General features: G+C 47.7%; 1 protein-coding gene and 1 long non-coding RNA gene across 3 annotated transcripts; one reads left to right on the top strand and one right to left on the bottom strand.

Annotated features, from left to right (window-relative positions):
* Positions 1-4,777: 4,777 nt before the first annotated feature.
* LOC138266962 (uncharacterized) lies at positions 4,778-25,238 on the bottom strand. The gene is made up of 3 exons (XR_011199758.1): positions 25,139-25,238; positions 22,148-22,263; positions 4,778-5,044 (listed from the first exon to the last, which is right to left on the bottom strand). It is a non-coding gene; the product is annotated as an uncharacterized lncRNA (long non-coding RNA).
* Positions 25,239-38,264: 13,026 nt separating this feature from the next.
* On the top strand, positions 38,265-66,551 carry LOC138266959 (uncharacterized). 2 transcript variants are annotated; one of them, XM_069215763.1, is made up of 5 exons: positions 38,265-41,583; positions 48,391-48,842; positions 51,478-52,287; positions 62,736-63,545; positions 63,791-66,551. In XM_069215763.1, exons 2-5 carry the CDS (start codon positions 48,428-48,430, stop codon positions 64,582-64,584), a joined length of 2,829 nt encoding a protein of 942 aa, XP_069071864.1. In that variant the 5' UTR covers positions 38,265-41,583; positions 48,391-48,427; the 3' UTR covers positions 64,585-66,551. The 2 variants fall into 2 exon arrangements, with proteins under 2 accessions (XP_069071864.1, XP_069071865.1); XM_069215764.1 differs by having other exon boundaries at positions 48,363-48,842.
* The last annotated feature ends 5,538 nt before the right edge of the window (positions 66,552-72,089 follow it).

Genomic DNA, 72,089 nt, shown 5'->3' with positions numbered 1-72,089 from the left:
GCTGGGAATGCTCAGAAAGTTGCAGCTTCCGTTGGTGACTTCTATATTGTCACCAACGCCACACAGTTCTCGCTGCTGCAGTTACCCTCAGTTGCCATTATACTGTTAGCACTCCTAAACTGTGCTGCAAGCTTCTCTCTCTGCCCATCGTATCCGCACCAGCGCTGCTTTGTTTTAGTTGCAGTAAGCTTCCCACCAAAGCCACATTGCACTCTCTGGTGCAGCTTCCCACAGTGCTCATTATACTGTCCCTGGTGCAACCGCATCCCCCGGGCTGCAGCTCCCCTCGGTACTCATTATATTATCACGACCTGCCCTGTGCCCCGTGCTGTGGCGTCCTCTGGTTCCCATTATATTACTAGACCTGCCCTGTGCCCCGGGCTGTGGCGTCCTCTGGTTCCCATTCTATTACCAGACCTGCCCTGTGCCCCGTGCTGTGGCGTCCACTGGTTCCCATTATATTATCACCAGACCTGCCCTGTGCCCCGTGCTGTGGCATCCTCTGGTTACCATTATATTATCACCAGACCTGCCCTGTGGCGTCCTCTGGTTCCCATTATATTATCGCCAGAGCTTCCCTGTGCCCCGTGCTGTGGCGTCCTCTGGTTCCCATTATATTATCACCAGACCTGCCCTGTGGCGTCCTCTTGTTCCCATTATATTATCACCAGAGCTTCCCTGTGCCCCGTGCTGTGGCGTCCTCTGGTTCCCATTATATTATCAGACCTGCCCTGTGCCCCGTGCTGTGGCGTCCTCTGGTTCCCATTATATTATCAGAGCTGCACAGTGCTCCCGCTGTAGCTCCCTCGGAGCCCACCATCACCAAAGCTGCACAGTGCCCCCGCTGCAGCTCCCCCAGTGCCCACTATCACCAAAGGTGCACAGTGCTCCCGCTGCAGCTCCCCCAGTGCCCACTATCACCAAAGCTGCACAGTGCTCCCGCTGCCGCTCCCTCAGTGCCCACTATCACCAAAGCTGCACAGTGCCCCGGCTGCAGCTCCCCCAGTGCCCACTATCACCAAAGCTGCACAGTGCCCCCGCTGCAGCTCCCCCAGTGCCCACTATCACCAAAGCTGCACAGTGCTCCCGCTGCAGCTCCCTCGGAGCCCACTATCACCAAAGCTGCACAGTGCTCCCGCTGCAGCTCCCTCGGAGCCCACTATCACCAAAGCTGCACAGTGCTCCCGCTGCAGCTCCCTCGGAGCCCACTATCACCAAAGCTGCACAGTGCCCCCGCTGCAGCTCCCTCAGTGCCAACTATCACCAAAGCTGCACAGTGCTCCCGCTGCAGCTCCCTCGGAGCCCACTATCACCAAAGCTGCACAGTGCTCCAGCTGCAGCTCCCCTCGGAGCCCACTATCACCAAAGCTGCACAGTGCCCCCGCTGCAGCTCCCTCAGTGCCCACTATCACCAAAGCTGCACAGTGCCCCCGCTGCATCTCCCTCAGTGCCCACTATCACCAAAGCTGCACAGTGCTCCCGCTGCAGCTCCCTCGGAGCCCACTATCACCAAAGCTGCACAGTGCCCCGCTGCAGCTCCCTCGGTGCCCACTATCACCAAAGCTGCACAGTGCCCCCGCTGCAGCTCCCCCAGTGCCCACTATCACCAAAGCTGCACAGTGCCCCGCTGCAGCTCCCCCAGTGCCCACTATCACCAAAGCTGCACAGTGCCCCCGCTGCAGCTCCCTCGGTGCCCACTATCACCAAAGCTGCACAGTGACCCCGCTACAGCTCCCAAAGTGCCCACTATCACCAAAGCTGCACAGTGCCCCCGCTGCAGCTCCCCTCGGAGCCCACTATCACCAAAGCTGCACAGTGCCCCCGCTGCAGCTCCCCCAGTGCCAACTATCACCAAAGCTGCACAGTGCCCCCGCTGCAGCTCCCCTCGGTGCCCACTATCACCAAAGCTGCACAGTGCCCCCGCTGCAGCTCTCCCAGTGCCCACCATCACCAAAGCTGCACAGTGCTCCCGCTGCAGCTCCCTCAGTGCCCACTATCACCAAAGCTGCACAGTGCCCCCGCTGCAGCTCCCTCGGTGCCCACTATCACCAAAGCTGCACAGTGCCCCCGCTGCAGCTCCCCTCGGTGCCCACTATCACCAAAGCTGCACAGTGCCCCCGCTGCAGCTCCCTCGGTGCCCTCTATCACCAAAGCTGCACAGTGCTCCCGCTCCCTCGGAGCCCACCATCACCAAAGCTGCACAGTGCCCCCGCTGCAGCTCCCTCAGTGCCCACTATCACCAAAGCTGCACAGTGCTCCCGCTGCAGCTCCCTCGGAGCCCACTATCACCAAAGCTACACAGTGCTCCAGCTGCAGCTCCCCTCGGAGCCCACTATCACCAAAGCTGCACAGTGCTCCAGCTGCAGCTCCCCTCGGAGCCCACCATCACCAAAGCTGCACAGTGACCCTGCTGCACCTCCCTCGGTGCCCACTATCACCAAAGCTGCACAGTGCCCCCGCTGCAGCTCTCTCGGTGCCCACTATCACCAAAGCTGCACAGTGCTCCAGCTGCAGCTCCCCTCGGAGCCCACTATCACCAAAGCTGCACAGTGCCCCCGCTGCAGCTCCCCCAGTGCCCACTATCACCAAAGCTGCACAGTGCCCCCGCTGCAGCTCCCTCGGAGCCCACTATCACCAAAGCAGCACAGTGCCCCGCTGCAGCTCCCGCAGTGCCCACTATCACCAAAGCTGCACAGTGCTCCCGCTGCAGCTCCCTCGGAGCCCACCATCACCAAAGCTGCACAGTGCTCCCGCTGCAGCTCCCTCGGAGCCCACCATCACCAAAGCTGCACAGTGCCCCCGCCGCAGCTCCCCTCGGAGCCCACTATCACCAAAGCTGCACAGTGCCCCCGCTGCAGCTCCCCCAGTGCCCACTATCACCAAAGCTGCACAGTGCCCCCGCTGCAGCTCCCTCGGAGCCCACTATCACCAAAGCTGCACAGTGCCCCGCTGCAGCTCCCCCAGTGCCCACTATCACCAAAGCTGCACAGTGCTCCTGCTGCAGCTCCCTAGGAGCCCACCATCACCAAAGCTGCACAGTGCCCCTGCTGCAGCTCCCCCAGTGCCCACTATCACCAAAGCTGCACAGTGCCCCCGCTGCAGCTCCCTCAGTGCCCACTATCACCAAAGCTGCACAGTGCCCTCGCTGCAGCTCCCTCGGAGCCCACCATCACCAAAGCTGCACAGTGCCCCGCTGCAGCTCCCTCGGAGCCCACTATCACCAAAGCTGCACAGTGCCCCCGCTGCAGCTCCCTCGGTGGCCACTATCACCAAAGCTGCACAGTGCCCCCGCTGCAGCTCCCCCAGTGCCCACTATCACCAAAGGTGCACAGTGCTCCCGCTGCAGCTCCCCCAGTGCCCACTATCACCAAAGCTGCACAGTGCCCCCGCTGCAGCTCCCCTCGGAGCCCACTATCACCAAAGCTGCACAGTGCTCCCGCTGCACCTCCTTCGGTGCCCACTATCACCAAAGCTGCACAGTGCCCCGCTGCAGCTCCCCCAGTGCCCACCATCACCAAAGCTGCACAGTGTCCCCGCTGCAGCTCCCCTCGGTGCCCACTATCACCAAAGCTGCACAGTGCCCCCGCTGCAGCTCCCTCGGTGCCCACTATCACCAAAGCTGCACAGTGCCCCCGCTGCAGCTCCCTCGGAGCCCACTATCACCAAAGCTGCACAGTGCCCCCGCCGCAGCTCCCTCGGAGCCCACTATCACCAAAGCTGCACAGTGCCCCTGCTGCAGCTCCCTCGGAGCCCACTATCACCAAAGCTGCACAGTGCCCCCGCTGCAGCTCCCTCAGTGCCCACTATCACCAAAGCTGCACAGTGCTCCCGCTGCCGCTCCCTCAGTGCCCACTATCACCAAAGCTGCACAGTGCCCCGCTGCAGCTCCCTCAGTGCCCACTATCACCAAAGCTGCACAGTGCCCCCGCTGCAGCTCCCTCGGAGCCCACTATCACCAAAGCTGCACAGTGCTCCCGCTGCAGCTCCCTCGGAGCCCACTATCACCAAAGCTGCACAGTGCCCCTGCTGCAGCTCCCTCGGTGCCCACTATCACCAAAGCTGCACAGTGACCCCGCTGCAGCTCCCTCAGTGCCCACTATCACCAAAGCTGCACAGTGCCCCCGCTGCAGCTCCCCCAGTGCCCACTATCACCAAAGCTGCACAGTGCCCCCGCTGCAGCTCCCCCGGAGCCCACCATCACCAAAGCTGCACAGTGCCCCCGCTGCAGCTCCCCTCGGTGCCCACTATCAACAAAGCTGCACAGTGCCCCCGCTGCAGCTCCCTCGGTGCCCACTATCACCAAAGCTGCACAGTGCTCCCGCTGCAAACTCCTCTCTCTGCCCATCGTGATACCACCAATGCTGCTTTGTTTCAGTTATTGCAAACTTCTCTGAAAGCATGTTATCTCTCCACCAGTGCCACACTATCCGTGCTGCAGAAGCTTTCCTTGGTGCCCATACATTGGCACCAGTGCTGCACTGTGCCATCCCCTGCAAAGGCCCACGGGGCCCATCCTATGTTGCTTGGCTTCAGATTCTGTGAACTGCCTGGAGTGCCCACTCTGCCCCCCACACGCTCTACTCTGCCTAAAGCTGGAGCTTCCAACCGCGACCACTGTGGGCGCGCGGTACCTCTAAAGCCTTACACCTCAACGGGGGCTCAGGGGTTACCCTGAACCGAGGGGTAATGTGCCTCAGACACAATGACCAAAACAGCTTTTCAAAATACAGTGAATAAAGTAAAGGACTGACTCAAAAAAGTAAGTTCTAGAGAAAAGTTTAGAAACAAACATGAAGTTTTATTTCACAAATTCAAAACATACAATAACAAAGAGTAGAAATAGAGATGCAGTTCTGGTGTCATTCGAATGCATTAATCATCGCCATGAAGGCCTTCGGTGAGTAGAACAACGCAGAATACGAGGCAAATCATAACAGATCAAATGTGCTTCAAAATCACTAAGAAATAAGGCAGCGTCACCAGGGGTCCGGAGCCTCTTCCGGCTAGGGTGACCACCTGGCACTGAGGCAAATTCTGGACAGGACTGTAAAAAATTCAGGACAAAGGGTCAAAATTCAGGACAAAGGGTCAAAATTCAGGACAACAATTCAAGAACAAACGTCAGTTTTACAGACACACGCAAGAGAGGCCATGCCTCACTGTGTTGTCAGTGCATTTATTTACTCTTTTTTAACATAGCACTATTTATTCACTGTGGACCTTTTGTGATTGCCTCCTGGTGTGCTACATTCAGGTGTCACATTACGTCCTTGTTCAGTAGTAAATTAATGCCCTTCACGGCAAGGCCATCACCCCTACCCAAATCTACCCGATCTTTCCTGAAGAGAAAGTAACAGCAAAATTTTGATTATGTTTCTGAACATTTCAAAACCCCTGGCAAACAGTTTGGGAAACATTAAGGTAATTAACCTTATGCTAGTTTAAACAAATTGAACAAAAACATCTGGCTTACCCCAACCGCCCATGGACTTTAAATCTAATTTTTTTTAAAGAGGCAGGGCAGATGGTCTGGGTGACAGTCTCACACCTAGTGACAGGATGTGAGGTACCCACAAGTTCTCTGTAGTCTCACAGCACTAGAGTGTACGTCTGGGACTCTACATTTATCTCAGAAATGGGAGCCCGGACTACCAATCAAAGATAATAAAAGAGTAGGATGAAATCGAGATCAAAGGGGAGATCCACGGCAAGTAATTCAAAGGGTTGTTTCTAACAACTGGATAAATAAAGAAGAGAAGAACAAGGTGGGCCAATTCCTAAAATCAGACAAGATGGGTCTGGATGAAGGTATTGGGTACCTGTGGAGTTGTCTGCACACAGGAACAAGCAGCACCCACCCACCTTGGCAAACTCTTCTGGTGCAATGGTCTGCTGTTAGTGCTTGTGAAGGGTGAGCAGGGGCCAGACCCCTTGCAAGGTTGTGCAAGGCAATTGCCCGCTTTGTCCATGTCTTTATATGGTTTTGAAATTGAGCAAAAGCCAAACTAGAGATCTGGGTTATCCCTAAGTGTCAAGTACATATAGAATCTTCAAAATATTTGGGATGTAGATTGCACAAACAAAATTTAAAAATTTAATTAGTGTTTCTTTAACATATGACACTGTTTTCGCCTTCATACACAATTAGATCTCAGATTGAACTGGGAACCAGTTACCTTTTGATACCTAGTGATTAATATCTACCATTCTTACACTGATTTCCAGGATGAAAATCTCGGCAGAGCGAACGGTCCCTCCAAGCCCAGTTTGCTTTTTGGTCTTCTCTTCTGCTTTCTGTAGAGGCCATGTGGCACTAGCGAAGATGGTGTGCTACCCCAATGATAGTATTATTTTGCAAACCTTCCCCTGCTCGTCCTTCATTCCTTCTTCAGACAGGCCACACATCTGATTTGGTCGCTGTGGCGCCATCGGGAGCTCTTTCCACTCTCAAGCTAACTGTGACTGAGGGTGGATTAGATCTTCTGGACTTAGAATGCTTTTATTCAGCTGCAGATGTCCAATAGGTGTCTCACTGGCTTTCTGGCCACCTCCCTGCATGAGATGGGTTTTACCAGTAAAGACTTTTAAGGAAGGCTTAATGCACTGCTCATCGTTTCCTATTGACCATTCTATGGATCACCATCTGGGGTTATCATGCATGGCTTTCTCTTGCCATGCCAGAACCTGTAAACTCACTGACACGAAGAAACTCTATGCTCCTGCACTACCTTTGCTAAGCCTTCCCACTCGCACAGGATGGCTGTGCTCAGAGCAACTCCATCAGTGGCATGTTGCAGGTGTCTTAAAATTGGGGACTTTGTTTCTGAACAGTGAGCTACTAAATTTCCAAACCCTTGTGGCAGACTACCATCTTCACCCCGGTCAACTCCTTACTTACAACCACCTTAAATAATCATTATATGCCCTATTTCATGTCTGCTACCTAGCACTAACCCTACAAGAGGTGTACCAGAAGCTCTGTACCATAGGAAATGGTGGCAAACTGATGGAATGGGTGTACAGACCTATCCTGCAACATGGAAACCACTCCAGGTCTTCTTGTCATACTACCTGGGTGATTGATGTAGCCAAACCTCTGCAAGATATGGTCTAAAATACTGGACTTTCCCCACAAAGTATCCCACAGCTGTCACTTTAAGTAAATTCATAGTGCTTCCTTGCGAATGCATTCTGCCCGTTGCTTGCCATTGGCCTTGTGGTTTGTAACTCACAATTTGTTGCTTTCAATTTGCTGGCTTTATTTGTTGTAGGCTATACAGCTTGAATTTGTCCCTTCCCTTGCCAAAACCTTATTTACAGTATCCTGCAGAGTGCTCCCTTTCTGTAAACAGGCCTGTAAATCTTGTTCTTATCTTATCATATTTGCTGTGCATTCAAAGAACAAAGTCAAATGTCAGGCTCTGTCTTCGGTGGGAACTTAGGGGGTTATTACAACTTTGGAGGAGGTGTTAATCCGTCCCAAAAGTGACGGTAAAGTGACGGATATACCACCAGCCGTATTACGAGTTCCATAGGATATAATGTATGTATGTATTGAGTATTTATAAAGCGCATTCCGGCCCGAGGGCATCGAAGCACTAACTGGGTGAGGCAGGGTCTACTAACAGGAGGCTCCAAGACTTATTGCGGGAAGAGCCAAGTCTTGACCAGTCTCCTAAATGTTAGATAGTTGTGTTCTTGCCTTAGATCCAATGGGAGTGACTTCCAGATTTTAGCAGCCGCAATGGTAAACGCTCTATCTCCCCACTTCGCCTTCTTGGTGCGGGAAGTTTGGATTCGATAGGCAGAGGCAGATCGCAACAGCCTATTCGGCCTATACGATTGCAGTTTGGTGGTTAGAGCCTCAGGCCTAATCCCATGGACAGCCTTGTGAGTGATACAGAGAGCCTTGAAAGAGAGCCGCTGGGCTACCGGAAGCCAGTGTAGATTTCTAAGGCACCTCTTAGCAGAGGCCCCGCAGGGCAGTTTCAGTAAAAGCCTAGCAGCAGTGTTCTGCATCACCTGTAGCTTATTCAGCGATTCTTTATCCAAGTTGAGCAGAAGCGCATTCCCGTAATCCAATCTGGAAATGACTAGAGCCAGAGTAGCAGTAATTCTGCAGGATTGTGGAATAAAAGGAAATACTTTCTTTAATTTCTTCAGAGTCCACATGCAGGTCTTGATTATCTGATTGACCTGAGGTTTGAATGACAATTGATCGTCAAACAGTAATCCTAAATTTCTCGAGGTAGACCCTGGTATAGGGAGAGTGCCACACTCTTCAGGCCACCAGATGGAAGACCAGTGTTCCCTCTTAATCCCAAAGCACAGAATCTCAGTTTTTTCACAATTAAGTTTTAGCCAATTGGCCTTCATCCAGTTATTCACTGCTGTCATGCAAGAGTTGAAGCGAATGGCCACTTCCTCCATATCTTTTTTAATAGGGATGATAATCTGAGTGTCGTCTGCATAAGAAGTTGGAATAAAGCCGAAGGAGCGAATTAGCTCTGCCAGCGGTGCCACATACACATTAAATAGCGTAGGGCTGAGGGAAGAGCCCTGAGGGACCCCACACGGCAAGAGGTAGGCTGGGGATCTAAAATCACCGCTGCTAACTGTGGCCCACCTATCTGATAAAAAGGATTCGATCAGCTTAAGAGCCTGATCTCTGATGCCTACCTGATGTAAACGGTCTAGCAGAATGTGGGGGGCAATGGTGTCAAATGCTGCCAACAGGTCCAGTAGAACCAGAAAGACCCCCTGCCCCTCATCAACCAATCTGCGTATGGTATCGGATGATGCAATGAGAGCTGATTCAGTGCTATGGGATTTCCGAAAACCATGTTGCGAGCTGTCTAGGCCCTTTGAGGCTGACAGGAACTCAACCAATTCTTTATTAAGATGTTTTTCCAGAATTTTGGCTGCATAGGGAAGAAGGGCTATTGGGCGTAGATTAGTCAGATCATCGGGTTTGCCAGTTTCCTTCTTTTTTAAGGGAATAATAGTAGTTTCTTTCCATGCCTTAGGATACAAACCTGTTATAAGGACTTCCTGAATAATAGGGGCCAGCATAGATGCCGGTAGCTCTGGTACTAATTGAAGGATGGCAGGGGGGCAGGGATCCATAGGGGAACCTGATTTACATTCCAGAAGTAGCTTACACATGACCTCTTGAGATGGCACTTTAAACCTAGAAAGTAGAAATGGCTTATCTGGCGACCCATTGGGTGTCAGCACAGGGCGCAGGACTCGTAATACGCTGGTGGTATATCCGTCACTTTACCGTCACTTTTGGGACGGATTAACACCACCTCCAAAGTTGTAATAACCCCCTTAGTGTTTACTTTCCTTTCTCTGACTTCAAAGTGAGAGGATTTATGCGACAATCTTGCTGGATACTGGGGTTAGGAAAGAGTTTTTTCTATCACATGACAACATTTAAATAGACTTCAGAATATATCAGAATTAGAAGTACAAATCAAGCACATTTTTGTTAATTCTGAACTGTGCTGGAAACAAATACCTTTACATGATTAAAACAAATCATTGCATTTGGTGATGCAATTTCCAAACATCATCGTCTGTGCACAATATAGTTTGATTTGAAAAACTGTATATCTGTGCAAATGTAATGGTCATTTCAATCAAAAATGTGTTGTCTGTAATGGCAGTGTGTTACCACACCATGCATGCTCCACTCCACTCTGCTCTGCACCCTACTCTGTATCACTCCACTTTACGCCACTCCATGCCACTGCACTCTTCTCCATTCGGAACCACTCCACATTATGCCACTGCTCTCTATGCTACTTCACACTATGCCTCTCTACTCTACTCTGTTCTACTCTAAGCCACTGCACTTTACGCCTCTCTACACCACTGCGCTCTGCTCGTCTGCACGCCATACCACTCCAGTCTAGGCAACACCAATCTAATCCACACAACTCCACTCTCTGCCACTCTGCAACGCTGCACTGTACGCCACTGCACTATAAGCTAATACACTCTGTGCTAATGCGCTTTACTCTGTAACACTCAACTCTATGCCCCTGCACTCTACATCAATACACTGTACATCCTTCTAATCTACTCTGCACCTCTGCACTCTATGCCACAGCACTCTACACTACTTTACTCTATGCCATCACACTCTATGCCACTTTATGCAACTCCACTCTAACCTGCACTTCTCCACTCTAAGCCACCTCACTCTACTGTGAAATAATCTACTTTATGCCACTGCACTCTGTGCCACTGCATTCTATGCCACTGCACTCTACCCTGCACCTCTCCACTCTATGCAACTGCACCCTACTCTGAAACAATCTATTCTACGCCACTGTACTCTATACCACTCTGACCACTGCACTCTAGTTCAATGCACCCTACACCATTGCAAGCTGACACTCTGCAACACTGCTCTGGCCGCCACTATACTCTACACCACTCTGCTCTGTACTACTGCATTTTGCACCAATATACTCTATTCCACTGCATTCTATGCCACTCTACTCTGCCCAATGCCACTCTATGCAACTGCACTCTACACCAGTGCACTCTAAACAACTGCACTGCCCTTTACTCTGCACCACTGTACTCTATGCCACTGTTCTCTGTACCACTCTACACCACTGCACTGACACTCTACTCTGCAACTCTGCACTCTACAGCACTCTACTCTATGCCACTGCACTCTAGGCACTGTACTCTACACCACTCTACAATACTCCACTCTGCACCACTCTAAACCACATAAGTCTACTCTGCACTCTATGACACTGCACCACTCTGCATTACTGCACTCTCTGCTACTCTATTGTATGCCACTCTACTCCACTGCACTCTATGTAACTCTACCCCATGCCACTCTATGCCACTGCACTCTGCGCCAATGCACTCTAAACAACTGCACTGTACGCCACTGCCCTCTACTCTGTACCACTGTACTCTACGCCACTGCTCTGTGCCACTCTACTCCACTCTACATCACTGCACTGACACTCTACTCTGCAGTGTTACACTCTCCACCACCGTCCTATACACCAATGTACTATGTACTACTGCATTCTATGCCACTGCACTCTATGCCACTCTACTCTGCATCACTCCACTCTACAGCACTCTGCCCTACTCTGCACCACTCTACACTACACCACTGCACTCCCTGCAACGCGAGTCTACTCTGCAATCTATGCCACTGCACCACTCTACACTACTGCTCTCTCTGCCACTCTATTGTATGCCACTCTACTCCACTGCACTCTATGCCACTCTACTCTGTCCCATGCCACTCCATGCCACTGCACTCTAAACCACTGCACTCTACGCTAACGCACTCTAAACAACTGCACTGTACCCCAATGCACTGTACTTTGCACCACTGGGCTCTACACCACTGCTCCTATGCTACTCTACTCCACTCCACACCACTGTGCCACTAGCTTTAAGCCATGCTGAACAGCAGCTACTCTGGTGTATAACATGGCTAATTTCTAAAACACATTAGTAAAGCCAATAACTATTTCGTAGATGAGACCTATTGCTTTGCCAATGTTTGTTCGTACTATGAGGTACCGAAGTACCTGAAAGAACTGTAAAAAATACAATTACATCATAATAACTGCTACAAAATGCGCAAATAAATTTCGGTTAAATAAAAAGTGCTTCTCAAATAAAGATTTGAATAATATACAGTTCATACCTAGTGCTAAAAAAAATTATAACACTACATTAAAACCACACACTCCACAGCTCACCTTTGAACACCATTACAATACCTCTCTGAAAGAAATATCTTTGCCACCAGAAAACTTCAAATGACTCCTTTTAGTAAAGTCAATGCAGGTTTTCAAGCCCCTTTGTATTTGCAGATGTACCAGTTGCGCACATTTGCATGTCTTTAGGGAAGGAGACCCCCTGGCAAGAAGGCCTTTTCTTATCTGTCTGCCCCTCCCTCCCTCAGAGCACAGGAGACCCCCTGCCTTCCAGCCCAGCTGGGGAAACTCATCTGCCTGTAATTTCGCCCTGCCTCCGTTGCCCTTTAGATGAAAGGCTAAAATTACGGACAAATGCCGTCAGTTAAAGCTTTCATCACGGACAACGGACGGCAGGGCGAAATTACGGGCAGTCTGTGAAATTTACGGACGGGTGGTCACCCTACCTCCGGCTCACCACAAACTCCAGGGGGATTAAAGCCATTTTCTCCATAAGAAAGAATTGCAACTGTGAGCAAAGGATTACATCTTCAACAAATCACATTTCAGAATTATAAATCGGTACATCTCCATAACTCTAACCCACCGCACGAGTGCTGACCCAGCCCTGCTGAGGTAATATCACCTGGACGTGTCAGAACAAACCAGGCACACAAACAACAGCGAGGCACTGGGCTGGGTGCAATCTGCCTGCAGGGTGGAAAGACCTCGGTAATGTGTTTCTCTCTCTAGAAAGCTCTTTGAGAACAATGGCACATATTTATACTTTTTGACGCTAAACTGCGCTAACGCAGTTTAGCGTCAAAAAATTTAGCGCCGTCTAACGCCATTCCGAAGCGCCATGCGGGCGCCGTATTTATGGAATGGCGTTAGCCGGCGCAAGCAGACCGGCGCTGCCTGGTGTGCGTGGAAAAAAACCACGTAGACCAGGCAGCGCCAGCGTAGGGGGAAAATGGCGCTAGGGCGTCTTAAAATGGCGCAAGTCGGGTTGACGCTAAAAAATCGTCTTAACCCGATTTGCACCATTTTTTCGACGCCCAGACGCCATTTAAATGACTCCTGTCTTAGTAAAGACAGGAGTCATGCCCCCTTGCCCAATGGCCATGCCCAGGGGACTTATGTCCCCTGGGCATGGTCATTGGGCATAGTGGCATGTAGGGGGTCACAAATAAGGCCCCCTTATGCCACCCAAAAAAATTTGAAAAATATAAAAAATTATACTTACGTGAACTTACCTGAATGTCCCTGGGGTGGGTCCCTCCATCCTTGGGTGTCCTCCTGGTGTGGGCAGGGGTGGCAGGGGGGGTCCCTGGGGGCAGGGGAGGGCACCTGTGGGCTCATTTTGAGCCCACAGGCCCCTTAACGCCTACCCTGACCCAGGCGTTAAAAAGTGGCGCAAATGCGGGGTTTTTTGACCCGCCACCTCCCGGGCGTGATTTTTGCCCGGGAGTATAAATACGACGCATTTGCGTCGCCGTCATTTTTTTAGACGGGAACGCCGTCCTTGCATCTCATTAACGCAAGGAAGGCGTTCACGCTAAAAAATGACGCTCTTTGCCCATACTTTGGCGCTAGACGCGTCTAACGCCAAAGTATAAATATGGCGTTAGTTTTGCGCCGAATTTGCGTCGAAAAAAACGACGCTAATTCGGCGCAAACGGAGTATAAATACGGGCCAATGTCCTTCAGAAAGAAACTAACCACAGCTTGCTGCGGGTAGCGCCAGCCAGGAATATAAACAGAGAATACAGATCAGGATACAAGAGGCATTCTGAACAAGACAGTGTTGTGGCCTTGCTGATGCCTAGTGAGCCTACGCTACAAAAACACCCTTCAACAGGTTGGTTTCCGGTATATTAGCTTCATGTCAGTGCACACGTGGTTAGATTAATTGCTCTGCACAATGTTAATAATGCACATTTTGATTCAAATGCACAGACGCGCAAACATCATCATATTGGCAATGCTGCATCTCTCCTCGGTGCCATCGCTGCAGGTTTGGCTGCCGCCTCCCTGCACTCCCATCACACACCACCAAGCCGCGTTATTTTACGTCACCTGAGGCCCGGGTCCCGCCTTCCTCCTCCTCGGACTTTATCATTATTGAAAACTGAGCGCATACCACAAAAAAGGTGATGTCCTAGTGGGTGGGAGGAGGGAAGGGGTGCGGGGGGCGGTGCTTAAAGCAACATCTCCACCCAAGACACAGCCCAGCTTTCACAACTCAATTCTCACTTAAGCTTGATATGAAACAAAGCAAAGACTATATAACTTTTAGAAAAATATAGTGTTTGAAAAAAGACAGAAAGAAAATGTATGTCCAGGAAAAGAGGCCCTGATGGTATTAAGGTCAGAGGAAGAGCGCCCCAGCAGAACATGCCTTTCAGATCTCGCAGAGAATAGAATATGTGCAACATGCACACAGTGAGAGGAAAGGCCAGCTTGTGATGTGGAACAAACAGCACAAATAGTCTTTAAATCAAAGAAAAGGAGAACGCAGGGGGTTGGAAAAGTGTGGTAACTGTGGAGAGGTTGATTCAGAGTAAAGATGAAGTTATTAGACATGGTAAGACTATAAAGTTCATTCAGAGGCCTGCAGCAGGTAATTTCTCTGGGATAAAAACAGTTTTGCACCTTGCGTTTCTATCCTGGGAAAATGTAACCTCCTCAATCTCAATTCAGCATGCTGGAACGAGGGTAACCCGCGGTTTTGCTTACCGCGTGATAAAACCGCAATTGTTTCCCTGGCTCCCACCCGCACAACTCACAAAACACAATTTTTTCAAACTAATGTCCTCAGGGAAAAACTTATACAAATATGTGTGGGGAACTAAAGACAGAGGACAATAAGAAAATGTAGAGATCATTTCAAATGGGGTAACTTACACCTGTGCACGATTCGATTAACTCAGAATTATCCCTTAAAAAGAAAAGTAGTTATATATTAAAAGTAGAAATGCTTTGATACCACAAGAATTGGGGGAAGATTTGAAATATATGTGGGGGATGTCTGGACAGAACCAACAACGTCTGCTGGTATTAGGAAGCATTGTCCAGGACCGAGCAGTACACAGACAAGCAACAAGGCACAACAGGAGCTGGGTGCATGTTCTCAGTGTTTAGTGAAGAGGGCCGGGCTCGTCCACCACTGAGTGAAAAGCGCTTGTACATGTCAGGTTGGGGCTCACTGAGTGACAAGAGCTTGTACATGTCAGGTTGGGGCTCACTGAGTGGCAACAGCTTGTACATGTCAGGTTGGGGCTCACTGAGTGGCAACAGCTTGTACATGTAAGGTTGGGGCTCACTGAGTAACAAGAGCTTGTACATGTAAGGCTGGGGCTCACTGAGTGACAAGAGCTTGTACATGTAAGGTTGGGGTTCACTGAGTGACAAGAGCTTGTACATGTAAGGATGGGGCTCACTGAGTGACAAGAGGTTGTACATGGAAGGTTGGGGCTCACTGAGTGACAAGAGGTTGTATATGGAAGGTTGGGGCTCACTGAGTGACAAGAGGTTGTACATGTAAGCTTGGGGCTCACTGACAGACAAGAGGTTGTACATGGAAGGTCGGGGCTCACTGAGTGACAAGAGCTTGTACATGTAAGGTTGGGGCTCACTGAGTGACAAGCGCTTGTACATGTAAGGTTGGGGCTCACTGAGTGACAAGACGTTGTACATGTAAGGTTGGGGCTCACTTAGTGACAAGAGCTTGTACGTGTAATGTTGGGGCTCACTGAGTGACAAGAGCTTGTACATGTAAGGTTGGGGCTCATTGTGTGAGAAGAGCTTGTACATGTAAGCTTGGGGCTCAGTAAATGACAAGAGGTTGTACATGGAAGGTCGGGGCTCACTGACTGACAAGCGCTTGTTCATATAAGGTTGGGGCTCAAGTGATAAGAGCTTGTACATGTAAGGTTTGGGCTCAAGTGATAAGAGCTTGTACGTGTACGGTTGGGGCTCAGTAAGTGACAAGAGCTTGTACAGGTAAGGTTGGCACGTAAGGCGGGGATCTTGGGACTCCCATCTGACCAAGTTTCTTGCTGCCGAAGCAACTCACGCCGGTGACAAACAGGCAAACATAGTCCTCACAAGAACTAAACATTCAGTCAGTGTGTGTCACTTCCACAATATGTACAGGACCTATATTGCAGACATAGGGGGTCATTCTGACCCTGGCGGTCCATGACCGCCATGGCGGAGGGCGGCGGAAGCACCGCCAACAGGCTGGCGGTGCTTCCTGGGCTATTCTGACCGCGGCGGTAAAGCTGCGGTCAGAAAAGGGGAACCAGCGGTTTCCTGCCGGTTTTCCCCTGGCCCAGGGAATCCGCCATGGCGTCGCTGCTTGCAGCACCGCCATGGGGATTCCGACCCCCTTCCCGCCAGCCTGTTTCTGGCAGTGTCCACCGCCAGAACCAGGATGGCGGGAACGGGTGCTGTGGGGCCCCTGGGGGCCCCTGCACTGCCCATGCCAGTGGCATGGGCAGTGCAGGGGCAACCTAACAGGGCCCCACAAAGATTTTCACTGTCTGCTTTGCAGACAGTGAAAATCGCGACGGGTGCCACTGCACCCGTCGCACCCCTGCAACCCCGCCGGCTCCATTCCGAGCCGGCTTCCTCGTTGCAGAGGCTTTCCCGCTGGGCCGGCGGACGGCCTTTTGGCGGTCGCCCAGCGGGAAAGTTGGAATGACCGCCGCGGTCTTTTGACCGCGGTGCGGTCATTCGGCGGTAACCGCATGGCGGGCGGCGACCGCCGCCCGCCGCGGTCAGAATGACCGCCATGGTCCTTTCCTTATGCCAGTCCTCACAAATGTCTTAGCTGCCGTCACTTAGTCCATCCTGGTCACAGGTAATGCTTTACAGAAGTAGAGTTCACCCTCTCTACTTAAACGTTCCCAACGTCACACTCTTTTGTAATATTCATTTTTAGTCATTAACTGAAAAACTAGAGGGTTGTGGTGTATCTATGAGTAGTGACTGTGCTGCAGAAAAGATGGTGACGAGTAAGCTTAACAACACCTGGCACAACAGGCACATTGAGGCCTTCTTCACCCAATGTTTTAGCTTACTCACTGAACAAGGGAGCTCCACCTGCGGGTTTCTCCAAGGTGGAAGATATCAAACCTTATTTCACCTCTGAGGCACTCAACAGAAGGTATCACTCAATCCTTCTATTGTGACACTATGAATGGCCTTGGAGACTCAAACCGTCTAACTGAAGACGCTGCTAGCCCGGCCATTCCCCGCACCAGGCATGGGACGCGCACAGCCTCCCATGGCTTGAACTGCCCAATTCTAACGCTGGGTAAGATACCTCCCAGGCAAAAAGTGATTCAATCTGTTCCTGTCTGGTAGCCAGCATCAAACGTACCTGAAAAATCCATTCCTACACGTTTTCTCATACGCTTGTCAAGTTTCTAATAAACTATAAAGTGCTGTAGGGCTTAGGTTAAGCGGAGCAAATGCTCCATTCAGCAAGAATCTTAAAGTCTAACAAATTAACTGAAACAAATAAAGGAACGAAAGGCCAATATTCAGCAAAGTGTTCTCTTTGGAAAAGCCATTCTGTACGGTCATGCAGAACACAAACAAAAGAAGTACTGTTACATAATCAAAGCTAGCGCCACCAACCAAAATAAACACAAAACTTTTATTACTCTTTAAATAAAGGAACAGAAGACGCATGCATTAATGTAGCACTAAAACAAACTAACAATACAGACGCTTGGACTTCAAACTAAACAAATAATCCAACCATATAAACAAACAAGGCTAGAGCCGGTATTAAACTTGAAAAATGTCCATAGTAAAACAATTACTGGGAGAGGACCCAGTACAGCCCTGGAGCCAGGTCTCAATGTACACGACCCACAGTATTTAGATGTTATCCCTTACCAAAGGCATGACTGTATCAATTGTTCCAGATTATCAATACTCCCAGTTCTGTTTCTTTGATATTTCTGCCAGCTAATTATTGGCTGCCTTGCTCAGGACCCAATAAAGACCTACAATAAATGTCCTGAGGAAAAACCGCATTGTGATCCTGCAGCCGGAACTACTTGTAGCGTTGTGTTTTGATGGGAGAACCAAATGCATGGAAGATGGATCTGCACCCCTGTCCACCATTATCCAACTACAAATGAATCTGGTTTTCTAATTTATTTTTGCCCCAGCACCAACAATATCTTGCGCAGCTGCTGAAGGATAGGACATAAATATATCCTGAGACCTACAACCTGTTCTGAGGTAAATTGGGGAGTGCTCCTTGGCGACACTAGACTATCACCTGTGTCATGCCGACATGTACACTGAGCGGTGATGGCAGCGTAGTGCGCCTTTCTCTGTTCCAAAGTAGATCCCAATGCATATCGGCCAACACATTGTGTGTGGTGCCCAGACCCTGCACTGACATGTACGTGTTTATGCTTAATGCATGGGTATGTATGTATCTCCCTGCAGAAATGTACATTGGTTGTGAGTGTGTGTACGCTATAGCAAGTGGGAACCAATTTTTATTCCTTCCGTTTTTAATATGGCATAAGAGGATGTGTTGTCACCACCAGGAAGATGGTGGAGGTACAGTGCATGCATTTCTGAACTAAAAGGGGTAGCTCCAGACACTGAGGTGCAGAGGGAAGGAGACAGAGCCTGGGGCTATTCCCCCTTCAGTGGACCTTCTGAGGAAGGGTGATGCCAGCCGGGTGCAGAGCTTCACACTTATTCTGCTTCTGTTATGGATAGTCCTGCTTGGAGCCATCAGCATTACCATTTGCTCTGAGTCATGATCTTACATAAAGAATTGTCTGCAATGCAGAAAGAAAAGTAAGGCACTAAAGGGAATGACCCAAACTGTATTGAAAATATAGATAGTGATCCACATCCCCGTCTCGAAAATCTGCATAAAAGCGGGACCGAAACTCGTTCAGTTTCCAGTTCCAAACTCCTTTATTGACCAAAGACGGGGGACTTGCCACAGTACTTGAAGAGCTGCAGCGATCCAGGGCTGACGTCGCCCACATCTCAGAGGTGAAGGGACATCGCCTGAAATATGGACATCTTGCTGAAAAGCTGCGGGTCTGCCCAAGACTTGTGGGTCTTCCTGAGACCTAGCAGGCTCCCTGCTGAAAAAGAAAAGGGAAGAACCCTGTCCCACACAAGCAGTATGCTTGAGGAGAAGCCCAGTTGCCGAGTCCAAAAGAGCTGCAGCCCAAAAGAAGCAGTTTGTCAAGAATGTGTGTCTACAGCCGACATGCAGGGGATGTCCAGACCTCTCTGCCCAACTAAAGTTCAAGTTCAAAAGTTAGGATTCACCTGACTTCTGTGACCATCAGAGAGGAAAATGGAGGGCTTGTGTTGGCTCTGCCTTTGAGTACCTGAGGACTTCATCCCAGTGCCAGAGGGAAAGTATCCCCCTGTGAATGATGGAGTCTGGTGTCCAGACAGCCTTTACTAACCTACCACAGTCTTTACTGGCCTACACAAAGAGAAGGAGGCAAGGCTGCCAAACTGAGCTCTAGTGAGCATACATACTCTCCCCTAGCCAGTCAATGCTCCTAAATGAACTACTTGCTGGGCAACATACCCGCCTTCTGTCAGTCAGAACCTCCAGATGGACATTCCCATGAGGGCATTTATTCCTCTGCTGAGGGTCTATACTCTCCAGTCAATGCTCCTGAGGGACTCCTCCGTGAGGACAAATATGCCTCTGATAAGGGCACATACTCTTCCCTGAGGGCTCACACTCCTCTGCTGAAGGCCTGTACACTCCTTCATCCAGTTAATGTTCCTGGTGGACTTCTCCCTGAGAGCACATACTCCTCTGCTGAGGGCCTGTACACTCCTTCGTCCAGTTAATGCTCCTGATAGACTTCTCCCTGAGGGCACATACTCTCAAGCTGAGGGCCTGTACACTCCTCCATCCAGTCAGTGCTCCTGATGGACTTCTCCCTGAGGGCACATACTCTCCTTCTGAGGTCTCCAGTCAATGCACCAGATGGACTCCTCCCTGAGAGCACATACTCCTCTGATAAGGGCACATACTCTCCTGCTGAGGGCCTGTACTCTCCAATCAATGCTCCAGATGGACTTCTCCATGAGGGCACATACTCCTCTGATAAGGACACATACTCTCCTGCTGAGGGCCTGTACTCTCCAATCAATGCTCCAGGTGGACTCCTCCCTGAGGGCACATACTCCTCTGAAGAGGGCCTGTACTCTCCTTCAGCCAGTCAATGCTTCTGCTGGACCTCTCCTTAAGGTCACATACTCCTCTGATACAGGCACATACTCCTCTGCTGAAGGCCTGTTCACTCCTTCATACAGTTAATGCTCCTGATGAACTTCTCCCAGAGGGCACATACTCTCCTGCTGAGGGCCTGTACTCTCTAGTCAATGCGCCAGATTGACTCCTCCTTGAGGGCACATACTGCGCTGCTGAGGGCCTGTACTCTCCTTCGGCCAGTAAATGCTCCTGATGGACCTCTCCTTGAGGTCACATACTCCTCTGATGCAGGCACATACTCCTCTGCTGAGGGCCTGTACTCTCCAGTCAATGTGCCAGATGGCCTCCTCCCTGAGGGCACATACTCCTCTGCTGAGGGCATGTACTCTCCTTCATCCAGTCAGTGCTCCTGATGGACTTCTTCCTGTGGGCATATACTCCTCTTCTGACGGCTTGTACTCTCTTTCAGCCAGTCAATACTCCTGATGGGCTTCTCCAGGAGGGCACATATTCCTCTGCTGAGAGCAGAAACTCGCTGAGGGACTGTACTCTCCAGTCAACGCTCCAGGTGGACTCCACCCTGAGGGCACATACTCCTCTGCTGAGGGCACGTACTCTCCTTCAGCCACTCAATGCTCCTGATTGACTTTTCCCTGAGGTCATGTACTCCTCTGATGAGGGCATGTGCTTTCCTTCAGCCAGTCAATGCCCCTGATGGATGTCTCCCTGAGGGCACATACACCTCTGCTGAGGGCACCTACTCCTCTGTTGAGGGCCTGTACTCTCCACCAATGATCCTGAGGGACTCCTCCCTGAGGGCACATACTCCTCTGGTGAGGGCACATACTCCTCTGCTGAGGGCCGGCATTCTCCCTCAGCCACTCAATGCTCCTGAGGGCACATACTTTACCAACACTGTTCAGGGCTCCCAGACCGGGAGGACCCTGGGGGTACATACTCCACTGCTGAGGGCACGTACTCTCTTCTAGGTACCAATGAATGACTCAAAGAGGGGAGTGCTTTCCTCCAGCATGGAAGATCTCCTAGAGGGTCATGTCCAGGAAGGAAAGATACTCTCCTCTTGAAGAATTCCCTGGGGCTCATTCATACCTAGCTTCTACAGCTCTGATTCACTGACTAACTTGTGTCACTTCTTTGCAACAGGTTTATTTGTCAACTGTGAAGAATGCTAATTTTTTCCTTCTTTGCTTTCTTCGGTTCTCTGCAGTATTGGTAACTGAAGAACACAGTTCAGTGTCTGATCCTTCTGTTAGTTTCTACCTTACGTTTTCCCCTTACATGATTTGATGCCTGTGTTTCAAATCAAACCTGCAGGACTGTTCTGTTTATTTGTTCCTGAGTGACTGGGCTTGGATTACACAAACTCTCCCTGGAAGCATCCGGGCCAGCTATCAGTTCTCTCTGGAACCTCTAGTATTTTAAATTCTATTTCTTATCTCCTTATAAAAGTAGCAAAGGCCCCAAAAACATGCCACAAAGGTGATTCTGTGGGATGCTGAGTGATGCACATCTATATTCTCCTAGCCCTAAAGACTGATTATTTCACTGCACTCACTCATCATCAATGGGGGTATGCGAGGGGTTTCTTTCACATTTCACGCACCCTGCATTTAGCACACGTTATGGGGTTCGGTACTGAACAGACATCTGACCTATTACATGGTTCAGGACACAACTTATCCAATTAACGTCTAACTTCTCCCGACACCCACAAAAAGTGCTTTTCTTGCCATTGCCTTCTCTCTGGTGTTCACATCAGACTGCGCGTTAAGCTATGCTCTCTGAAACATGGAATTAAAAGTTGATGAAGAGTTCCCCGTCAGTTGACAGATAAACAATACTAAAGTATTTTGCATGTCGAATGACACACTCACAGTGGTTTGCAGCACACAGATATACATCACTAAACATCACGTAGAAAGAGTAGATTTAAGAAGTCAAGTAGATTAGGAATAAATGTACGTGTCTGATCAGACCCATGTACAGATCCCCTCAAAACAATAAATATCACACACCTAGACAACACACATTTCCTCCCACAGCACACACCACGCACAATAATGAAGAAGCATGGATCTTCAGCTACACATTTTTATGTCTGAGGAAGCGAAGAGTGTAGTGGTAAATGTACTATAAAGTATCTGTACTCGTCACCAGGAGCAACAGGTTGGGAATTAAATAACAAGGCATTTACCTCGTGACGCTGGAAGTTCAGAGTGGCCGTTTGTTGTTTCGTTGTGAAGCTGATGTCGACGTTCATCTTCATCATCCTCCTTTTTGATCACAAGGTTAAAAAAACAATTGGGCTTCCTGATAAAACAAACACTGACTCTTAGTGGTGTATCAATCAGAATAACTATCATACTGATTTAGGCTTTCATCATGGCACACTAATGCCTAGTGCATCGTCCCCGGTTTAACTGCGCGCTCTACTTCACCTATTCCTAGATGGAAAATCCCTCCCAACACAATTGCTATTTACCTGCACTGTTATAAAGTTCCTATAAATCTAGTAGGACTATGCATTTGGTCAGCATGGACTTCAGAATACAGGGACTCGGTCTACATATACCATGAGTACATGATGACATAATTCCCAGCCAGCTCACAGTGCCCCATCATGACCCTGAACCTTACCAGTGTACCAGATGTTATCAGCAAATTCCAACAGGACACTCTCACTCCCAAAGAAGACATGGAAACAGACCGGCCCTTTCACTGTTAATGTGCATGCCCCAGGTGGACTCAAGAAAGATATGGAAAATGAAACAAACCACTGTAACCAGCCTTATAAGAATGGTAAAAAATATAAACAGTTCAACCATGGTAATGTTCCTACCATGTTACACTTCTATCTGCCATTACCTGCACTATGAGAGTGTAGTGGGAGTACCCTGTGCCAGATTTATTGGAATTGCCTAACCCTCATACCTGGCTATGATATGCAAGGAGTCGGTCCGATGCAGAACAAGATGAATTGACCTTTGCAAGATTGAGGTCGGAGTCAGCAGGACTGCATCTCAGTCACAGGGGACTGCGTCTCAGGATGATTCCAGCAGAAGTGCTCCTCTGCTGAATATAACACAGGCAGTTTACGTACTAAAAACACTGTTCATATTGCACTTTTTCAAAGATGCAGAGCGGATACGATGGTTTGTCTGGAGGCTTAGAGCTGTCTCCACCGGCCAATCAGGAAACAAGGGCATTGTGTTTTATGTTCCTAACCTCGGATAAAGTGTGCAGACTGCATGACTAACTGAGAGTACGCTGCATGTACAGTGTGTTCTTAGTACATTATTGTTGAAGTGTAAAAACATGTACAAAGTCACAATCAGAAAAAGATGTCAAGCTAGAATGTGATTTCTACAATGGAGACAGCGTGGGCACGAACATGCTTGACCACAGTATCGGCTGATTCATAATATCCTCTTTGCACCATCACCTCTGCTCACAGCTGTCAATCACACCATCTATTGTACCCTCAAAATCAAGAGGTACATGTCTATAAGCAACTTGAGGAAATCCTGCACCCGGAGAAACTCAAGATCTACCAAGACATCCTCGGAAGGCCGACCACAGCCCTCAATGTCAACAAATTAATGTAGCATCTATATCTCATCTCAATCCACAGATCACACCCTTGTGAATGACAGAGCACCATCGACTCACTTATCTCCCCTCTCGCATCACCACTACCACCTCTAACCTCACCGCAAATGACTTTTCATTCTACGTCTACTCCTCTAAGATCTTTATCGTTCCATGTTTATCACCAGAAACCCACTCTCATGTCTTTGTTCCCCATCACAACGACACACTCCCTCCTCCAACAGTATGACCCCGCTCTATTCTGAGTATCACCAAATGCCTCCTTTGACCCTTGATTCCTCAAACAGTGAATCCACTTCACTGTCATCTAGAGTTCTGTCTTTAAACTCTCATTTGTTTGCATATCTTCGTCCTTGCCAAAAACACCACAGTCTACCCTGCCTCTCTATTCAACTGCCTTCGAGTACCACAGTTTCCATTTCTCTCCAATTTCCTTGACCATTCATTTTTCCACCACCTCACAAACTACCTCTTTAGTTGGGTTTACTAAATCCATTGCAATGGCTCTCACATACATCTCCAACTTCGTCACTGCTGATCTTTGAAGTCACCTTTCCTCTATTCTCACTGTCCACCACAACGCTGCTTCATTCCTCGCAATCTACTCTGCTCTTGATACTCAATTCCCTCAGCAACTGAATTTGTCTCTGTCCACCATGTTCTTGATGCTCGATTCCATTGGCATGAATACTTCACTCCCCACTTTGTAACCAGCTGTCACTGTCTTGTGGTGTCCCTCGCTTTCACTGCCTCCCACCTGACCATTCAAGGCTCAGTCCTGGCTCTTCTGCTATTCCACCTCTACACCACCTTCCTTGGTGACACCATATTCTGCTTTGGCTCCTCCTGTTCTATGTTATAAGCCAATCGCATTCATGTCTTTTCTACTAACCCTCCTCCTCTCCCGCACTTCCTATGCTCTTGTAGCTACTAGATGAGGGAGAGCGTTCTGCACCTTCATGTTAACCTCCTTTAAGATCTGGTTCTTACTTCCTCGCCTCATCAGTCCTCGCCATCCATCCCGGACCCAACCGTTTTCTGCCATCCCTGACTTTTTAACATTTTCACCCGACCAAGAACTTAACCTGGAGACCAAGGCTAAATCGGCATGGGTTGTAGTATTTTACTCCAAAATCAGCAATACCTTCTGGAGGAGCCCAATCTTTGACTGCAGGAAAACTATGTGCCATTGCTGTTCCGTTTGGTTCAAGCTATATAAATATCACAAACATCTGTGGCAGAACTAAGAGCTCAGAGATCTGAAATGGGTTATAAAAGAATGTGTATAGCAACGCCTTTTAACTAAGGAATCCAAATATCCAGGTAGTTAGATGAGCCAATGACAAAATACACTTTCCTTGTGCTTTAAAAAACCAGACGTAGAGGACCAAGTTGTGTGTTTTTACTGGTCTTGAAGGCAAGTGCACACATCCACATTTCAAGTATTGGCACTAAATGCTCTTTGTGACACATCTGGTGTATAGGTACAAATAAGAATCACTACGACCAAGCAGGGCTTTTTATTGTGATGTTTAAAAAAAACCAATGAGGACCAATTAAAACTGCTCCTGCTCACCTGCTCCGGGCCCGGGAGGAGCCGCCTCGGAGCCACAAGGACAGGCAGCGACGAACCGGAAGGACAGGCGGGGTCACAGCGCACGACCCGGAAGTGAAACTAATCACAGAGCGAGCAGGCACAAGACACCGATCCCGTGCACATGCGCGGACAGGCCAGCCGAAGGAGCAGTGCAAGATGCAAGCGTCTGCGCACGCGCACTGTCACGCAGCGTGCACTACTGCACATGTGCACAGGGGAAACACGACACGGATCATTTACGTAGAAAGAACAAAGGAAACGCATCCTCTCAGGAAACACCGATCACCTGCACATGCGCCGGAAGAGTTACCAATAGCTATGCTCGTAGAAGAGACACTTATGTGCAAAGGCACAGAGGGAGTCAAAGTGAAAGTTCATGGAAGAGAGGACAACACATCAGTGGCGCACACACAGAAGGACTGAATAAAAAATGTTTCGAGCATTCACAGTAAGAATTTTAATTCTATTAAGGACACGGAGGCAAGGATGAAAAATTTGCTACCATTCACGCCAAGAATTTTCTATTCTATTAAGGACTCGGAGGCGAGGATTATGCTTCTCTCTCTTTACTACTCAAAATTCCAGCAGCCAATCAAAACACGTAAAAAACATAAACTACATTTCCCAATAGTCATTGCACAAAATGTCCACCAATCAACAGCTCCATTACCATATTAGAGTCCATAACCTTTCTGGAACCTCCTCTTTCTTTGCTTCACGAACTGCGTATTAAGAATTCATAACCAAGAACGTGAAAGAACACCCATGAAAAAAGCAGCTGATTGAAGACAAACATTCATCCAGCAAAAACATCTGAGCCAAATGCACCGTGCAAGAACTCCCTGCTATTCTGCTTTTTGCTCTGATCCTAGATATAATTCGGACAGGAACATTAAAACATATACCAATAGAGACTGCACTTAACATATTGTTGGCCCAAAACAACCACAATCCCTGGGAGGGATAATCCTCGCCTCCGTGTCCTTAATAGAATTGAAAATTCTTGGCGCGAATGATAAAACAAATTTCATTCTATGGCAGGACCGGAGGCTCAGATTATGCTAGTTCAAAGTTGCCTCAAATACTCTAGATGCAAAATCACCAACTGGTTTGTAATAAAACTGTTTGAAAGTGGAATCCGAGGACCAATCAGCTGATTTCACAATATCCAGCACTGACAGACCCAAACCCACAGATTTGGAAGCCATCGTGCCCCGAACAGAGTGCACACCAAATAACTGCGCATAAATTCCCGCTTCAACCGTTACAAAACGCAACCATGTGGCAATGGTAGCTGCAGATACAGGTTTAAAAGGTTTACAAACTGAAATCAACAATTGGCCCCTCAGACTCTGCCTAAGAGATCTAGTACATTGTTCATATTCTTTCAAACAAGCAACAACACACAACTGTTTAGAAAATGGAAAAGCAAAGTATTCGATACTGGTAGACATTGTTTTAGTTCTTCTAGATATGGAAAAAGAAACACCCTCAGGTATAAAAACTCTACCTGCAAGATCCAGGGCCATCACATCCGAAGATCGTCGACAAGCCGCTAGTCATAGCAGCATGGCTAACTTCGCTGATAACTGTTTCCCTAGATAAATCACAGTTATCAGGCCATCTCTCAAACAAATGGAGAACCAAGTTCACATCCCAAAGGAACGTATACCTGGAAGAAGGAAGGTTGGAAACGCTCACACCCTTTAAAAGCTTAACCACTAACGGATTCATACCTCCCGGAAATCCATCCACCTTGACATAGCCTGCAGAAATGGCTGAATGAAAATTATTTACCGACCTGTACGACAATCCTCCGTCAGCTTTCTGCGATAAAAAATTCACAATGTGGACAAGCTTGGCTGCCACGGGATCCAAATGCCGTTCCAGGCACCAACTCCTCCGGATTCTCCAAGCAGAGAGATACCTCTTCCCAGTGGAGGGTGCCCAAGCCCCACTGATAAACCTCTGAGCCGATCGCCAAATGCCTGGCAAGTGCCACTATTGCCCGAAAGCCTCCAAGCCATCAGCTGGAACTGTCTCTCCAGAACCAGAGGGTGTTTCTCGCCTTGCGGACCCAGAAGCATGTCCGGCGACCAAGGAAGAAGTAGAGGAAAGTCGCACGCCAGCTCCAACAGCAACAGGAACCACGGCTGCGCTCTTCAGAGGGGAGTGATCAATATCACCTCCGCTTTCTGCTGTTTGATCTGAGTCGCCACCCTTGGGATCATGGTGAATGGAGGAAAAGCATAATTGAGGGACCCTACCCAATCCTGAAGGAAAGCACCCGTTGTTCTCGCCAACGGATCCGGTCGCCAACTGAAAAACTCTTGTAACTGCTTGTTCAGACGAGAGACAAAAAGATATATTCTACATTGGCCCCACAGTTGCTGAGTCAAAAGAAATAACTGAGGCAGAAGCCTCCAGTCGCTGTAATCCCTGAGATAACGGGAATTCCAATCTGCTACCACATTGATCTGACCCGGAAGATACTCCGCCGTCACCCGCAGACGGTGCTCCAAACAGTAATGCCAAAAATCCTTGGCTATCTCTGCTAGGACAGGCGACCGCATGCCCCCCCCAGCTTGTTGATATACCTGACTGCCACAACATTGTCCATCTGAAGCAGAATGGATCACAAAACTCTCTTGGGCGACAGAGTCCTTATTGCAAAAGAACCAGCTAATAACTCCAGGCAATTGATGTGCAACTGAAGTTCCTGCAAGGACCATCTTCCCCCCGTCGAGATGTCTCTGCATCTCGCCCCCCAGCCCCAAAGACTGGCATCTGACTCTATCACCGTCCCGGGCTGGGAGCTGAAGATGGCTCTGCCATTCCACGCGTCGACTTGGGTCAACCACCAGTTGAGCTCCGAATGAACCTCCTCCGTCATTGGAAGCAAATCCGAATAGGTCAGGCCCCTCTGGAGATGACATATTTTGAGTCTCTGTAACGCTCTGTAATGGCGGTGTCCTGGAAAAATCGCTTGGATTGAGGATGCCAGAAGCCCCACAATCCGAGCGATCTTTCTCAGGGACAATGATGTTCTGGCTAAGGCCACCTAAAGCTCCTTCTTGATGGCCCAAAGCTTGGCCTTGGGAAGAACCTGAAGCAATCTGTCGGAATCTATCAGAAAACCTAGAAGTCTACAGTCTTGGAAGGCACCAGGATCGACTTCTTATCGTTTATGACAAAACCCAGGTCCTGAAGAAGGGCTATGGTTGTGAGCCCGTGCTGCCTCAGCAACTCTTGGGAGTGCGCCATGATCAGAATATCGTCTAGATAAACGATCAAGCGAATCCTTTTCTCCCTCAGACAAGCCACTACCGGCTAGAGCAGCTTGATAAAACACCAAGGCGCTGAGGAGAACCCGGGGGGAAGGACGGAATACTCCATCCAAGAGTCCCTCCACCTGAACTGGTGGAAACACCTGTGATGATGCCAGATGGAAATCAAATAGGCATGTTTGAGGTCCTGACGCATCAGCCAGTCTCCAGACTGAAGGAGGTCTGGTAAAAGATGAAGACCCTGCATTCTGAAATGCCGGTAAACAATAAAAGCGTTGAATTCTCTAAGATTTAAGACCAAACGGTGACCTCCTCCTCTTTTCTGTACTAGAAAAATATTGCTGCAGAGCCCTGAAGGATGGGGTTCGCAAAAAGCAATGGCTCTCTTCTGGAGCAACTCCTGAATCTCGGAGTATGTGACGCTGACGTCTTGTCGGGAAAAATGGAGAGGAGGAGGAATACTCTCCTGCAGCGGAGTCTGATAGAACTCCAGACGAAAACTCTGGACTGTTTGCAACACCCATGCATCCTGAGTCACTCGAGACCGATTGTGGAAAAAAAACTGTACATGACCCCCCAACTGAATGAAAGAACCCTCTTGAATTCTCACCTGCAGACAAACTTGACTGGGAGTTAGATCTTGAGCCGCCTGGTTGGCCACGCCGACAAATGAATCAGGAGAGTGAGGGGAAGAAGGCACCTCGTCTGCCATAGTCCCGGCCCCTAAAAGAGCCTCGCTGGGAGCCTTGGAGGGTTGGACGGCCTGACGAGCGGCCCCTGCCTCATCTGGCCCGTCCACAAAGGCCAGATTGGAAAACCTTTTTGAGATTCACGAGCGCCTTATCCAGGGTCGTGAAAGTTGTGACATACTTGGCTATGTCTTTGACGAATTTGTCGCCAAAAAGATGACCGTCCGCCAGGGGACCTGCATCCGCCACCGCCAACTCTGTCAAGGTCGAATCAAACCTCATGAGAAGGGACTTACGCGCTCCGTTGAAATGGCGCAGTTAGCATTTCCTAACAAACATATCGCCCTCTGAGTCCACTCAGCCAGGGTGTGAGGATCAACAGGCTCACCAGACTCTTTAGCCCTTAAGGCCATTTCCAATATTTTGGCCAAAGGGTCCGACAGGTCCAAAAGCTTGTCCTGACATGAGCGCCAGGCCCGGTCAATGCCTTTCTTGGGGTCCTTGGCGAATTTCTTAAGGAAAGTCAGCATGCTGGGATCTATGTCTGGCGACTCCGCCACCTTATCCGGAATCTCCGGCCTAGGGCACTCATCCCGCAATCTATTCCGTACCTCCTTGTCAAACCCCTTCCTTAGCTTATCATGGAGGTAATCCGCCACGGCCTGGGCCAGGGCCCAATCCGCTGAACGAGGATGAATAATGTCCTCCGGATTGAACTGGAATGGATTAGAGGGCGACTGAGACCTCTCCTTGACATGGGAAGGGCTGGTTTTCCGAGCTCTTTTGCATTTACGCAGGGGAGTGCTAGAATGAGAGGAGTCAGAGGTGGCTGAATCAGGGCCAGACGAGACTGCAGCTTCCAGGGAAGATCCCTTGGACGTAGACGGAAAGGAACAATACACATGATCAGAAGAAGCCTGAGTCAACGCTGACAAGGCGCCATCATGCAGCCATGAAGAGGTCTGCGGAGTAGCCGCCGCCAAAGGGCCTTCCTCCATCACCTTATCATCTGGCAAGGGAGCCAACCCTTGTTTTTTGACAAAACATTCAAATTGCTGAGTGATGGGCTTTAGAGCTGCAAGAACAGCTTGGTTGATCCTTTTCGGTACGAACACCGCCAGCACCCTGCTCAGAGACTGCTGCACTGAGGCATTAATTACCTCAGACAAGCCTGCTCCCAACTGAGGACCGAGGGCCTCCTCAAAACCTTGCCCAATCTCCTCCTCCTCGAAGGGCAGCCACTCGGTCGTAGTCGCACAACAAATTGCCGCCAGCAAACCTCTGAAATCCAGTCTCAGCACTGGGATCAAAGGAGGGGGAGCCACCCCAGGTGCAAAAGAAAGAATTTCCAATAAAGCTCCTCGGCCCAGCAGTATAACAATTATTGCAGACCCCCCAAATATTTAAGGGGTGTAGATGAGAGCCCAAAACAACAATCCACAAACGTGCACACCGCTATCAGCAGGGCCAAGCTCAATTCTTGCAGCCAGAGCCAGGCATGGAATGCCGATGACTAACACGTCAGGAATGCAAAAACGCGTGATTCCTACGTGCTGTCAACGCCTGGAGGAGGAGAAACTGATGACGGAATGCACTTAGCCCAACTAGTAGATCTAGTAGGATTTGGGATACGTGCTCCGCTGAGCTCTCTGACGCGGGCCGTACAAGTGAAAGGCACCGGTCGAGCGCAGACCCGCTATTCATACTTGCAGGGGAACAACAGCCTGAAAAATAAACTCACAAAGCTGATGCGAGAGCGGAAGGTCCCGAAAACAGGGCTCCGCTCTGATCGGAGAACCAACAAGGCCACTGACGGCGAGAACGCAAAGCCGGTGCAACAGTAAATAAGCATGCGCACCCCCAAAATAGGCAAACATCCAAAATTAAGAAGGTAAGAAAAAGGCACTTAACTTGCTGACGAGCAGCAAAGAAAGAGGAGGTTCCAGAAAGGTCATGGACTCTAATATGGTCAAGGAGCTGTTTATTGGTGGACATTTTGTGCAATGACTATTGGGAAATGTAGTTTATGTTTTTTATGTGTTTTGATTGGCTGCTGAAATTTTGAGTAGTAAAGAGAGAGAAGCATAATCTGAGCCTCCGGTCCTGCCATAGAATCATGCTTCTCTTTCTATGCTTTATTTTACAACAGCAGCCAATCAAAATAAAGAACAGTAAAAAACTACAAATCCCAAAAGTCCCATCAACACGTGATGACCATAGAGGAGGAACTCTATAAAACACTGCCTCACATAACTCCACTCCTTTTTCTTTGCTTAAACAGTATTGCAACAGTATAAGTCAATGCAAGTCCAAAAAACCTGGATCCTCAGAACATCCTGAAGGGGAGAAAAACATGACCAACTTGACACCCAGGAGAATCTCCAACCATACGGAATGTAGAACCAAGAACTGCACAAACGTCCCAATTATTTGTCCTCTGTCCCTGAAAAGATGCAAAAAATCAGGCCATAAAAACTGAAACACCATAGATAACTTTCATACATATTCACAGGGAGGGGAAAACACTGAATCATAATAATATTACAATGAAAACTGTTTAACAGATAATACATAACCAAATAAAATACATGGCAACAGTGTGGCAGGATATTCCTCGCCTCTGTGTCCTTAATAGAAGTGAAAAATTCTTAGCGCCAATGCTAGAATGTTTTTTATTCTATGTCAGGACCGGAGGCTCAGATTATGCTTGTTTAAAGCTGATCAACCACTACCAATGCAATATCAACAATAGGCTTACAGTAAAAAGATCTAAAAGTAGAGGGGGAAGACCAATCTGCGGCCCTTAAGATATCCTCTAGGCAAGAATCTAAAGCAAAAGATTTTGAGGCCATGGCACCTCGAGTAGAAATGAGCACCAAATCTGGAAACATCAATTCCTGCTTCATTCAAAAGCCAGCGAATCCATCTGGCTAAAGTAGCTGAGGAAGCAGGGTGATAAGGTTTGACTAGGGAAATCAACAATTGACCAACCATATCAGAACAAAATTCTTCTGTACTTACCTCGTAAGCCCTAAGGCAGTGGTTCCCAACCTTTTGACTTCTGTGGACCCCTACTTAATGATTACTGGAACCCGGGGACCCCCACTGACTCGTTCTTGGAGTCCGGGGACCCCCCACTAAGTCATTACTGAAAGCAGGGGACCTAATCTTTTAATATTTTTTAATAATCTAAGCAGTCGCGGACCCCCTGAGGAGGCTTCGCGGACCCGCAGGGGTCCCCGGACCACAGGTTGGGAACCACTGCCCTAAGGCATTGCACAACACAAAGCTTAGGATTGTCCACAAAACTGCGATAAGAAACAGAGCGCAAATTACATTTGGTACGCCTAGAAATGGAAAAAGTAACTCCTTTGGGAGAAAAAACCCTCCCAGCTAAGTCAAGGGCTCGAACATCCGACACCCTTTTACAGGAGATTAAACATAATAGCATAGTAAGCTTGGAAGAAAACTGTTTTTTAGAAAGGAACCTATTAGCTGGCCAAGCCTCCAAAAAACGAAGAACAATATTTACGTCCCAAAGGGAAGAATGACGAGGAGAATTAGCTAATCTGATACCCCTCAACAGTTTGCACACCCACAGGTCTACCCTCAATAGACAAGTGTCCTGTCGATATAGCTGACCGATAGTTATTATTCAATTTATAAGCCAAACCGGACGACGCTAAAGAGGATAAACAATTTAGGACCATACTGCAATCTACATATCTTTTATGTGTACTGGAGGACCAGGATCCCGCAATAAAGGCGGAAGACTCCTGCGAAAGGCCTGGGAGATTCCATCTTTCCCTGAAAGACGCCAAGCCACCAAGAACAACTGCCCCGAGAGGACAAGTAGATGAGGAAGACTCAACGGGTCTAGGAGAAGAGTCCTCCTGAACGGGAGAAGAAGCGGATGATTGCAACTCAACTCCAAGACCACTGGAAACCAGGCCTTAGACCTCCAAAGGGGGGTCACCAGAACCAGATTCACCTGCTGACGCCGTATCTGAGCCAGCACCCTGGGAACCATCAGAAAAGGGGGAAAGGCATATCCCTGATTCAGGGACCAGTCCTGAAGGAATGCATCCATTGCCAGTGCTTTCACATCCGGTCTCCAACTGACAAAACACTTGACCTCACGTTTGAGTTGGGAAGTAAACAGATCTATCGAAAAGGGACCCCACCGAGCCGAGAGTGCTTGAAACATTTTGGGGTGAAGCCTCCAGTCGCGGAAATCTCGAAGATGACGAGAATGCCAATCTGCGACCGTGTTGTTGCTCCCTGGCAGGTACTCAGCCATCACTGAGATCGTGAGTTGCAAGCAGAAATGCCAAAAGTCCTTGTCAATCTCTGCTAGAATGCGAAAACTGGTCCCCCTCAACTTGTTGACATATCTCACTGCTGAGATATTGTCCATCCGAAGAAGAATGCAACAGTTCGTTTTGAGCGGGGACAGACTCTTGATTGCAAAGGAACCCGCTAGAAGCTCCAGACAATTGATATGCAGATTCAACTCAGACTTGGACAGACAGCCCCCAGTGGAGACTGATCCGCAACGGGCTTCCCAACCCCACAGACTGGCATCGGACTCTATTACGATTTCCGGGGAAGAGCTGAAAATAGCCTTGCTGTTCCACGTCTCCCTGTGTTCTAACCACCAATTCATCTCTGACCGAGCTTCCTCCGCATACTTGAGGCCCATCTGCAGATGGGAAATCTTTAACATCTGGAGGGCTCTGTAATGTAGAGGATACAGAAAAATCACTTGGATCGAAGAAGATAGCTGGCCCACCACGCGGGCAATCGCCCTCAATGATACAGTCTGTCTGGACAACAGCAATCTCAATTCCCTCTTGAATGAATCTTTTGAGGGGGAAGAACTAGCTGGGCCCGAATGGAGTCGATCTGGAAAATTAAAAAATCCATCTGCTGAGTCGGAATGAGTAGCGACTTCTGGACATTGATGATAAACCCCAGCCTTTAAAGGAGGGAAATGGTCCAATTTAGATGAGCAAGGAGACGAGTGTCCTGAGCCATAATGAAAATGTTGTCTAGATAAATTATGAGACATACACCTCGAGAACCAAGGAACTCTACCACTGGTCTCATGGCCTTCGTGAAGCACCAAGGGGCTGACGACAGGCTGAATGGGAGAACTTTGTACTCGTGACAGAGGCCCTCTCACCAAAATTGAAGAAACCTTTGGTGGGGAGGGAATATGGGGATGGTTAGATAGGCATCCTGGAGGATGTCTCTCAACAAGTAAATACCCGCCATCTTGAAGTGTCGATTGACTAGGAAACCGTTTAAATCTTTTAAGTTCAGAACCAGACGTGGCCCACCTCCCTTCTTGCTTACAAGAAACACTGGACTTAGAAAACCAGAAGGGTGCTTTGAGGTCTTGACAATAGCGCCTTTTTCAACAGCGCAGAAACTTCGGCCAAAATGAAACTGCGCTCTTGTAGGGAAAAATAAGTTGGACGGGGAAGAGCTTACTGGATGGGGGACTCGTAAAATGTGAGTTTGAAATCCTGAATGGTCTGGAGGACCCAGGCATCGCAAGTAATATTGCGCCACTCTTGTAGAAAAATACCCGTCCTGCCCCCCAAAATTACCTCTGAATTTAATATTAGGCTCACCTGTAGATCCTGCCTCTTGGGAGTAGGATTGGTTGCCCCTGGACCTTCCCCTGCGGAATCTGGAGTGGCCCGCTCTTGGACAGGAGGGGTAGAAGTAGATGCAGAGGTGTCATACTCCTGGAAACCACCTCCAGCCCGGTGGTAGTACCCGCGTTGAGGGCTCTGATGGTTGAAGCGGCCGAAGGCACGCCCTCTGTAGCGTCCGGCTCCTCGAAAAAGTGGTCGAAGAACCCTTTAGATAGAACCTTGGACCTTGTCGGGGTTTGCATAAGTTGCGACAAATTTGGAAAGTTCCTTTAGGAAAGGAGAGACAAACAATAATCCCTGAGCCAAGGGACCTGACTCAGAAGTAGCGAGGTCTGCCAACTTGGGGTCCAGTTTCATCAAAATGGAGCAGCGATGCTTCGAAGAAATAGCACAATTTGCATTTCCCAGAAAACAAAGTGCTCTTTGGGCCCAACCCACCAAAACATCAGGGTTAATAGCCTCCCCTGACTCTTTGTCCTAAAACGCCATTTCTAAAATCTTCGTTAAAGGACCAGAGACGTCCAAAAGCTTATCCTGACAACCCCGCCAGGCGCGAACAATGCCCTTCTTAGGGTCTTTAGAGGACTTCTTCAAGAATATGACCAGAGCAGGATCCAACTCCGGGGTGTCCATTACTTTAGAGGAGAAATCCGGTCTAGGGCATGCAGACTGCAATCTGGATCTCACTTCTTTGTCGAAACTGTGTCTAATATGGGATTCCACATAATCTGCCACCTCCGAGGGTGGTACCCATAAGGAAGAACAAGCATGGACTATGTCTTCCGGTTCAAAGGTCAAGACTTTAGGAGTAGGCAGAGAATCTTGCTGGTAATGAGACTTCTTTTTGCGTTTACGGGGAGGGTCATCCCATGTCTTGGAAGAATGGTCTGAGGAAGAAGAAACCAGATCCTCTCTGGACCGCCGCCCGCCACACTTCCCCCTCCGAAATACCGCTCCGCGGTCGAAAGACCACGGAGGGTATTCTAAGTTTTTCCCTGGACTGGCGGGCGGTCGCCAAAAGACCGCCCGCCAGCCCAGGGAAAAACTCCCTTCCCACGAGGATGCCGGCTCGTAATCGAGCCGGCGGAGTGGGAAGGTGCGACGGGTGCTGTTGCACCCGTCGCGTATTTCACTGTCTATACTTGTAGGGGCCCTCTTACGGGGGGCCCCTGCAGTGCCCATGCCAGTGGCATGGGCACTGCAGGGGCCCCGCCACCCCCCCTACCGCCATCCGGTTCCCGGCGGGCGGACCGCCGGGAACTGGATGGCGGTAGGGGGGGTCGGAATCCCCTCGGCGGCGCAGCTAGCTGCGCCGCCTTGGAGGATTCCAAAGGGCGGCGGTACACTGGCGGGAGACCGCCAGTGTTGCCGGTCTGACCGCGGCTTTACCGCCGCGGTCAGAATGCCCTGCGGGGCACCGCCGGCCTGTCGGCGGTGCTCCCGCCGACCCTGGCCCCGGCGGTCTAAGACCGCCGGGGTCAGAATGACCCCCTTAGTCTTTTGAGTCGATGCATTATAGTCGTGCTCTTTAGTCATTGCCCTGATAAGGCTTTCAAAATCCACAGAATGTGGGTTATGACTCTGTTGGAGAGATTGGGAACCACCAGACAGGGAGGGCTCTGCTATTGACTGAATGCCCGAAGGGGCAACCCATCCCTGCTGTTCTGCAAAAACCAATCAGATGATGTTTAATGGGTCTGATAGCCTGTGCCAAAGCTTGATTAACAGTGTGATGTGCACCTGCATCCAAGGCATAAACCAGATCTTGTTTCAAACGACCCAGCAGAATCTTCCACATAGTATTCTTCATTCACCTCGTCTTCATAGCCAGCCATGCTGAGAACAGCAGGTAGGGCCGCAAAGAAGCAATAAAGTGAATACAGTGAATAAAGTGAAGTAGGGCAGGACACCAATCCTCAATAAGGGGATCAGGCAATGAACTTCAAAATATATGTGGTGTCCAGGTAAATTTCTTTAAAAGATAAGATGTGGAGGGAGCTGCCCTACCTAGAAGAAAAAATACCAGGCCCAGTCTGAATAATAGCCTTTTGCAATCCCCAAACACAATAGCTGGGGTGTAAAACCGGGGAGCAAAGCAATGCTGGCTACAATTACAGAATGCGTTAGTCTAACCCCTGATGAGAGAGACTTAACAGGGGTACCCGTGATTGTGGGCAAATCACATAGTCCCCCTGTGTACATTTAAAGCACTCCAGTACCATCAGGTCCAGTTCCCATAACATAAAACTGCAAAAAAATAAAAACATTGTTATATTAGGTAATTGTAGGAGGCTGGCCTGGTTTGTAGGCGGTACCAAAGTTACTTACACCTTATACCAGGTCCAGTTATCCCTTATCAGCAAAATGTAGTCATTGTCTAGAAGTCAGGCTGTCTAGAGGTAGCTGTAGGCACAGCAGCCAAGGTTTATCGAGGAGACATGCAAAGCTCATGCAATACCACTGTAGTCACACAGTACTTACACACATGGAAAACAATACTCAGTGTTACAAAAATAAATGTAATTCTAGTTCAGTATCATATCCTAGTTTTCCCGGCAGTTCTAAACTTTATGCAATGTTTAAAAGTGTACGAGGTGAGTACCACTGAATTTCGTACTGATATGAATGGATAATTGTTGATTGCATTACAAAAGCCTTTTCATCCGGTTACATTGGCTACCTTGGCCAGATCGATGAGATAGCTTTTAAATGAAGAAAGGATTGATAACTCCACATTTGGCAGCCATCCGCTAGAGGGGCCATGGCTTCAAAAATCATTTGCTTTGGGTTCTTGTTTAGCTGATGTTTTAAAGGCGGCTGATTGGTCGTCAAAATCTATGTTTAAATTATTTTATCATAAACCTATTATGAAAGCTACTTCTATAGTGGTGGCTCGGCTTTAAGCAAGTATTATTAAAGCCTCCTGTCCTGACAACAGAATATAAAATATTTAGCATTCGCGACAAGAATTTTCAATGCTATCAAGGACACTGAGGTAAGAATTATCTCTATTTATTTCCATAGAATTCTGTACTTACATTTATGTTTATTTTGTTCCTCTTTTATGTTATTGTTTTCCCCTCTCTGATGCCATTATGTAATTGCTTAAATTATGTCCTTTTCATGGACTAGAGTTTACGGCTCTGGTGTTTTAATTTCTTCATAGGAAATGAGGACAAGTGAACCGCTAGGTTGCAAGGTTCTGGACGTATGAGAGTTTGGATTTCTGTCTTTGGGATCCTTCATAGAATATCCCCATCTGTGATCGCTGTCAGAGGACTTCAGATTTCTCTGTTCTCAAGTGTTCAAGTTTGGGCTCCCGTTGGAGTTTCGAGGAATTAGTTTTACTGGATAACGCCTGCCATTGCAGGTTATGAGGCTGTTTTAACTGTTTTATTTACTTGAGCAAAGACAGAGGGTTGGAAGGTGGGTCAGTAGTTGTGTGGCCTGCACAAGTAACGAGTCCGCACACGACCGCCACTGGGAACCAAACACCCCATTGTAGCGCTTGACTCTCATAGGGTAGCGTTGCAGAGCAGTCCAAGGCTTACTCAAGGGAGGTGGTGTGGGCTAGTAATCCCCATTCACAAGCACGCAAGCATGACTCTTAATAAATGAATGTCCAGTCTGTGCTTTTTCTTTTGATAAAGTAAAAGTACATTTATTATTCACACACACTACTCAATACTATGCAACAATCTACAAATATATACAAAGTGATAAAATCACTCTGGACCAACAGTATGTAATCGTTCAGGTCTCCTTAAGGGAGAACAACCCACATGGCAAAACAATCCCAGTGCCCCCCTTGCGACATTTGAACATTCTGACAGTATTCAACAGTATAGTGCAATGATGACACCTACATTTGTGAATAAATACTTTCATCCTGCCAAGATGTGACTGTCAGTATCATTATTCAGATTAGCATAATCAGGGAACATAAGAGACCAAATTCTAACATTATAACCATTAGGATTACTTTTAGATTACTTTTGGATTACTCTTACTAAACCATACAATAACAGTAGAATACATGGGGCCATACCAACCTCTGGTAGGCACCCTTGCACAAACAGGAACAAAAGTTCACTGAAGCTTGTGCTTCAAACATCCATCCAACCCTGGAAGGGTTATCTCTCGGGTGTCCCACCCTACCTAGGGTGGGGACACCAACGGATGTTGGGGGGAGGCTGCGCTGCTCCTGCAGCTCCCCCTGTCTCCCAGTTCTCCATCTCCAGCTTGCCTGGCCCTGGCATTCGCCTCGCTGGCCTGGGATCCTTAAGGGGCAGAGTCCCTGCCCCAAGGGCAGTCAGGAGGTTCTTCCTTCCAGTTGTCCATGACGCCCATCTGCAGTCCCAGTGTCCAGCAGTGAAGCACAGCCAAGAGAGAGAGCTCTCCCTTGTGCAGGGCCTTTTAAGTGGGGGCGGAAGTGTCCAGCAGGTCTGCACCTCTGGCCTATCCAGATGTGCCACATCACTTCCTTGCTCCCATCCCCTCCTTCTTGCACAGTCTTCTGGGATAGCTCAAGATGGTATCCTCCAGGAGTTAGTTGCCACATGTGCTCTGAAAGTCTCAGCCCCTCCTACCTGACATTCCTCGCAGGGCTTCTCCAGCCTGCTCCTAGCACTGAATGACAGCTGGCTGATTGATGCTAGGCCCTGCTCCAGCAACTGGACAGAGCAGTAATTGGCCCTAATCCTGAGCGGAGGCAGATAAATATGACATCCCTGGATGACCCATAAGTTGTACAACTATGCTCCTGTGACCTACTGCATCATTCTTTTCTTACAGGTTACAGTGTACTTTGGTGTGACTCTGGTCTCGGTGGACCCCAGAGAACTGGAGTTGCACCCTAGGCCCTCCTTTCCCATTGACATTCAATGGAGTATCCCCCAATGCAAATACCTTAAGCACCCTGACATTGGCATTGAACTGGGTGTCCCTACAGTGAAAAGACAGTAAGCACACTGACTCTCCCTCACATGTATACACCCCTCTCATGAGACCTACTCCAGGTCACCACCCACTCTGCATAGTTCCTCCTGCACCAGGACTACCTAAGCGCAGTTCTAGGGCTGCGCACACTAGGAATCCTCCTCTCACAGCCCTCACATGGGTGCACATCCATGCGCACACATGATCACGTGTAACCTGCCTGGGGCCTCCTGCCTTGCTGCGCCACAGCAGCCTTTCCTTAGCACGGCGATACCAGCGGTAAACATGTGCAGACTATTTTACCATGTGTTTATTGTGCGGGAGTCATCTCATAGGAGGCTTCCTCACAGTAAACAGTCAAAAACCAGGTGGTCAAAAATCGAAAAATCAGGGCAATCCTGATGGTCAGAACCGTCCTCTAACACAGAGGAAGCTGTATTAATGCAAAAGGTTTGTATAGGGCTCGGTCTCTATGGCTGGTCATGGAAGTGTGCTGTGCTCACGTGAAATGTAGTGTTATTAAGCTTTTACTCGATTAGCTGCTGAAAAATATGTGAAGAAAGAGAAGCATAATCATCGCCTGTGTCCATAATATAATTGAAAATCTTTGATAGTCTAATATTTTCAGAACTGAAACGTTTACAAATCTAACAGTTAACAACATAGTAATTGTCATGACTCATGCTGACAATCGCAGGCAAACCCAATAGGTGTGGCTTTATTTCAAGCGTGTGTTCAGGGCCCTGAGGTGAGTCTGGATACTGTAACAGAAAACTCGCAGAGACGTGCCCACACACTGGTCACTGCTTTGATTTACTGAAGAGGTGTCACTCCACGTGTCACGCATGTGACAGGAGTGTCACGCCTATGACACATGAAACACTGAAGCTGTTACGCAAGCGAGCAGGGGGCCGGCAGCTGCGCACAGATTCTGGAGATAAAACACTCCTTCTCTACTGTAGCGCTCTGGTCCCTCAGACTAATGTCGGCGCTATATGAAAATACATAAATAAATACGGCGGCGCAGCCTGCCCCATAGCTGGTGGGGTTCGCTCTGACGTCACATCCGGCTGACCCCGGAAGGGCCCCCTGGCCTGGTTCTTCCTCTTTCTGACGCGGTGGGCTGCCGCTCCAGAGAGTTATTCCCCGCACAGCAGCCGCCGGGGCCTCGGGTTTCAGAGAGCCTCTTCTCCCGGTGCTTCTTAGCCGCCTACTTCCGCTTTAAAATGTCGCCGTGTGTACTTCCGGGCACCCCCAGGTTTTGATGTCACGAGGCCTGCGATCAACGCGTTATTCCCCTTGCCTACCCAGCTTGAAGGCGACCCGGAAATGGCGGAGGGAACAGTGTCTCTTCCGGGTACTCGGAAGTCAGGCGGAAAGAGTAGTGTCTCGTCCGGATTATTTCCCATTCTACGGTCGCACAGTCTCAGTGACGGGGTCGTTCCGCAGTCCCAACCAGCCCCCTCCCCTTCAGGATAGCCGGGTGAGCGAGAAGCGTCTTTCTCGGGTTATTCTCAGTCGCCTCTCCTCGCACTGAAACGTTAGTTCTCATTTTCACTGGATGCAGCGGCGTCTCTTCCGGGTTCCCAATGTGACGTCACCACGTCGCACATCGTCGGAGCGATTCCCCATTCCCACCGCGGCCCCGGGGCTGCAGGAGCGAGCCGCGTCTCTTCCGGGTTACTTCCCATTCTGACGTCACCACGTCGCCGGCGTCATTCCCCATTCCCACCCGGAGCTGCAGGAGGGAGCAGCGTCTCTTCCGGGTTATTCCCCATTCGGCCCGTTCTTCACGATCGCGGAGCTCCGCTGCCGGGGCCAGGAGCCGCCGCCCCCCGGCTGAGGTAGGCCGGACCCCACCTCCGGGGCGGGGGGTCGCGTGTGTGAGAGAAGCCGGGGCCTCTGCTGGGAGAGGAGGCTCGACTGCCCCCCGTCATATGTGTCCCCGGGGGCTTGGGGTGTCTGTGTGTTTCTGTGGGTGACATGTAGCAGGACTGCCTTACTGTGGGTGGACACACCTGACACATATGTAGCAGGACATCTCCAGTGTGTGCCTATACATAAGAACAGGAACACTCCACAGTGCACACATATAACAGGACCTCTCCAGTGTGTGTCTATATATAAGAACAGGACCCCCCACCCCACTCTGTGTGCACACATGTAACAGGACCCCCCCACTCTGTGTGCACACATGTAACAGGACCCCCCCACTCTGGGTGCACACATGTAACAGGACCCTCCCACTCTGGGTGCACACATGTAACAGGACCCATCTGCTCTGTCTGCACACATGTAACAGGACCCATCTGCTCTGTCTGCACACATGTTACAGGACCCATCTGCTCTGTCTGCACACATGTTACAGGACCTCTCCAGTGTGTGCCTATACATAAGAACAGGACCCCCCCCACCCCACCCCCCCACTCTGTGTGCACACATGTAACAGGACCCCCCCACTCTGTGTGCACACATGTAACAGGACCCCCCCACTCTGGGTGCACACATGTAACAGGACCCCCCCCACTCTGGGTGCACACATGTAACAGGACCCATCTGCTCTGTCTGCACACGTTACAGGACCTCTCCAGTGTGTGCCTATACATAAGAACAGGAACACTCCACAGTGCACACATATAACAGGACCTCTCCAGTGTGTGTCTATATATAAGAACAGGACCCCCCCCCCCCACTCTGTGTGCACACATGTAACAGGACCCCCCCACTCTGGGTGCACACATGTAACAGGACCCTCCCACTCTGGGTGCACACATGTAACAGGACCCATCTGCTCTGTCTGCACACATGTAACAGGACCCATCTGCTCTGTCTGCACACATGTTACAGGACCCATCTGCTCTGTCTGCACACATGTTACAGGACCTCTCCAGTGTGTGCCTATACATAAGAACAGGACCCCCCCCACCCCACCCCCCCACTCTGTGTGCACACATGTAACAGGACCCCCCCACTCTGTGTGCACACATGTAACAGGACCCCCCCACTCTGGGTGCACACATGTAACAGGACCCCCCCCACTCTGGGTGCACACATGTAACAGGACCCATCTGCTCTGTCTGCACACGTTACAGGACCTCTCCAGTGTGTGCCTATACATAAGAACAGGAACACTCCACAGTGCACACATATAACAGGACCTCTCCAGTGTGTGTCTATATATAAGAACAGGACCCCCCCCACCCCACCCCCCCACTCTGTGTGCACACATGTAACAGGACCCCCCCACTCTGGGTGCACACATGTAACAGGACCCCCCCACTCTGGGTGCACACATGTAACAGGACCCATCTGCTCTGTCTGCACACATGTTACAGGACCTCTCCAGCCTATACATAAGAACAGGAACACTCCACTGTACATATGTAACAGGACCCTTCCGCTCTGTGTGCACACATGTAACAGGACCTCTCCAGTCTATTCAAAAGAACATTTCAGAGTGTGTACTTACGTAACATGACCAGTCTCAAAGACAAGCTTTATTCGGTCAATTAACCATCAAATCATCACAATACATTAAAACAAATTTTATAACCTATACAATTATTACATAAAACTAATAAATACATAAAATCTTGAACTGCTTATGTCCAAAATCCCACCTAACATGACCATTCCGGTGAACATATGTAACAGGACCCTTCTACTCTGTACGTGCACACATGTAACAGGACCTCTCCAGTGTGCGCCAATATATACAAACATAAACATTTCACTGTGTGTACGTATTTAACAGGACTTCTCCAGTGTATGTATATGTAACAAGACCATTCCAGTTCCACTGTGTGTGCATGTGTTGATGTCCAGCGGGTGTCTTTCATAGTTCTTGGCATATCTCCTTAATTTCTTCAAATTTAGTAAATAACCTCCACTTTTGCATGTGTGCAAATGAAAGAACCATACTCTGCCCAAGTGTCACGGCCATCATTGTGATTTCAGTACACGTTTCATTGCTTTGGAGTATGTTTTAAAAAACCACCAAGAGAGAACCTGCAGGATCACATGTGTGTGTTTGTCTGTTTCCCACTGAGGAGTTCCAAGCAACATGAAAAGATATGGAAAGCAAAGCTCAAGTTGCCTCTGATATTACTTATAACCTAGGGATGAAACACAGCCCTATCATGGAGAGCTACACCTGTATAATTTTAAGTCAGGTACAGCCCACAAAGCCTATTCCCCTGTGCACCTGGTTCTATGGGTCTGCTACTCTGAAGGAGAGGAATGGTGATGAAGCCATGTACACCATGTCCCCACCTCTTTTATCTTCCTCCTGCTAACTCTATTTTAAAAACAACATTAATCTGCTATACTGCCATCTACCCTCACCCTTCTTATTCCAACCAGAACATACTATTCTGTTTTGCTTTGGTGTCTGAACATTCAGGTGGAGTACATGATCACCATGGAAGCAAGCACTACCCTGGGGAACAATACTGTATTGCTGTAAAACAGTGTTAGAATGGAGTCAATGGTGCTGGCATCGGTGGACCAGGGCTGTGGTGCGGGACAGGACGTTGCTTTGCGTACCTCAAGAGCGGTGTCCACATGCCACTTGTAGGCAGTGCCACCTGTGTCAGCAGAAGCGTCATAGTCTGGGATGCTCAGGCTGCGGTGTGAGCAAGGCGATGGAGTGCAGGACCCACTGGTCACGATGCAAGCAGAAGCTCAGTGGCAGCATCAGATGGTGGCGTTGGTGGGACCAAGGTTGCAGTGTGAAGCAGGGCAGTGAAACTTCAGCAGGTCACTGTGCAGGCCAGCGGTGGCATCATAGTGGTACAGAACACCCAGTGCTGCAGGCAGATGAAACTGAAGTCTTTGGTATCCCTGAGACTTCCAAAAGGAGGCAAGCTGTACTCCAAGCCCTTGGAGAACTCTTTCAAGCAGGATACACAGCACTGTTCACCCATTGCTCTCTTTTAAGGCAGAAACAGCAACTGCAGACCAACCCAGCAAAGCATACATCAAAAGGGCAGTACTCCTCCTACAGCTCTTCTCCTTGGCGGTGGTTTTTCTTGATCCAGAAAGATTCTAAAAGTCTGGGTTTTTTGGGTCCACTAAATCTACCCCTTTCTGCCTTGCCCAGACGTGGCCCCCAGGCACACTCCAGGGGGTTGGAGACTACATTGTGTGATGGCAGGCACAGCCCTTTCAGGTATAAGTGACTACTCCTCCCTCCACTCTAGCCCAGATGGCACATCAGGCTATGCAGGCTACTCCCCAGCTCCCTTTGTGTCACTGTCTGGAGGGGATTCACAACAGTCCAACTGTCAATCTGACCCAGACGTGGAATACACAAGCAGTCAGAGTCACAGAATGGTTTAAGCAAGAACATGCCCACTTTATACCAGTGGCATTTTCAAACAAACAATTTTAAAACCATCTTTACCAAAATATGTATTTTTAAATTGTGAGTTCAGAGACCCCAAACTCCCTATCTCTATCTGCAGTCAAAGGGAAACTGCACTTTAAGGCTAATTAAAGGAAGCCCTCGTGTTAACCTATGAGATAGATGAGATGCTTTAATGTATGTTCATATGACACCGGGGTGCCGCATTGTCTCTTCTCCCAGCAGGACTGTACCCTAAGCCAGGCTCTTTATTTTATCTTTGATTGTGTTTTTTACTGTGCATTATTGCCCTGAAATGTATTTCTGCAGGCATGGGCCAGCTTGCAATGGGCTGTTTCTGAATCCATAGGACTCTTGTCTAAAAAAAGACAGCTAGAGTTATTGTAATCATTATCACGATCTTTCTCTCTGTGTGGCATCTGAAATGATTTTATGCAATTATATGTTATGCAAAATCAAATAGAAGAATCAAACTGACCACTTTCTTGAAATAGTAAAATGTAAATCAGGCTTACCTGTATAGGAGAGGTATAGCACCACACACCTATGCAAGATTTATGCACCTTAGTGTAGGGGTTCACGCATCAATAAAGCACGTCTAATGATGGTAACTCCCACAGTGCTGCATTATTAATTATCAGCATTCATGCCTGTGGATGTGTTCCGTGCACACAGATAAACCATATGTGTCCTCTGATTAATCTGCTCTTAATTCTCACAAGGGACCCTTTGTAGTATATTTCAGTGTCAGGATGTCTCGATAGTAAAGAATTCATAAACATATCCTTTCCAGAGCATCAGAATAAGTCTTATCACAACTGCGTAGTATCAAGAAACCATTTTGGAGTCATCAAATGTCCTGTGCCTGTGATCAGCAGAGACTCTGTAGTTACTGTTGCAGGTTTACCTGCATCTCCAACTAGCCAAAATCTTGATATAACCCCTCACAAACTGTCTTTTTCACCTCCACTAACTGAGTACCTTCTGTCACTCAATACAGCATTAGAATGACTCCCCAGCTGCTTGGAGTTTGCTGTTTCCGGTTACTGACCCCGAAGTGACTCTCACTGGCAGAATACATATTATGAAAACTGTGCTCTGATTTCCACCACCTAAGAGCACACAGTTTCTGAGTAAGGATTGTGGTGACTCTTATTACTAGTCTTCTGTGTAATGGTGGGTAAGAGCGCGGTGGAGCCATTCACAGTAAAGGGTTTCCTGTTACTAACCTGAGTAATGGGTGAGAGCGCGCTGGAGCCATTCGCAGTAAAGGGTTTCTTATTACTAACCTGAGTAATGGGTGAGAGCGCGCTGGAGCCATTCGCAGTAAAGGGTTTCTTATTACTAACCTGAGTAATGGGTGAGAGCGCACTGGAGCCATTCGCAGTAAAGGGTTTCCTATTACTAACCTGAGTAATGGGTGAGAGCGCGCTGGAGCCATTCGCAGTAAAGGGTTTCCTATTACTAACCTGAGTAATGGGTGAGAGCACACTGGCACCATCCACAGTGCAGGATGTGTTATTACTAACCAAAGTAATGGGTGAGAGCGCGCTGGAGCCATTCACAGTAAAGGGTTTCTTATTACTAACCTGAGTAATGGGTGAGAGCGCGCTGGAGCCATTCGCAGTAAAGGGTTTCTTATTACTAACCTGAGTAATGGGTGAGAGCGCGCTGGAGCCATTCACAGTAAAGGGTTTCCTATTACTAACCTGAGTAATGGGTGAGAGCGCGCTGGAGCCATTCGCAGTAAAGGGTTTCCTATTACTAACCTGAGTAATGGGTGAGAGCGCGCTGGAGCCATTTGCAGTAAAGGGTTTCCTATTACTAACCTGAGTAATGGGTGAGAGCGCGCTGGAGCCATTCACAGTAAAGGGTTTCTTATTACTAACCTGAGTAATGGGTGAGAGCGCGCTGGAGCCATTCACAGTAAAGGGTTTCCTATTACTAACCTGAGTAATAGGTGAGAGCACACTGGCACCATCCACAGTGCAGGATGTGTTATTACTAACCAAAGTAATGGTGGCTGGGAGCGTGCTGAACCACCTACAGGTCAGGATTTCTTATTACTAATCTGAGTACTGGTGGGTGTAAGCGCGCTAAAACCTTTCACAGTGCAGCATGTGCAAGTTAAACCTTTTCCTGTTTCCTGAGAACCCGGCACTGGTTTCATCCCTGGATCTGGTGTGCCGCAGTCTGTGGTGACAGATTCTTACTACATCTAATGTTATTTTCTTTACACACTGTATTGTTTTTGGAGCAGGACAAAAACACATCGGTTCCCGACAATGCAAACTTTTTCCATGTACAAATGGAACATGCCCAAGTGTCTGAACCTTGGGCACATTTACAATGGTCACTGCTTCCATCCCAGAAAAATAATTTTTGATGAGTTCCATCTAAGTGCCAAGAAGTGAGAATTAACAAGCGTGGGTAGGAGTTGTCGATACCAATATTGTAGACTTGATCAGACATCGGAGGACAAAATCACAGCACCAGCTCTTAGACCGGGGTGAAAGAGGCAGATGCCCACAGCTTGGATGTTATAGCATTCAGTTCAAGGTAAATTTCATACATTGAGATATGAATCTCTCTAATAATAAGTGTTTAAGAAACATCCACACATTTTACACCGCTGTGACTGATTGCAGAGTGACTGGTGTTCTGACAGATCACCCATAGTCTCTTGGGAATGTAAATTCCCTCTAGAATAAGCTGACCACAGGTTTTTCCGAGTACCCAAGATAGATCAGGTTTGTATGTAATAATCGGAGTGTCTCTTATTCTCATAAGCATTGGTCCCCCTGGACTCTCTCCATCGTGAATTCTTTTCCGGAAGGTGCATGGGCTTGAGCTAGCCGTGGTAGCAGATCCGACGCTGAACTGCTATGATGCTGTTCATAGTCTTCTAAGAGAGGGATAGACGGGGCACAAATAGCACTAATCAGCTGTACAGATATTGAATATTATTTGGCAACATTGGTTCCCTTGTAGGATACATTTATCAGCATACCTGTTGGTCTGATTATGTGTTTCTTTTTCCCCCCTCTCTTTCTCCCTCCTTGTCTCTTTTTTTTTTTTTTGCTCTCGCCATTACTTTTTCACATTCCCTCTTTATCCCTTTCTCTTGTCCCGCTTTATGTTGTCTTTATTTTCTAAATGTCATGTTCACTCTCCCTCTCGTGGCCGCTTTCTCATTTCCCTTCATGTTTTTCTCTCTCGCTCTCTCTTGCCCCTTTTCTATGTAAAAAAATATTACAGATCAAGAAAAGGAACTGTTGGCTGGCAGAAACCTGGAGGAAGAGTGCAGCTAAAGAAAAGAGTGGATGAAGCTGGTAGAAGAGGCTGAGCCATATGGTCAGGATTCTCCTTCTAGCTCTATGGACCAGCCGAAGAGCGACCAAGTGCAGCATCAGGGGACGAGGGAGTCTAGTGAGCCCCTGGTCCGAGTGAAGAGTGAAGGAGACAACGAGTCATCTTACAGTGACTGCGAGAACTCCATGAGCTCTCTGAATATCCCAGTGGAGGATGAACCGCTGGTCAGTGACGGCCACCCCTCCACAGGCTGGGTGAAGGTTGAAGTCGCGGAAGAGTCCTCACGCAATGACTGTCAGAATCACATTGTCCTAGTAAAGATTGAAGAGGAGGATGGCGCTGAGAGAGACCCGCTGGACCTACTGAACCACAGGAAGGACCCTCAGGAGTTTGATGAAGGAGCCCGGTTTGACAGCTCGGCATCAGGTGAGGAATGAACACATAAACCAACCTGTTCTAATAATAGCTCATGAATATTTTCCAAGAAGTTCAGGGATCTCCAAAAACAGGTATTTAAGAAACGTAGCATGCGCAGTGGTCTCTGAGTGGGCATATGTCAAGTGTTTACCATACAGCAAGCATTATGTGCAAAACGGAGACCAGTGAGCCGTCTTGTTCCAGGTGAATTGGCCGGTACTCCTAGCAAGGTCTTGGTCCATTCTTGCCATCCAAGAAGGTGGGGGGGGGGGGTATCAACCAATCTATTTATTACAAAGTGTTGTAAAACTGGATTGTTAGCTTCATTACGTGGCTAGTTCTGACCTGTTAACTGTGTTTACGGGGTAGATGGTAATCTATAAAAGATCGTTATGTGGCTGGCGCTGACCTGTGGGCGGTGTTTATGTGGCAGAGGTTAATCTCTAAACATTATCTGGCTGGCCTATGGGCATTCTCTTTGTCAGGAATTGACCTCTGCGCGTTTACTATGTTCCACCTGCTTCTTCCTGACAGTCGTCGTGAGACAGGAGCGGTCCTTACCGCCGCCTATTGTCAATCATTATTTGTGAGGAGTTTGGTATTCTCAGGCTGTTAATATTTGAACAGTCTCCACCTGCCAGGTCTTTAGCTTTTAGCAGTTAGTAAGGCCAGGTATTGATATATAACCAGTCTTTATGTGGAAGGTGTTGATACATCCCCCTCAATGGTCGTTTTATGAAGGAAAAGGCCATATGTCCCACAGGCTACGAACGGATGCCAGTATGGCCCGGAGGTTGGGCCTGGGCTCAGCATACTCGAACTCACCACAGATAAAACATCTGTGACGTGGGCGTCTGTGGTTCTTTGGGGTTCAGGAATCTCATGACTATAGAGAGACTCAGTCCATTAAAGAGACTTTCACACAGTCCTGTCAGCCATCAGCGTCTTCCAGATGGTAGTGGTAAGAGCCAGTCCTCAGGGGGCTCCCTCCCATCATCCAACTCTGGTCACAGAAGTACGGTCTTTACTGGTGCCCGGAACTGCCCCTGGCTTGACCAAGGAGAGACACCAAGAAAGACTCGCTCCTGGCAAAGCCTCTACCCTTCACTGATGTCAAAGTCGAAACTGTGAAGCCTGAGCTACCAAAATCAAACAGCCCTATTGTGGAAATATTTTTTCCTAAGAAGAGGAAGTGGATCTCGTTCCTCTGTCCAGTTTTTGCAAGAAATGTGTAGAATTGCCACAGGTCAGAAGAGTGAGGAAGTAGCCAAAATTTAGACATGTCCCTTGTCTCTGGAACTGGTATGTGCTTCTATAATTTATTTCTCATTTTCACCATCTTATGGTGACCAAAAGTGAGCCTAGACTTTGCCTTAACAGTGCGCGTCAATACGATCCCACATTCGACTGTAGCAATGCCTGTGTGGCAGCCTAATTATGTGTTTCTGTGGTATTTTTTATAGTACAGACCTATCCAAAAGGCAGCAGTAGCCCTGGTGCTTAGGAGGTATACAAGCAGTGCTTCTGGCTGTGATGTGGCTTTTAACAGAAGACAAACGCGACTCCTGATTTCCACGGCCGCGCCTTTGAAGATGTGCAAAGCAATAGGAAGGTGTTTTTGTATTTGCTCCTTCTTTGCGTGTACAATTTGTAATACACGTTGAACGTAGCAAAGGTACATTACATATGAAGTCTAGGCACAACATAGAAGAAAAGTCAGCGTGGTGATTATTAATATAGGAGCTGCAGTCCAACCAGTGTGATATTTTATTGATTATGAACAGTGGTTTAACCAATCACTGAAGAAATCCATCAAGTAGCACTTATTAGACTTTGTTATTCGACTAATTTTCTGAGTTAAAAAAACTCTGCATCGAGTATTGACAATGGGACTTTACCAGGTGGCACCAGAACACTACTCTATATTCCATCCTATCTCATAAGTTCACCATTCCTTTTCAGGCTTTTTTTTTTTTACTGCCACGTGAGTTGGGCATTTTTAAACACAGTACAGTGCAGAGCAGTGAAAGAAACATTACATTGGATCATTAACCAATGTAGAAGAAGTGACAGTTTATGTACTTTAAATATTCCGTTTTTGGACTGTGATGCTGAATTATTACCAATCCCTGCTTTTCACTCATAGTTTTCTGCTAAAGTTTAGGTATAAAAAATAGATTAATTTGGGTCATGCAGTGTGTGGGTGTATTTTATGTTAATGGCATGTATACACTGCGCACTCTGTCATTGGTTTGGAATCACTTCGCCAGGCCAGGTGACTCTCCAATGTGACTCTAAAATTTCCATCACGGACTGGTGCTGGTTTGGCGACGCTGTTGTTTTTTAATCAGTTACGTGGATTGGTCTTCTTTAGTGGGATTTCAGAATGGATGATGGATGAAGACAGATGGACTTACCAGTTACTTCCACAACATCTTGGTTTATATGTGTGTGTTTTGCTTCCTATGGCAAATATTGTATTTATGTTAAATGTTCTGTTTAATGTGTGCTGTTTGATGTTAGTGCATGCCATTTTGGGCTTATGTGAGACTTATGTCTTAAGGTTCACGAACAACACATCTAACAGAGCTCTTAAGGCTGTTCTTTGACACATAGTATATTAAATGTCTGCTTCTTTTACCAGAGAATGAAGCTATCACCAAGACCCAGGGCCTGTGCCTTCACCGGAGCATCCACACCGCGGAGGACCTGGGCCCGTGCACAGAGTGCGAGAAAAGCATTGGTCAGAGGCTGGACCTGTACACACACCAGATGCTCCACACCGGTGAAGGACCCTATGAGTGTACGGAACTTGGTAGGAACTCGTGGCCGACGTCACAAATCATGGATAATCATAGTTCCCACACAGAAGACGGACAATTGGCAGAATGCGAGCAGAGCTTCATTAATAGCTCTCATCTGAGACGGCACCAGAGGATGCATCCCGGAGCGGAGCCATATTTGGGCATGCAGAATAGTAACAGCTCATGGCCGATTTACCAGCCCCCAGGAACTAGAAGTAGGCATGGACTTGACTTTCCACCTCAAAGAAAAAGGAAAAAACGGTTCAGTGAAGAGGAGCTGAACATTCTGGTGGAGCAGGTTTCCACGGACCATGATAAACTCTTTGGCAAATCGGCTATGAAGGTCCCTGAACGTACCAAGAAGGCCATCTGGGTGAGAATCCAGAGTATGGTGAATGCTGTTGGAATCACCCACCGCACAGTGGACGAAATCCAAAAAAGGTGGTATGACATACGACGTCGAACCAAGGAAAAAATCTTCGCCAATATAAGCGAGTCAGCAGGTACAGGAGGAGGGCCCAGCCAGCACCTGCCCCTCCCAAATGCAGACAGTCGTGTGGTGACAACACTTGCAACAGAGGCCGGGCAAGGACTGGCGGGTGTAGACACTTCTGCAGTGGCACTCCTGAAACAGCACTCTGAAACTGAAGGTGAGTGCAGAAATCCCTTGCCACTAAATACTGTCTGTTGGGTGTACGCCCCGTAACATTTGCAAGACTACCATGCATGTGCATATATTTATAAACTGCAAAGTATGTCTGGCATCACCTGCCACACATCCTGTGTGCAACCTACCGCCCCACAAGTCATTCCATGCAAAGCAAGTGTCCCTCTATGCAGTACATGCACCCTGCCACCATGCATGTACCTGTACAGGCTGTTTTCATGGTGTGAAATGCTATGCTGTTTACACTTTTAAATCCGTTCTCCTCTCTCACTGAGCTCAACAAGTGACTATAGGATATACATTTTTTTTTTTTGGGCCCTTACATTATACTAATCTAGCATGTGCGTTGAAGCCTAGGCCTGTTCATGACAATGCAACGCCCAGGACCTGTCCTAAACCTTGGTGGGGCACACCAGGGTTGCACGCAGAGTGGAGAAATGACTACTCTCCTCATCTTGGGTTTAGTGCGTAAGGCAGTTGTGGCAGCATACCGTATTTTATGGTCTCCTATAGTTGAGAAGACCTTTTCATTTCTATTAGCTAAGGTGTTGGCTTATGACTCCCCTCCTGTAGAGTTCGCTGACATCCTGTGTGTTTGTGGAGAGTGTGTGCGTGTGTAGCATGCTTGTATCACATATGTAGTAGTAGGACTCTGTTGTAAATTAGTTTGACTATTGAAACAGGTGTGACTATCTTGTGCCCCCCTAAACCAGGGCCATGTATCATAGAGAATGAGACAGCTTCCCCAGGCAGTGGATGTGTACTGCCTGCATTCTTGTGGGTGCTGGGTGAAGATCCATTGAGTCATGCAGATGGAGACAGGAGACCTTTAGAAATTCCATACACTTTGTAACCAAGGGGCTGCTGATTAGATCTTTCCGAGCACTGCCATTTTGTAGCTGAAGGTGTGGACCTGGACTTTTTGTTGTGCAAGGTGAGGCCGTTTCTAGATCAGGCCTGCCCTCCATCTGTCCCGGATAACTACTTCAGAAAGGCTGTTGACAGCCAGGTGCAACTCTCTACACTTGATTCTGCCCTTAATGTGAGACGATGTACACAAATGTTACGTCTGGATAGTAGCCTCGGAAGGACACTTGAAAGACAACAACTTAAAAGATGTACAACTGAAATATTTTTGGCAGTATATGCACAAAAGACCGTAGGGAGCAGAGAGACGGGAAAGAATGCAAAGCTAGACTGTTCCAAAGGAAACATCCCTCATCACTTCAGAAACAGCTGCACAGGAACACGGTACCCTAGCGCGCCTACTGATGGTAAAACTCGTGAAGGGCTGATAACGCTTTAATTGTCAGACTCTTTAACTAACTAATCTATTTACCAGTGGCGCATGCAAGGTTTAGAGCTAGTTTTAAGAATTCACTCCTAAAAGTTCTGTTTAGCCAGTTGGATCATGCGAAGAAAATGTATGAAGTTGTATCTTAACAGTGAACTATATATATATAGTAACGTTGGGAATTGGAAATAAGTGAGATAGCAGTCTCCTGCCAAGAAGGAGACTGACTCAAAACCCTTGTCAGACAGAGTACCACACATCTCTTGCCCACCAGGTGCAGCACAGGCAGGGCTCCTTACCTGGTAGACATCATCAGTAAACATTGTTTAGATTATTACCCATCCTAGACTTGCGGTTCCCCCTCATGGCACAGGCATCACATCGGCATTGAGCTATAAGCAGTGCCAATTCCAGAGGGTCACCAGGGTCCTGGGGAGTTTTCTAACCCTGTGCATGTCTACGACGGAAGGGCACATCTCCCAAGTGCCAAGTAACTTTCACAGGCTCAGGGACACTCTGCCAGGCCCCAGGCACTACGTCTAAGATTGCAGCTTCTGCCTCAAGCCCCTCACTAGCCAAAGATGCGAGGCCTCACTAGCCCACAAAAGGAATGAATCCTGTAAAGACTGCAGTGAGCTCCAGAGTGCAAATAATTGTAGCTGCCATCCATGCTGTCTCCAAGTGACACCCTTATGTTTTAAGGTGTTAAATCAAACCAGCAGAACAACCATAGTGTCTGAAACATGTGGCTAAATTAGTCCCTTGGTCTGCCATAGCTTTTTTGGAATGCCAACTCTGGGCACATAAGCTATCCATTCATCACTAGCGTCGGTCTCTCAGCTAACATGTGGGGCATTGTTGGCCGAATGTAGCTATCACAGCTAGGTCAATAAAAACATTACTTTTTTCTTGGAATCTTTTTAGCCCCTGGCCACCCACCACCTGTATGATTAGATCCTAATGTAAAACTGTACTGTCGATAATGGCTAGAAACAGATTGGCTCGTGGTGGTGTCTCAGCTCGAAGATTATTAAAGTATATTTGCGTTTTTTTTTAAAAAAAATTGATATGTGGACTTTGTGTAACGCATTTTTCGCACTGATGTGCTCGTGGTTATTAATAGGCAAAATAGAGTGAGTCAGCTCTCTTTCTGCCTTTTTCTGAAGCTGCCTGTCCAATGAAGAGCATTTATGAAGTGTTGCAGACTGAGGCATTAAAAAAGGTCCAAACAGAAGAACCAGAAATCCTTTAAACCAAAGAGTTTTTAGCTTATGCTTTTCCTAATTTATTCAGGCAACATCCTCCATTAGGACGTAGGTCTAACATGGAATTGTGTGGGTTTTGTCGTATTACATTGGTACTTCTAAAACTTTGCTTTGTGACTTGAGGTCTCCAGATTGTGTTTTTAAAACCTCAGAGTTACTCTTCCAGGGACGCCGACGCAGATCCACACATCATGTTACCCATGATAGACATTAGGGCCTATTCACGGAGACATTCTGAAAGTTAGAGTCATGGTAGGAATACCTTGACCCGTAAGTCCTTGTGTGGAGTGGACCCCAGGCCCGAAGGAGACAGTGCTGCCCCATATGGTCCCATGGGACTCCTGTGAGAGTCCGACACGAACGGAAAAAAATGTAAAAAAGAAAAATTTGCATGTGTGGCTCTGTGGCCGGGTGACTGCAAATGTCTTATAATAATAAGGGTTTAGTTTGCATTAAAAATTCACTGACAAAAATAAATCAAAGGTTAAAGTGGAATAATACATGAGGAAGGTAGAAAGATTTTACCTTGTGTTTAAAAAAAAAAAAAAGCCTTAGAAATGTACGGCTTAAAACAGAAAAAAACACTCTGAAATTCATCAGTTCTATGTAACAGACATAAATATAACTTCAGTGCACGGCTTATGCCCATATATTACATCACTGGTGACACATTGGAAATCGATGGCGATGCATATTTTATATACGTTACCAAATGGCATCAGCACTGGGTATTTATAGGTAGGATCGTGTTTCCACAGGAAAGACCTTTTTGTGTTACTAATAACTTTGGCACTGTTAACAAATCTCAATAAAACTTTCCAAAAAGGTGCTACTTTTTTACTAGTTTGCGCTTGCAAAGTTTTGGGGTGATCTGTTATGCGGGGGCCAAGAAAAAAAAAGGAAGGTCCCAAAATGTGTTTTCCGATTAATTTTTCCATAGGAACATAAGATAAAGCTACAGCCCAGTCTGCTTAACTGATTTACACCAAATTTGTCAAAAAGCTAGCTCTTGGTCCAGAAAGAGTGCTTTTTTGTGATGTGGTGTCAATATGTTCGGTATTTTTTTTTTTTTAGCTATTAATGCTCCAAAATGTTGTATATTTCACACCGCTGAGCTAATGGATCTCCTGCTGAGATCTGATTAGATGCCACCACATCAACCAGGAAGTGGTGGCAGCCATCCTCCACCCCCGGGTTTGTCGTTTTACTTAAAAGAGAAGTGGGGGCCATGCCGAGCCGTCAAAGGCCCCAGGGACCCCATCCTCAGGGGCCGGTTCAGTGACTGTTCCTGGGAGTCCCTCCCGCCCCCAGGACACAGTTGTTTTCCTGCCCACACTGCCGCAGGCAGGGAATCATACGTTTGCTCCCATCTGGTGGGAGCATTTTTAAATCTCTCACTGTATGGAAGCAAACATACAAGTCTCCTCTAAGCCAACTTAAGCTTTAAAAATGCTTCCTCTTGCTGGGAGCAGACTTTGGTCAGGTTCCCAGCCCACTCTGATGAAGGCAGGGAAACAAAACACATATTGAGCTAGCTGGCCTGAGGAGACCTCTCTTGCAGTACCCAACATGGTGTATGCCCTCGGTGGCCACCCACCTGTTTTTAATGGAGGTGTCCTTGGACCAAAACAAATGCATGCCCGCCAGGGATGGTGTCCCCAGGGCCTAATAAAGCTGAAGAAGTGAGTGCATTCGATCTCCCCTTTTTTAAATTACATTTGGCACAGGGGATGGGGTCCCCGGTTACTAAGGCTTGAGGAGGGTGGCTATGCGGCCACCTTCCCTTTTTGTCATTCTATATGGCCCTGGGGGTGGGGTCGCTTGTCCTATAAAGGCTCAGGGAGGGGGCTACACGCTCCTCTCTCCTTAGATTCTTATCCTGGAGTATGGGCTCTCCTGGGCTAAAAAAGGCTGGCGGAGGGGGTCATGCAGTCACCTCCCATTTTAAATACGGTTGGCCCCAGGGATGGGGTCCCCAAGGCTTATAAAGGCTTGGGAAAGAGGGCCGCTTCGCACTCCCCACCCCAACCCTCTTAATAATACCATGCAGCCCCCGGGGATGGACCTAATAAGGCTTGGAGAGGGAGGCCAAGGCCACACACCCTCCTCCCCCTTTTAGGTTTCACCTGCAGACCACCTGCCAAATCTCTCGTAAATTAAATCAGCCCTAATAAGGGCTTGGAGCCCGCCCATTACTTACCAGTAACTATGATTCCTTCCCTAAGGTAACTATACCTTGCATTCTTGCCATGCTCTGCTGATTACCCCACATATTACATAAATCATGACATCTTCTATGACATCATTAATAATATCACAGCAACATTTATTATTAAATTATTGAGAACACTGTGCATTGGTGGTGGTGCGAGTTATAGTTACTTGAGCTAAAACTGGTGAATTCAGTTTTTTTGGAGTCTAAAACATTACATTGCTACTGAAAATTTCACCTGACTATGTTACTTTAATCTTTGTTTTTTCAGTAAATATATTCATTGAAAAACAAAACAATTACAGTAATGTCATAGTTAGTTGAATATGTCAGTGACAAAGTTAATGTTTTGAAGTAAAAAAATAAAAAAAATACAGAAAGTCAGCAGTTATAGTTAGCAGTGCTAACTATAACTTGTCCCCCGTCGTGCAATCCGTATGACCTCACATTTGGCATCACTCAACATGTTCTATCACATCATTTATGGCATTACTGATAACATCATCCAGACTTCTTTTGTACAGATTGATCTGTAAGCAGTTAGAGAATTAGAGCTATGAAAGTAAGTGTAAAATATCTCAGAATAATATAAAGCTCCATGGCTGCTGTCATATATACAACCCCCATAGGTTAACGGGAGCTTGTGCTATGTGGAGCTTTGACCCTATAGCATACTCTTCATGGGGTGCCAAGTTCATGCTGACCGTGAACCACAGATGAAAGGGTAACCTGCCCTGCACGTGGTGTTCAGTCTGGATAGAGCTGCTCAGGGAAAACCAAGTTCCTCCAGATAGTGAAGCCCTGATAGATAGCTAATGCCCTAAAACTGACAGGCTTTACCTATATCAAACCCCGGACCATCACTCAACCTACGTTGAGGAGTGAAGTAGATTGTTAACATTGTTTACTCTATGGGGAGAATTTACCCTGTATCACAGTTTGTGGACTGTGAAACTCCCATGTGCAATACACCACAGATTGTTAAAAAGTATTTATTACGAACAGTTACACTCATGCAAAATTTGACCAAAGAGCAACTATTTTCTTAAAAATTTCAAGGTCTGAAGGTTCCAAAGTTTATACAACCTGAAGCCTTCATTCTGTGGTGAAAACTTAACAGCTAGCCCATCTTCTGAAGCAAAACAAGCACATGTAAATGGGTTAGTACCTGGTGCACACAGTCTTCTATGTCTAGAAATAGTCACAACTCAAGGCTGCTTACAATACTTGATATGTTTTACATACAATCTTTGCCCTGTTGAAAACTTTCTACAGAGCCAAAATACTTGTGTGGAACACAATGGACACAAGTCGTCAACTGTCACCTGAGCACAGAGTTAGTCTTCAATATAAAGATTTAAAACATATTCAACACCTTGACACACCTATAAGTGCATTAGAAGCACATGCATTTTGTAAACACTTACACCCGTTAGCAGGACACAGGCTATGTAAACTATATAATAACACTAGCACACTCATTAGATGCCGTCAGCGATGTCATCAATGTCATGAGTGATGTCACATGTAAGGTCATAAGGAGTGCATTGCAGGGGCACAAGGTGTAGTTAGCGCTGCTATAACAGGTGAATTTCAGCCTTTTTTTTTTTTTGGTTTAGTTCAAAGCCTGTGTCCAGCTAATTGTTGTAATGTTGCCACTGACATATTCAACCAACTAAAATGTTCCTTGAACCTTTGTTTTTTTCAGTGAATTTCTAGTTTTTTGTTTTTAACATAAAGTAATATTTTATTATCATACATAAAGCGGTGGGGGAGGCAGCTTATCCCTCTTCCCCACTCCCATCCTTCCATGCCTCATTACATTATTAAGGGTAGGGGGGACCGTGTGGTCCCACTACCCAAGTCATATTAGGCCCTGGGGATCCTTTTCCCCAGGGTCATATTTTATTAAATAGGGAAAGGGGGCAGGTGGGCCCCTCTCCCCCGAGCCTTTCTGGGCCCCTTCCCAATGGCCAAATAATAAAGGGAGTGGGCACACGCCCCCCTTCCTGAGCCCAATTAGACCTCAGGGGACCCTCGAGCCAAAACATAAATAAAAAAGGGAGGGGGCCACACAACCCTCTTCCCTGAGCTGTTTTTGTGCCCCAGGGACCCAATCCCCCAGGCCCTATTTACTTATTTAGGGAAGGGGGCATGCAGTCCCCTCCCTGAGCCATATTCGGCCTGGGAACCCCATCCCACTGGGCTCATTTGATTTATTTAGGTGTGGGGGTGCCTAGCCACCCTCCCAAGTCTGTATTTGGCCCTGTGAACCCCATCCCCCAGGCCCAATATATTCATAACGGGGCTATATGGCTCACTTCCTCAAGCAGGTTTTGACTCTATCTCCCGGGACCCAATTAAGGTAATATGGAGATAGGGGGCACACAGTCCTCTCCCTGAGCTGTTTTCGGCCCTGGGCAGCCCAACCTCGAGACCCTATGTATTTAAAAAGTGAGGCGCAGCCCCCATCCCCGAGCCTTGAATAGGCCCGGAGTACTCTATCCTCCAGGGACCCTGGTTAAAGTAAAATGGAGCAGGCCGCATTTTATGGCTCATCAGGAAGTATCAAGGGCTCACGTTTGGTGGGCTGAGATCCAGACAGTCTGGTTTGTGGACATAGCAGCATGCACCCTTAGAGGCACAGAGTGAGGTATGATCAGTGTACTTTTGGCGATTTTCAAATCCAGCTTTCTTAAATAATCACTGACAAGTTATCGTAGCAAATTGTAACATTTACGCAGTTAACCTCTCAGCAAAAGTACGTTTGTATGTAGATTGAAGGTGGTGATGGAGAAGCTTACTAGAGAGTCATAGGTCTTTAGGTCTCCATTTACAGTCATTGTACGAGGGTTTAAAAAACAAATGTGAGACAGATTTCGAAAGTAAGATATAATATTTGTCAAAATAGACTGGCACATATCTAGCTGCACCATGATTTGCTCTCTCTTGAAATGCATGTCTTCCCGCTTTCATCCTCCGCCCGTTGTACTATGCCCAGTATTCTCTGTTTCATCCAACATCTGAATCAGTGTTTTTGTACAATTATCACGTTTCTGTAATTCCACTTGTTTTTGAGTAGTCACGTGCCTTTTAATGCGTCCTAACGGAAGGCAGGGACCATGCATTACATTATGATATGATTTACAGATGTAACATTTCTTGAAACTTTGGGGTTTTTGGGGGGGGGTTTAAAAAAAATCTGCAATGGAAGTTTGCTTCCGAGATGGTGTCTTTGTGCTGCATTTCTTTCTTCATTTATATATGAAAAGAAATGTAGAGCTTCCAAGACCCGAGGGTATCAGAACGGTGTACAAACAATGTGAAAGGAAGTGTTAGTTATCATGGATTACCAAATAAAATAGTTTTATAAGTCAAATCAAAGCATTTCCTATAGAGAAACAAACATACGTATACAATTCGTGGAAGAGATTCCAGTTGTGTGTCAACTGTTAAAGCCCGGAGGGTTATGGTGCTGATTTAGGAGAATGTCTTTTGAAGCTCATGAATGAGGGTGGTTCGGCCTTGCTACATACTGAGAGGGATTTCCAGACCTTGGGGGCATTGCCGGAGAAAGACTGTGTTAGGGCTTTTTAGTTTTTTTTTTGGGGGGGGGGGGGGGGGGTGAGAAGCAGAGTGTTAATGCTTCTTAGATTTCTCATCTGGACTTCCTTTGTAAGTTTGAACAGCAAGTTAGGCTGGTTACCTTGTGCGAAGGACTGTGTGAGTGAGACAAGCAGTTTTAAAGTAGGAGCAAGCTTTGATCGGGAGCCACTTTAGATTTTCAGGGAGGGGAAAATGTGATTGTGTCTTGACTCCTGTGACCATCCTTCCTGCTGCATTTAGTGTGGCTCTTAAACGGCTAAGTGAGACTTGGGTGCCAGTGAGGGTGACATCCCATAATTTATTCTGGACAGAACCATAGCTTGCGTTGTGGTATTCACATCATTCGGAGGTAGGGCTTAATTTTGTGTAGGAGTTTTAGGTTGTAGAACGCACTCTTCACTGTGTTGTTTATGCGTGAGCTCATGCTCAGACTTCCCTCCAGGGTGATCCCACGAGATCTGAGGGAATCAGCCAGAATGAGCCTGCAGTTAAAAGCGTCAGTGGTACTTAGCCACTCATGGTCCTGGATGGTCTGTTCTTGGTTAGACAGGAGAAGGATTTCTTTCTTATATCGGACGAGTTTCTGGTGGTTGTGTGACAGCCAGTTTTAGACTTTTTGAGCATGGTATTTACCCCTCGTATGTCCGCTAGTGAGGATCTTTCTAAGTAAAGCTGGATGTCCTCGCATAAAGGTGGTATGGGATGTTTGCTTGTTTGAGTATGAAGGTGAGGGGTTCCGTATAGATATTGAAGAGTGTAGGTGTGAGGACCGAGCCTTGGGGACACCAGTGGTTATAGTGGAAGTATCTGAGGCTGAGTTGCTTATTTTTTTTATTTGTTGGGAGTGGTTATGTAGATATGAGAACCATTTCAAAGCCAAGCTATCTGCTCCTGACCTCTTTATGGAGGGATTCTACAAGCAGCTTGCAGTCTACCCTGTCAAAGGCTTTTGAGAAGTCTAGGAGTATGAGCAGGCACATCTATCATCATCCAGAGATTTGTGTAGGTCATCTTCTATATTCAGAATAGCTGTTTATGTGTTGTATCCTTTCCTAAAACCCTATTGGAGTGAGTCAAGAAGATTGTTGGAGCCAATATATTTAATGAGTTGTGAGCGATTGTATGTCTCAGGAATTTTTGCCAGGAAGGGAAGGTTGGAGATTTACCTGAAGTTGTTGAGGTCATCAAGGTCAGCACTTTTGTTTTTTTGGGAGGGGGGGGTTTACTTGACCTAGTTTGAGGCAATCGGGCATAACCCTGTTACACAGGGGGGCTGTTTATTTTCTTAGTCCAGAGAAGGGTTAAGGCGTGGTTGAGACTCTTTGCCAGGAAGGCAGTGAGATTGCTTGGATTTCACAATCATCTTTGAGATGTCCTCCTCTGTGAGTGGGTTGAACATCTTGCACCTCCTAGGATTTGTGGGGCCCTGGGATTTGGTTGCAACCTAAGGGCTCAGGGAGAGTGGCGCTGCTTGGGAGTTTGAAGAGAGCAAAGGGGGTGTTGATTCCCTCTGTTATAGGAAGAGAGTTTCCAGTGGATGGTCTAGTGTGGTATTCTAGAGAGTGCTCGATGTGCGTGATTTTATCATTGAAGAATTTCACAAATTTGTCACCTCGTTCTTTGGAAATGTGAGGATTTTTTGTGTGTGTTTAGACTGGTTGTTGCTTTTTCCAGCATGCTGCATAAGAAGGCATCTTTTTCCTTGATGGTGTGTTTTTTGTATTCCCTGCATTCATTCTGAGCTGCTGAAGATGGGCTGTTGACCGTTTTCTTCTCCAAAGTCTTTCTGCAGCTCTAAGTTACCTTCTTTCAGCACTTGGTTCACCCCTAAGCTATAAGTGGGACCACCTTCTCGGACCTGCATGCTTGGTTGTTGCTTCCTAGTTTATTTTTTGGAAAACACACACACAAGCCCAAACCTGGGAAATTATTTCAATAGATTGGTAGTGGGGGCTTGGGAGGAGTGGAGTAAAATTTCAGTTGTCCTCTAGGTCCATGAGTGACAGGAAAGCCTGGCCACACATAATAACCATCGATCTTTGTTTGTTCCACAGAGAATGAAGCCATTATCAAAACCAAAGGTCTGTGCATTCACCGGCGCCTCCACACTGGGGAGGAGATGGGCCCGTGTAGAGATTGCGAGAAAACCCCTGGTCAGAGGTTGGACCTGTACGCACATCAGATGGTCCACACGGGAGAGGAACCATATGACTGCACAGATCCAGGTGGAAGTTCATGGCCAACGTCACAGTTGATGGATAATCACAGACCTCATACAGGTGACGGACAGTTCGCAGAATGCGAGAAAAGCTTCATCAACAGTTCTCATCTGAGAAGGCATCAGGGGATGCATCCTGGGGAGGAGCCCTATGAGGACACTGAGCAGAGTAGGAACTCCTGGTCATCATACCAGACCACAGAAATAGGAAGCCAATATGGAGCTGAATCCCCACAGCAAAGAAAAAGAAAAAAGCGGTTCAGTGAAGAGGAGCTGAGTATACTAGTGGAGGAGGTGACAAGGAACTACAATAGACTGTTTGGCAAAGCAGCTATGAAAGTCCCAGAAAGTGCCAAGAAGGCCATCTGGGTGAGGATCCAGAGCAGGGTCAATGCTGTTGGCATCACCCACCGCACAGTGGATGAAATCCAGAGGAGGTGGTACGACACCCGACGGCGCACCAAGGAAAAAATCTTTATCAATATAAGTGAGGAAGAAGGCACAGAAGCAGGACTTGGCCAACCGATGCCCCTCACACACGCAGAGAGTCTTGGTGAGACCGCGGTTTCCCCGGAGGCTGGACATGTATTGGTCGGCATAGACACTTCAACAGTGAAACTTATGGAACATCACTCCGAAACTGAAGGTTAGTGCAAAAAAAACCTCTATTAAAAAATCTTTTTGTATGTTGGGCACACAAACCATTCTATGTGATGGGTCGCCATGAAGATGCCTGCACTTAATGGAACATGCCACAAGCACCATGTCAACATGCAAGCTTGTGCCTCTTATCTGCACTTTGTACAACCTGTTGCATAATGTAAAGTGTTGTTCTGTGTAACAATGTGGATCAATTGCCAACTCTAATTTTGCTCTCACATATGTTCACAGATCAAGGAAGCAGTGGTGTTGCTGAGGCAGATGTGCTTGAGAAAGCTGCAACACAGTACATGTGGGACATCACCCCGTCCACCTCATCTGCACTTCCAGGGATACAGGCGGCACCCTTTGAAGATGCAGCTAGCACCAGCGGCACTGTATTTTCAACCACCCCAGCACAGAGACGAGCACGCCAAAAAGCACCTATGCACCCTGTTCCACCCGACGCTAAATCGACTATCGACCAGGTCCGCGTTTTGGAATATTCCATGCTGCAAGTGCAACAAAAACAGCTTCGTGCTATTAACAGCATGGGAAGGGAACTCCGTGATATGGGCAGCAGTGTAGCAGGGGCTTGTGCCTCAATGCAAGGCACTCTTCAGAAAATATCTCAAGGTATAGACACCATTGCTCAAGCCATGGTTAAACTAGTTGAAGGTCACACTGTAAAGAACACAGTAGCAAAACAACAGCTGAATAATCGGACTATGTTGCGCTCTGTGGGGCGTTTGGCCAATGCAACCACTCTGCTCAGCAGAAGCACTGTGGCCATGCATAAGGACATGGTTAAGTGTAACACTGATCTGACCAGAGGGTTGGTACAGGTAAATAGTGCAATTGGTGAGATGGCTACTGCCACCCCCCAGATGCGTGAAGCGCCCACGCCACCACCTCACCGCGAGGAACTCCGCGCAGCCAGCAGCGCATCAGCGGTGCACGTTCCTGCCGCAAGGCCAGTGACCAGGAGGAGGGATGAGCCGGGTGAAAGTGGCGCTCCTACTCCTCGCAAGAAAGGCAAACACTAATCACTCAATAGCTGTGACCAGTGTGTAGTTTTACTCTGGTCGCCTCTGCTCGGTTTATGGCATAGAATGTACTCTATATACACACATTCTGGGGACAAAACTCATATAATGCAGGCCTTCTTGGATCATGTTATGGTTGTTATCTTTTATTAGCCTGTGAAGAAACTGAGTCAATTACCCTGCAGACGCCAATGATTGTGTGGTTTCCGTTAACCACGGTCGAGCATTGGTCACCACAAAATAGACCCTTCACCTCTTCAGGCCTTGTCCTGACAATGGCTGTGATCTGTGGGCTGACTGACTTCCTCCTCTACACCTTCCTCTTCAGTCTCCAGATAATGAACTTTCCAAATGGCAGTAGAGTCATGGCGGTATTAAGGATTCCCGTATTTTTGTGGAGGCGGAGTCAGGATTTACAGATGCAAATATTGTCGGCTCCCCTGCACACTTGTGATAGGCTGTGTTCAAGTGTTGCTGTAGCAGGAGGCTCATCAGTGACGTCTAACTTCACAATGGTACATGTAATTTGTGTCTTAACAAGCACTTGCCATGGCATCTGCCATCACTTAGCGTCCTTCCTAAATTCCTTCAGTGGCTGCACTGTATAAATCACGTTTTGCGTGAGAGCATTAAGCGTCTGTGTTGGTGATGATGTGATGGGCATTTCACACTGGCTGCTTCTTCAGTCATGTAGTCTTTTCTTGCAGGGTGTATATCCCATCAGTGGCTCCTTTTACTCCAGGAGATCTAGCAGTGCCATAAAATTCCTTTTTGACAGTTACATGGGTGGAAGGTTATAGTCCTCAGAAATCGGTGTATTTTTCATCTACATGTAAAAAAATGTTGGATATTCACCTGTGCATAATTATACAGGAATCTGAATTAAAATACAGAAGGAGCATTTTTAGAACACCTAAATGGGAAAAGCCGAAATGAGTGAAATGCCCTGGTGCAAAACACCACCATGAGATAAAGTGTTTGAACTGCTTACACGTTGAGTGTTACGAACGTCTTACATGACCCTACCCCCACATCCCCTGCGCCGCTCACTTCCCTCTGCAACTGTGGAAGGAAAAAGCTCGACTTTGGGGAAACTAATTTGATTGGGTAACAAGGTTATGAACTGTCCAATATAGATATAATGGTCATGAAATGTTTTTTTTCATCGTAAATATACATTACAAGGATGCCTCTGCCATCAAAGGTGAAACCCACATAGAGATCTTCAGAACCAGGATAAGGCTGAGCTGTCTATTAATGTAACTACAGTTTTGTTGAATTCTGTCAAGAAGTGCCTTCACAATACAGAAAAGTCATAGTATAATTGGCAATATATTGTGATCCTCTTTTATACCAATATAATACTTCATAAAGATGTGAAGATTGGATTTTATGAGAATTACAGACATTGTAAAGGTGTATATGGTGTAGATTACCAGTATGACAATACTGTGGGTCTGAATGGGACTTGGCAGATGGGATACTCAGTTACAAATGTGCCGGATAACCCACCCGCTTTTTTACAAGTTATGTAGGATACAATGGAACTTGTAATACGACAGACAGGATATCCGTCACGTTTGTGACTGAGTATCCCATCAGCCAAGGTCGTAATCAGACCCAATGTGTTCTAACAGTCTGAAAAGACAACTGAAGCACTAAGTATCAAGGAACCACTCACAGACTCTTCAAAGAGTGCAGAACAGAAAGGGTGACGTGTGGATGCAGAGTTGAATGAAGATAACATGTTGCATAAGTAGTTGTAGTATATGCTTTGACGTTACAAATAACAGGATATCATTGTTGAGAAAAGGTATGTCTTTGAGAAACGTATGTATAATTCTGTACAGACTTAAACAAAGCTTCAAGTAAATTCAAAACATGACACCATGAAATCTTCATCCAACTTCCAAAAAGAATAATATGAGGTAGATAATAAATGTGGGATTATTAAAAGAGCAACCTCAGTTCAATCAGTGCGTGTCTTTATTCCCTTCGTACACTGTTTTCTGTCAATGAACAGTAGATGCACCAAGTATCTGATAGAGACATCTAGATGCAGATTCCGTATCTTAGAATTTGACCAGGCATCAGACTGGATCCAGAAGATTTTTCTTGAGAAGTATCCCTGCGCGTTGTCAAATGACTTCATTCAATTCTGTGTGTTGGCATCGTACACGCCATAGGGACGCAGCTGTCCCCTATGTAGGAGCCACCTCTGCACACTGGCATCAGTTCTTTTCTTTCTGCACCAGTTAACAGAGATCCGGGAAGAGCTACCCCTCTGTCGTTTTTGACAGAATGTGTTTTGGCATTTTGTCGAAGTCTTTTTACTGTATCGAGGATGTCTTCTAGAAAGACAGGTTTCAAACCGCGTGGCACCTGTCACCCCACCATGTCGGTTACATACCCCATCTGGTCTGTGTATGGTTTCTCGAGTACAACCCTGGCTCTCAGGTCGTGCTCAGACTCCTGGGCCAAGGCTGTGAGGGAGCAGTCCCTGAAGCTGCTACCCAAAGAATAAGGAACATCGCCGTTCCCAGCACAGTTCCGAAGATTCATTGCCTGTGTCAACTTCAACCCATAACCTCCCCCCCTTAAACAGAACTCTTTAAAATACCAGTTACAGAAATCACTGGACTGGTGTGAGGAACTGGGAAAAGCTAGTGGGCTGGATACTTCTACAGATACTGGCTTGCTCTCTCTCCCGACTGTGGCTACGAAGGAGGGAGCATCTTTTGCAATGGCAGTGAAAAGGGCATCAGAGGGTCCTGGACCTTAAACTAACTTTGGGGCAGTCAAGACTAACATCTTGACAGGAGTACTTCATCCTGGAGCCTCCTCATCTGGAACCCTGCTCCCCTTTAAGGAAGCACTTACTGATGTCCTACTGGGAACCTGGACCACAACCATTAACCCCCTGGCAGATGTACCTTCCAAGCCCGCCTCATCTTGTTCTGCACGACCACGAGCTCCCACTTGGTGGGAGAATCGAACGCCATCTTCACCACTGGCGGTTAACATCCTGCTGATGGAGGATCTTTCAACCTTGCTCCGCGAGGAAGTCGTAACTCTCTTGGCCAAGGCAGCTATAGAGAGGGTTCCAATATCAGAAGCAAGTAGTGGTTGCTATTTCTGCAGCTTTCTGCTACACAAAAAGAACAAGGGACTTTGGCCCATCCTGTATCTTTGAACCATCAATCTCTTCCTCAAAAAGGAGAAATTCAGAATGCACATTTTAACTCAGGTTTTGTCTGCCCTACACCAAGGGGACTGGATGGTAGCATTGGACTTGCAGGGCGGGTATTTGCATATGCCCATCCTGCCTGCCCATAGACGTTACTTGCGGTTCACGGTCAGCTACAAGCACTTTCAGTTCACCATGCCCTCCTTTGGCCTTATTAGCGACCCTTGGGCATTAACAAAGGTGATGGCGGTAGTCGCAGCTCATCTGCAGAGATCAGGGTGCCAGTTTTCCCCTACGTCAACGACTCGCTGTTGAAGGAGGGCTCAACCCACGCTGTTGTCTCTCACCTCCAGAATACGGCACACCTCCTGCATTCACTGGGGTTTATTATCAATGTGCCGAAGTCACAATTGACTCCGTCTCAAACTCTCTCTTTCATCAGAGCTGTTCTGGACACAGTGCAGTTTCAGGTCTCTCTTTCAGATCAGCAAGCCGATGTTTCAGTCTCGGTCCTCAGGTTTTGTGAGAATGACTTTGAGGCTGGCCCACATGTTCTGCATCTTGCTTGTGACTTATGCAGATGGCAAATTAAGGCTCTGCAGTGGGACCTGAAGTTCCAGTAGATGCAGCATCAGGGGAATCTCTCCGATATTGTCCAGATCACAGAGGGAACTGCAAAGAACCTACAGTGATGGCTAACAAACCACTATTGGGCTAGAGGCAGTCCTCTTTCCCTTCATCGGCCAGATCTCACAGTGGTGACAGATGCATCACTTCTGGGATGGGGCCGCCATCTGGGAGAGGGGGAGATCAGAGGACTCTAGTCTCTGGCGTAATCTGCACTCCACATTAATCTGCTGGAGCTCCATGCGATCTGACTGGCATTGAAAGCCTTCCTTCCTTCTATCAAGGGATGGTTAGTGCAGATGTTCACTGACCACACCACTGCTATTTGGCACTGCAACAAACAGGGACGTGGGGTCTTGGACCCTTTGTCGAGAGGCCCTGCGTCTCAGGATATAGCTGGAACAGCACAGCATATCCCTGGTGGTTCAACGCCTGCAAGCCAGGGTGGACAACTCAGCCGCTTGGCAGGCCTGGACAGACAAACTCAGGTGCTGTTGCCTAGCCGATCACAAGTGGCATCAGGTCTCTTTCAGCAGTGGGGAGAGCCTTGGTTATATCTGTATGTCTCCGTAGAGAAGGCGCAATGTCAGCAGTTTTGCATACTCGAGTTTCCAAGGCGGCTCTTGCTCTGAGACACTTTTCGTCTTGAGTGGCGCTCAGGCCTGGCTCCTTTATGCCATTAACACTTCATTCCCGAGTTCTCAAGAAGATCAAGAAAGACCGGGCTCAAGTTATCCTTGTGGCTCTGGACTGGGCACGGAGACTCCGGTATCCTGAGCTAATCAGCATGAGCATCAATCCTCCGATAAGGCTGCCCTTTCGGGAGGATCTTCCGTTGCAGGAACAGGGGTGGGTCCTCTACTTGAACTTGACAACTCTACGTCTTCTTGCCTAGAGATTTGAGTGGCAACAGTTGACTGCCTTTGATCCCCCCCCAAAAGTTTGTAATGTCATTCTGGCAGCCTGGCATCCCTCCACCAAGACGGTGTATGCCTGCTGGTAGCAAAAATCTGTAAATTATTCTACAGAAAAGTCTTTCAACCCACTTTCTACTCTCTTTCTTTTATCCTACTTTTCATTCTTACCCTTGCCCGGCAAGTCTCTGCTCTGGGTACATCATAAGGGTTATCTTTCTGCTCTGTCTGCCCTCATGCGGCTGCCTGACCAACCCTCTCTCTTTAAGTCACCTATTGTAAATTTAAAAGACTTGTACATATGTTTCCATCTTCGCCCTTCCTTATGATTCAGCAAGATCTCAATCTGGTTCTCACCTTCTTGATGTGAGCTTCCTTTGAGCCTCTGCATCATCGTCCTCTCCGGCTGCTCATCATCAAGACAGCCTTTCTAGTGGCAGTAACATCTTCCCGGAGGGAGAGTGAGCTGCTGGCTTTGTCATCCAAGGCTCCATTTCCAGACAAGCTGGTGCTTCGCACTAGGGCCTTTTTCCTCTGTACTCCATTCCACGTGGGCCAGTCACCGTGCCCACCTTTTACGCTCCTCCACATCCCTATAAAGAAGAGGAGTGACTCCATCGCCTGGACCCAAAAAGTGGGTTGCCGTTCTACTTTGACCAACCAAGAGAGTTCTGGGTGGACGACCAACCCTTCGTGGGGTATGTTGGAGCAAAGAAAGGTCGGGCAGAGTACAGAAGCGAACCATTTCATGCTTGGTCGTTCTCTCTATTAAAGTCAGCTATGCTTTGGATAAAAAGCAACCTTCTGAGGGCCCATTCCCTCTGAGGAAAAGCTGCGACCTCTACTTTAACATGTGGAGTCCCAGTCCTGGACATCTACTAGGCAGCAACGTGGGTATCACTGCTCACATTTACCAAACACTACTGCCTGGACAGTGGAGGAATAGCTGGATGCGCTTCAGGACAGGATTGAGGTGCACTGCCGGAGCTATGTGCGAGTATCGTTTCAGGAATAGCTGGATGTGCTTTAGGACAGCATTGAGGTGCACTGCCGGAGCTATGTGCGAGTATCGTTGCAGGAATAGCTGGATGCGCCTCAGGACAGGATTGAGGTGCACTGCCGGAGCTATGTGTGAGTATCGTTGCAGGAATAGCTGGATGCGCTTTAGGACAGGATTGAGGTGCACTGCCGGAGCACCGTGCGAGTATCAGTGCAGGAATAGCTGGATGTGCTTTAGGAGAGGATTGAGGTGCACTGAGGACACATTTCTAGGGTTAGGGATGATCCAGTCAGTCAAAAAAAAAAATATTTAGACCATAAGCCTTTAAACAATATAGAACAACCAAACATTAATCATCCTTGAAAAAATATGTTCACTAAAATGACATACAGAATTTAAAATAATAAAAACCATACATAGAACCTAATTTGTGTAGATCCTACAAGGGTTTCCTACAGAAAATAACATTGAAATTATTTGTTGAAATTGAGGTGAAAAAAACCAGCAATTGTTTCAACGTTTTACTCTATACACTACTATATAGGGCTTGTAGGTTCATCAAGAACCCTAGGTACCCAGAGCCAATAAATGAGCTGCACCTTGCAATTGGTTTTCATTCTATACTGGCTATACAGCAATTCATTTGCTGAAATATAAAGAGTGAAAAATAGGTATCAAGAAAATATTTGTATTTCCAGAATGGGCACAAGATAAGGTGTTGAGAAGCAGTGGTTATTTGCACATCCCTGAATTTCGGGGTGCCGGTACTAGCATGTGAATTACAGGGCATTTCTCAAATAGACGTCTTTTTTAAACACTGTTTTACATTTGGAAGGAAAAAATGTAGAGAAAGACAAAGGGCAGTTACACTTGTTTTGCTATTCTGTGTTCCCCCAAGGTCTCCTGATAAAAATGGTACCTCACTTGTGGCTAGGCCTAGTGCCCGCGACAGGAAATGCCCCAAAACACTATGTGGACACATCAAAATTATCAAATATAAAACTACCTGTTTTTGTGGGGGGAGGTGGGGAAAACCTACCAAACCCAAACATTTCTGCAAACTAGACACCAGAGGGAGTCCAGGGAGGTGTGACTTGCTTGGAACCCCAGTGTTTTCTTACCCAGAATCGTCAGCTAACCTCATATTTAGCACCAAAAAAAGCACATTTTTCCCACATTTCTGAGTGGGATCACCGCACCGGCACACATTTCCTACCACCCAATGCTCCCCTCAGTCTCCAGGTCAAAATGATACCTCACTTGTGTAGGTGGGGCAAGTGCCCTTGACAGGGAAGAACCAAAAACATGTTGAAAATGAGGGGGGGGGACCAAAGCGGGTCCAAAAGGGCAGTTTGAAAACAAAAATGTTTTTAGGCTGTTACCCCCTTCATTTGGGGGTGGGGGCATAACCATGCCCATACTGGTTGGTAGCCACCACTCCCCTTTTTAAAAAAAAATTCCCTAGCATCTAGTAGGCTTTCTGCCCCCCCCCCCCCCAACCACGGGAGTGAGTCTGGGGTAATTGCCCCATCTGCCCACCGGTGGGCAGAACAAATTTGTCCCCATTTATTTGGGGTGGGAGAATGGCTCTGATTGCCCGCTGACGTCATAAGAAGTCTTGGGGGGGAGGGGGAGAATGGGAAGCGATTCCCTTTCCATCCCTGACAGGGGGGGGTGGGGAGGTGGGTGGGCGGCCCACGGGCGAGGGTAAGAGGGGTCTCATCCTCAGCACGGGTACAATAATAGACTTTTGCTAGGGATCAATTCAAGTTTCCCT

This window comes from Pleurodeles waltl, chromosome 12 (genome assembly GCF_031143425.1).
Source record: "Pleurodeles waltl isolate 20211129_DDA chromosome 12, aPleWal1.hap1.20221129, whole genome shotgun sequence".
In the NCBI taxonomy this organism is placed as follows: Eukaryota; Metazoa; Chordata; class Amphibia; order Caudata; family Salamandridae; genus Pleurodeles; species Pleurodeles waltl.
This window is presented reverse-complemented; position numbering and strand designations above follow the sequence as displayed.

Coding starts and splice junctions, on each gene's coding strand:
- LOC138266959 (XM_069215763.1), top strand. CDS start 48,428: ATGAAGCTGGTAGAAGAGGCTGAGCCATATGGTCAGGATTCTCCTTCT. Junction 48,843..51,477: donor GTTTGACAGCTCGGCATCAG/GTGAGGAATGAA, acceptor TTCTTTTACCAG/AGAATGAAGCTATCACCAAG. Junction 52,288..62,735: donor ACAGCACTCTGAAACTGAAG/GTGAGTGCAGAA, acceptor TTTGTTCCACAG/AGAATGAAGCCATTATCAAA.